The 62,742-nt window shown below is 37.3% G+C and overlaps 2 protein-coding genes across 4 annotated transcripts in view; one reads left to right on the top strand and one right to left on the bottom strand.

Moving 5' to 3' along the window:
- Window positions 1-9,998: 9,998 nt before the first annotated feature.
- Window positions 9,999-34,926, bottom strand: LOC105048329 (ABC transporter E family member 2). Of its 2 annotated transcripts, XM_010927619.4 has the most exons (13): window positions 34,797-34,926; window positions 34,532-34,688; window positions 31,059-31,144; window positions 30,876-30,973; window positions 30,679-30,796; window positions 30,508-30,597; window positions 28,882-29,186; window positions 28,593-28,788; window positions 28,327-28,512; window positions 26,799-27,068; window positions 12,415-12,660; window positions 10,576-10,717; window positions 9,999-10,434 (listed from the first exon to the last, which is right to left on the bottom strand). In XM_010927619.4, exons 2-12 carry the CDS (start codon window positions 34,632-34,634, stop codon window positions 10,598-10,600), a joined length of 1,818 nt encoding a protein of 605 aa, XP_010925921.1. In that variant the 5' UTR covers window positions 34,635-34,688; window positions 34,797-34,926; the 3' UTR covers window positions 9,999-10,434; window positions 10,576-10,597. The 2 variants fall into 2 exon arrangements, with proteins under 2 accessions (XP_010925921.1, XP_010925923.1); XM_010927621.4 differs by lacking the exon at window positions 34,797-34,926 and having other exon boundaries at window positions 30,508-30,579; window positions 34,532-34,784.
- An 18,930-nt stretch (window positions 34,927-53,856) lies between these two features.
- LOC105048331 (putative ubiquitin-conjugating enzyme E2 38) overlaps window positions 53,857-62,742 on the top strand; it is an 11,770-nt gene continuing 2,884 nt past the window's right edge. The window contains exons 1-5 of one of the 2 annotated variants that reach the window (XM_010927622.4): window positions 53,857-54,081; window positions 54,162-54,267; window positions 61,840-61,971; window positions 62,071-62,493; window positions 62,570-62,633. In XM_010927622.4, the coding sequence (XP_010925924.1) occupies window positions 54,047-54,081; window positions 54,162-54,267; window positions 61,840-61,971; window positions 62,071-62,493; window positions 62,570-62,633 (760 nt within the window). In that variant the 5' untranslated portion in view covers window positions 53,857-54,046. Of the gene's footprint in view, window positions 54,082-54,161; window positions 54,268-55,323; window positions 55,343-61,839; window positions 61,972-62,070; window positions 62,494-62,569; window positions 62,634-62,742 lie in introns of those variants that run through there. The other variant, XM_073260283.1, reaches the window with a different exon arrangement.

Genomic DNA, 62,742 nt, shown 5'->3' with positions numbered 1-62,742 from the left:
TACGTCCTGTCCATATCTCATATGGTATTTTACTCATAGACTTACTTAAAATCTTATTAAGTACATAGCAAGCTAACTCGAGGATATATCCTCAAAAAGAGATCGACAGACTAGTAAAGCCCATCATGGATCGAACTATGTCCAATAAAATTCGATTCCTTCTTTCAGACACATCATTATGCTGTAGCATCCCCAAAGGGATTCATTACGAGAGAATCTCATTCTCTTCTAGATATATTAGAAACTCATTGGAGAGGTATTCACCCCCTCAATCAGATTGAAGAGTTTTAATATTTTTCTCAATTTATTTTTCTACCTCATTACAAAATTATTTGAACATTTCAAATAATTCTGACTTGTATTTCATCAAGTAGATGTACCTATACCTAAATAGATCATCTTTGAATATAATGATATAATGATATCTATCTTTGGTACTTGTGTTCATGGTCCGTATACATCAGTATGTATTAAATCTAAAACATCACTAGCTCATTCACCTGTTCTTGTTAATATGATCTAGTTTACAATACCAAAGATAGGTATCCATGATATCATCTATCTTAGGGCATTTATTCGATGTGTACATTACACTAGATCATAATACAATATAAATATTGTTATTTAATTATTCATTCATCATAGTAATACTATTCAAAATGATGTCATAAGAACTTTTTTTTATTGAAATCTCATAATTTTTTTTGGTCAAAAGGCCTATGAAATTATATTCAATAGAAATAAAGGACAAAAGTGACAATCACTAAGAACAACGACATGAGAATTGAATACAAGCTTGATAATTCCTAAAGCTAGAATTGAAACTAATCTTCTATCTTCAACATTCAAAAATCTCTCATCATTCTCAAATCTCCTACTGATCTAAAATCTCTACAACGAATTACAAATGTTAATAAGACTGTTGATATCTAATACTCAGATCATAGTATCATAAATAGAGAAGTTGCAAGGTGTTATCATATAATTATCTTACCCAACAACTGCTTGTTTCTTCTTATTCGGCTTGTTCAGGTCAAGAAAAGTTTTGTATTGAGAATAATTCCTCTTCCAATGATCCTGTTTCTTACAGTAGAAGCACTCTGTCTAACTCTGATCGAACTTGAATTTGAACTTCTTGGTCTGACCTCCAGCATGCAGTACCTTTTTATTTTTGTTTTTCTTCTTCCCTTTCTTAAAAGGTTGACGCCCCATCGAAGATCGTCCCACCACATTCATCATCTCCTTGTGAAGCTGATGATCCTTCTCAAAAATCTGTAGCAATCCCAATAAACCATGGTAATTGACTACAAGCTTCGTCATTCTATAATGACTAAAAAATGGTAGATAGAACTTTGACAAAAAATTTAGAATCACATCTTTCCCAAGCTGTTCATGCAAGGAAAAGCCGAGCTTGCTCAAGTACTTGATCTGTTCGATTATGTACAACACATGATCAGTGACCGATGCCCCCTCCCTTATCTGGGCATTAAAGATGGCACAACTAGTCTTATGTCGTTCAACATCATCTGGAGTGCCAAAGAATTTGTTCAACACTTGAAGCATGTCATCCGACTAAGCATCTTCGAACTTGCGACTGAACTCATTATTTATTGCAGCCTGCATAATGCAACGCACCATGATGTGATCATTAATCCACTTCTAATAAGTATCTCGGACTGCACCACATGCGTTCAGGGTAGGCTCCTTTGCTGTCAGATCTGTCAGCACGTACAAGAGTTGCTCATACTCTAGGATGATTTTTAATTTTCGATATCAGCTATTGAAATTGGATCCCATCAATTTGTCACTGTCCAACAATGATCGGAGCAACAAGGTGGTGGCCATAACTGCATAAAAGAAAAATCAAAATCTAATCAGTATATGAATTGTTAGGCCTAAAGACACAGACTTTAGTCTAAAGATTCTTCCATTATTTTTACGAATTGGTAGCCTCTACCTCCAATCCGAGAAATTACACTAATTCTTTAGCAGGTACTAGAATCCATACAGTCTACACACGAGCCCGACTTTGGCCAGCCCACCCATGTGCATCTATGAGTAGATTCTTAACCAATTATTTCTCCAAACAACTTCTAATAATTAATTTTACCTCAGAAACTTAATCAGTAAGCTTTGGCTTTCACTGTAAGGTTCTGGTTAGGTCCAACTATTAACATGACCACTCTTAAAAATCTAACTAATGAATGATCAGATCCGACTTTGGTCGGCCAACCTAACCATCCATTAGAGAGATACAATTGAGCCATCATATTATGAATGATAATTTCAATAACCGATAAGCACCAGACCTTTCGGCCTCCAATAATTATCAAACTAATGGACCCATATCCAACTTAATGGAAGGCTATGATCTAGTTATCACCATAACTATCTCACTTTTAAGACCTAATAATTTAGAAGATTTTGTTAACATAATACAAGAGAAGAAAGAAAGTTGACCAGCTAATCATAATTCTCCCACTGACTTCATCAAGTCAGATCAAAAAAGATTAGGTCCGACTTTGATCGGCCAACCTAACCATCCATTAGAGAGATACGATTGAGCCATCATATTATGAATGATAATTTCAATAACCGATAAGCACCAAGCCTTTCGACCTCCAATAATTATCAAACTAACGGACCCATATCCAACTTAATGGGAGGCTATGATCTAGTTATCACCATAACTATCTCATTTTTAAGACCTAATAATTTAGAAGATTTCGTTAACATAATACAAGAGAAGAAAGAAAGTTGACCAGCTAATCATAATTCTCTCACTGACTTCACCAAGTCAGATCAAAGAAGATTAGATTCAAATCGATCCTGACACCTAAATCAGTCATACTAATCTACCTATGCAACATGGGTTAGCAAACCGAATCGAAAGCTGATCGATCACATTGGCTAGGTAAGTGAGATCGGTGGGAGGGATATGCCATTAACTCGTCATAGACTCAATCTATGCGAGTAGCTCCCAATTAATGACCATCGATCAAAACTGTCAAACTTATCTTAGACACCAATTGGTTCATCAGTTTCAATTTGATTTATCTAAAGATTCGAGCTCGACCACTGAACCATAATCGAGGTCTATCTTGATCCAATCAAAGATATGGACTTAACCAACTATAACTATTGTATTGATTCTAAAAAAATTTTGATTTAATCTAGTTTAACTTTTGATTAGATTTAATCAATTTCTCTATTAAGTCCTTTTGATTCTAACCTTAGGTCTAGTCCAATTAAGAGGATCTGATCAAGCTAACCCATAGATCCATATTTTATGTAAATGCCATTAGATCTTTAATTCATAATTCTAGATCTAATTTAATCAACTTAATTTTTAATTAAGTGTATGATTTACATGAGTTTGCTATTTAGGTTTGAAATAATTTTAATTTTTAATTTTGTAAAAAATTTATAACTGATTTATGCAAAAAAAATTTATTCTAAAATTGGATCGGCTCATTTCTACACTGAGCTGGCTAACATCAGTGGTTCGACCAAGTCTACTACTCGATCGGCTAACTGATAATGAATAGTAACTATTACTGTTTGGTCTGCGATAATTGGGTCAGCTCGATCAGCACTGAGCTGACTAAACCAAGGGACTGGATCGGCTCAGTTCAAAACTGAGTCAGCCCAGTTTGCGTGCCAATAGATTTTTTAAAATTTCAGCACTTAAAAATTCTGCATAACTCGAAATAAAATTAATCATAAATGAGTTTTTAGATCATATCTAAATATTTTATGATTTTAAATTTTATTTTTTATAATTAAAATAATTTTAATCACATAGATTAGGTGATTTTATCTTTCTTAAAATTGTATCGCATACAATAAATCTTAAGATTTCAAAAATCTAGAGTTTTACAGAAAAGTAAGTTTTCTTCCTTTCGCATTTCATCTTCATGAACAAACAACATCCCTACACACCATAAAAGATCTCATAGAATGGGAGAAGAGGGTCACGAAATCCTACTTTCTCCTATAATTAGACGACCATGAAAGTTCAATACGATTACTATGCTACTAGGCATCTAATCTAATCATATCACATATGATAAAATTTAGATCTAATCTAAATCATACCAAATCTAATCAAAATCAGATCATAAGCATAAATATTATTTAGATCTAATCTAAATAATAGAAAATCAGATCTAACATGCATATATAATCATATTATACCGAACCTAGGCTCCGATACCACTGAAGAAAAATCAGCAGGCGCATAACATAAATTTTTAAAATTTTTATACAGCAAAAATATGAGATTAAACAATTTAATCTATAATACATGCTAAAGATCTAATCCTAACGCCTATCTTAGGATCTATAACATGTCATATATCCATACAAAGATCTGAAAATAAAATCTACATGTATGATCGCATCATACATGCATCTGTAGAACACATCTACATACAGATCAAGTTCAGAACTTGATACCTGAGCGCGGGTAGAAGATCTCCGTATCTGAATCATAAGAACTTGAAAGATGCTCGCAGCCACACAGGATGTCCGATCTCTATGGTTGGTCCACTCGAAATCCTGTATTGATCGATCTCAGGAATGCTAGTTCGCACGAAGACCTACTAGATAGCTGATCTGCTCTTCTCTTCGGATCTTCTGAACTCCTTCAGATTTGAAGATGGAGAAGGAGAATGTGGTGGTAGAAAAGATAAAAGAGAACTTTCTTCTCTTTTTATTTTTTCCTCACCAAAAAACCCTATATCAGATCTAGATTTTTGCTCACCTAAGAGGAGGAAAAACTCCTCTATGCTCACATGCCAAAGATGGCCGTCCAACCCCAAGACCTCACACCCAAAACTCTAATCTCACGCTGATTTCAACTAACTTTTATAGCACAAAAATTAGTCCTTTTTATAGATGGCATGGATGGAGAGATAAGGATCAAGTTCGAATCAAATTCGAACTTAGATAAGCGTCCAATTTCAAGTGAAATCCAAATCCAACTTGAATTTAAATCAAACCAGATTTTATCTTCATCTTTTAGGGCATTGAGATGGGGCGGCAAAATACTTTTGGCATGGAGTTTCTCATGCCAATCTAAAATTGGCATTGGGAAGAGGGCATGCGCATAAGGGTGGTCGGCTAGGGTAGGAGTCCAACCTAGTTTGGACTCTTAGAGTTTATCCAATAAGTCTCCAACCTAATCAAATTAGGTTAGACCCAATTGAATAACTTAACCCTCTAATTATGTTCCAAACCTGATTAAATCAAAATTTAATCAAGTTCGATTTTTTATCAAATCAGAAATCAATCACCCTTAGCAATTAGGTCATCTCATAATCTAATCAGATCGAATTAAATCAAACTCAATTCAATTAGATTTCAACCAAGTTACATTGCTCAATCAAATTGAGCTAATCAGGAGTCCAATTGCTGATCAATCTTCCTTTAAGTCACTAACTATTAGTGAATTAGTTTATTGTAACTTTTACATCAGGTTAATTATCAATTGAATTGACGATTACACTCTATAATGATTCTTAATCGTTGATCAGCCACTTGATCAGACAGAAATTTCTTTTGAGTGTGATTCCATAGGTTTGAATCTAAGCTAATAGCACAAGAACAACTTTCTAAACTAATCAATATAATCATCTAGCAATGGAACCAGATGTCCGGATAAGTCGAATAATTACAAAGCAACATTTAAGAACTTACTGGCATATGGTTATCGTATAATTCATCATTTTGATCTTAATACTCAAGGTGACTTAGGGTTTAACTGTCAACCATGAAAAAGTCAATCACATTATATCTTAATCTTTCAAATCCATCATATGGATTATCCTGATCAAGATTTTACTAAATTAAAATACAGTGATGTATTAACTTCTGAATCTGGAGGGATCAATTCCATCTTGACTCACACACCAACTTAACAAGTACTTGACTACGCTCAAAAACCTTCCATCATTAAATTAAAAATTTAGATAGTCCGGTACCAAAGTACAATAAATTTCTTACAAGTCACCATGATGATCTCAGATCAGAAAGATATTTATACCCATACCCTCCGCGAGCTACTCTTGATAGTAGAGTACTTCGTAGTTGGTCACATTCATTATAAATGTACTCCTACTTTTCACCTGCATGCTATACCAATGCCTCCACACTCCTTGACTAAGAGGACAACCAACCCATATGGCACAAACGACCTACACTCAATATCTCTATCATCCTAGTAATAATGTATCGTTTGGTCGCGAACAAGTTTAAGGACTAAATGATAAATTCTTCTTTATCAATTTAAAATAGTCCTAAGAACTTTATCACAATACAGAAGTTCATATAGAAGATGCACAAAACTTTACGATGAAAAAGTTAAATAATTTTTATTATTAAAAATTTATATATAATTATAAAATAAGCACAACCATCAACAGACTGACAATTAACTTTGAGATATAATTTTCAACAAAAAAAACTTAAGATCCAGAGATATTAATAAATAAATAAATAAAATATTATTAATATTTAATATTTTTTATTTTTTATTTTTTCTCTTTCCTTCTTCTTCTCCTGCGGCCTCCTACACGATTGCCATGAAGGAGATTTACTACTTGTTGGATCACTGTATCGGCACCATAATTTTAAAAGCGTAGGCCATCGCTCCTTGGTGCTTCTTGTATGCCACAACCCCCCAACCCCCGACTGCTCCGCCCTCGGCCCCTAATCATCCACCCAATGAAATATAAATTATAAATAATTTAAAAAAATTATTTTAAAAGTAATTTATTTTTAAATGATAATAAAAAATAATTTATTTTTAAATATTTTAAATATTTTATTTTATTTTATTTATTTTTATTTTTTCTTATTTTTAAGCATTTTTTCAATATTATTTTTTAAAAATAATATTTTTTAATATTATTTTTTTAAAATAATATTTTATCATTATTATTTTTTAATATTTATTATTATTTTTATTATTTTTCTTAATAAATTATTGATTTTAAAAAATATTTTTAAAAAAAATATTTTTTATTTTTATTTTATTTTTTCTTTTCTCCTTCTCCTTCCCCCACACACCACAACACCCCCCCCAAAACCCCCGACCTCCCGACCCCCCAACTATCCGTGCCACCGCCGTCCCTCCATGCCCCCCCTTCCCGTGCAACGCCACTACCGCTCTTCCGCACTTGCCCTCCCACGACCGCGCTGCCCATTATTGCTCCGCACTCTCCTCCCCCCATGGCCCCCCTGCTTCGACACCACCCCCCGGCCTCCCGGCCATGCTCCCCTCCCGGCCATGCTCCCCTCCCGACACCGCCCACCGGCTGTGCTCCCCCCTCCTGCAACACCCCCCCCACCCTCGGTGCATCCCCCAACCTCTGCGCGCCCCAATCGTGTGCAACCCACCGCCCCTCCCCCACCGTCCGGTGCAGCCCCAGCCCCCTACCCCCCATCCCGATGCCCGCACCCCACCTGCACGGCTCCACGCCTGCCTGTCCATCATCCATCATGAAAAAATAGAAAAAATAAAAAATAAAAGTATAGTTTGATTCGTGGGTTAAAATCACGAATTCATGAATTCGTAGTTGAATCCATAAATTTAGTTTTAATTAAATCATGAGTTTAACCGACGAATTTAAATATCAAAATTTGTGCAGGATGTCCACGTGGACTCAAAATTTATGGATTCAATCTATGGTCAACCCACGAATTCTTGAATTCGTGGTTGAACCCATAAATTTAATTTTAATTAAATCATGAGTTCAACCCACGAATTTAAATATCAAAATTTATGCAAGATGTCCACGTGGACTCAAAATGCATGGATTCAATCCATGGATTCATCCTGCGTGATCTCTGAATGAATTTTTTGAAAATAATTTGTGAGCCACGGTATTTTAAAAATATTTTATTAAAAAATATTATTTTAACAAAAAATCCGGCTTTGAGGCTCAGACGGTGTATCTACGAGTATATAGGCATAGGAACTTTTATCTTGGGAGTTGTCTGACCGTAGGGGCCACAGCAGCCATACTGAAGCAAGGAAACCGCCAAAGAGCATACTGTATCTTTGCTTTCACTTTGAGAAGGCAACATGGCAATTGGTGAAATACAAGGGGTGGCGTGGCGTGCTATCGACCGTGGCGTGGCGTGTTATCCACCTGGTGCACGCAATTCGGAGGCGAAGGGAACAGCCTCGTCCATCAACCTTCAGACAGCTCGCCAAGGTTTAGGAGCAACGGAAAAGTGAAGTAATTTTCTCTGGACCAACTTGAGTTATATGAAAAAAATGTTGTTACAGTTATTCTGGTTTTAGAAACCAAGATATCCATATATTATAATGGCTTAACAGATTATCTATTCCTCTATCAAGAGTGGATGGCCATGATAGATGGGTGTGGACGCCGGATCCGCATAGCCCAGGTAGTACTAGAACCACCTATTGGTCCCTCCTGCAAGGGCTTCCTGGGAGGCATGTGTGATGGGCCAACCGGAAACAGGCGTGGAAACTACCTATAGGCCCTGGAGTGCAATAGTTTGTATGGAAAATGCTTTGGAGGCGTCTCCCTAAATTTTATTCGCGTCGTACGCCGGACAAGCTTGGTCCTGTTTGCAGATTAGATCTAGAGGATATTAATCCATCGTTATCCGAGTGTAGGCATGCTCGCGTTGTTCAGGATAGTGTTTGTTGCCTTAAATAAGATCATCATGGTGATCTAAAATTATCGATGATTCAAATTCTATGATAATCTGACTACCAATGATCTAAAATCACAATATTTGATAGAATAAGATATTTTAATTTTAATTTAAAATTATCATTGAATCATAATATAACAATAATATGATTAATAATATATTATAATATAATATATATCATAAATATAATATATCAGGTATAATATAATATCAGATATATAATATTAACATAATATATTAATGATATATTGATATATTTATTTTTTATTATACGGAGAGATATTTTTATCCTTATATTTTAGTTTAAGATATCTACAACTAATATTATATTTCCGACCTCAAGGATGGATATTCCATCATTGGATTGGAAGGTGATTTGAGATCCTTACTATATAAAATCACTATAATACAACTGAATACGGTAATATCATTATCTCCATCAATATTACCTTCGATTTTGGATAGATTATCCCATACCAAATACGTCCTAGAGGATATCAGATAGACCGTGGGAGAATGAGTAAACTTTTAGTTCAGAATTGGCTGAGCTTACTCCTACCAATCAACAATCAAGTATGGTTTTCTTTTTCTTTTCTTTTCTTTTCCTTTCCTGCTGCTGTATGGGGTATTTTCAAGATCAGAAGAGCTTGGGTCTTGCACCACAAGATGGAGTCTGCTAATGTCGTTACCGCTAAAGTTAGGGCGTTCGGATTATATGCATGTGATGGTTCGAGAGGCAAATCTCCTATGCACCGGTTTATTGCTTGGTTCCCACACATTTCGATTGGTTTGAAGTCAAAACAGATGGTTCTTTTGCTTCTAACCGTGATAACGCAGATGCGGGTTTTCGTCCTCAAAAACCGTGATGCCAACGATTCCAGGATCCTAAGCAACCCATTCTACTCTCCTCCCCGAGGCGTGGGCTGCCCAAGATGCCCATTTGCTACGCTAAGTGCGATTTTCCCATTACTCTGTTAATATTTTGTACAAGGGAGAGGGAAATACCCTGGACAATTCGCAGTGCAACATATCTAGCTGATTGGCTCACGAGCTTTACAAGTATTAACAGCCAAAATCATGGCTCAGATGATATAAATATTGAGAACATGGTGCAGTTTGCCCAGCACCATAACTAGTAGTTATGGTAACCTCTTCAAAATCAAAATAGATAAATAAATAATTTTACCCCATGACCAACACGAATTCAGGGCAAGAAACAAGAACCCACGTAACATAATTGAACCGGGAGAAAGCTTGCTGTCAACCAGCAACAAGCACTGTTGAGAAAGATGGAATTCTAGATATTCTACGAAAAATAACTCTTGAATCCATGTGCAATGATCAACATTTGCATAGATAACTATTTAAACACCAGCAAGATCTTCACAGGGTAGATGATGTCTGAGACATGGCATAACCCCACCATCAAGCAGGATCATTGCAACCTATATGCAGCTGCTGCTCCGTTTCTAAAAACTCAAGCCTCATTAGAAGGACTAAAGCAATATCCAATGTTTCCTTTGGGGTGGAGGGTGGGGCAACATCAATGAACAGCAGAAAGGGGGAAAAAAACCTAAAACCTAAAGCTCTTAATCAAAATAGAAAAATAACGCTGGTAGTCTTCATGTACCATGGCAGATCTTCCTGTATCAAGGCAGATCTTCATGTATCGCGGTGGATCTTCGTTATCATGGCAGATTGCTCATTCAGCCCATTCATCTTTATCACCAGAGAAATAGCCTGCAAAGCAATAAGGCAAAAATATGTCAGACGCATCAAGGTGGAACTGGAAGAGAGCATTCTCATGCATGCAAACACAGAAAAAGCATGCATGCAAGCAGTGATCAACACGATCCCCCAGAGAGAGAGAGAGAGAGAGACCTCTATATCATCTATTGTCACATTAATCATCAAGGTAATAATAAGATCCAGCAGCTTTCTGCTCCCTATCTTTTGTAGAATCCAACTTATTTATCCGAGGTCTGTAGTTAGTTGGATCTCGCCTAAAAGTAATATCAAGGTGCTGTTTCCATAATAAACAGAACATGCAAGCTCATGGTTAATAAGATCAAAAATATATTAAGAAGTTACAAAACAAACATGGAACAAGCATGAATATGAATCAAATTTTCCCAGAAAAAGACAATAATATCTGTTGCATGTTTAGTATACAATAACAGCAACATTAAAACAGAATAAACCAAGGGACATAAATTGAACGCATACAGCAGACAGGAAGTTGGCATAGAATCCAACTTTGCAGCTTTCACCAAAAAGCAGGTATCCCTATTTCCCTTTCTTACTAGTAGCAAGTTTATGGGGTGAAGATTATTCAGGTTTCTCCTAACCAAGTTAATGAACAGAAAGGTATGAAATAGCCAAATTGGATTATATTCACATATAATGTTTCTATAAACAGTAGATTTGCAATCGTAATTTAAAACACATTTTAGGAACGCTACTACACTACAGTAGCTCTTCCTAACAATGGCTGAAGAATAGCTGGCAGGACTCTAAATTTCAGGACTCCATCATGTCAAACACATGGCATCTAGGCACTTTAGAAGAACTGGGACACCAGGATGCTTGATTCTTGACAAGGCACAATTTGGCACTTCAAGAGATCTCTCCACATCAGTGACCAGCATTACTAGAAAAAATAATGTCACATCAGAGATGTATGCCTGGCGTTGCTACCCTATACCAGACATTCCTGCATGACATTTTTATATAAGCAGACATGTTACCCAAGCTTTTCAATGGTGTCACGTTGGATCTTCTGAACACCTCAACAATTGACACATGTCACATGTCCAAGCAACATTGTATGGAAAATAGCTCTGTTATCATACCAGAATTAAAAATCTTTGCAATCTAAGAGGTAGCCCACCATTTCAATGCATTTCCACAAAAAATCAATATTGTCTTGTCGGGCATTTCAGCAAGATGCCAATCATCAAAAGCTTTACAAAAAAAATTTAAGCTTAATTATCAGAATGACATACAACCTGCAGCGTGATGTTTATCAGGTAGCCACGCATTGAGCATCAGATAGATGCAGGTCCACATGCATTCGCCCACTGAAGCATGATTCTTTGAGCATACATAATGTTGACCAGGCAGGAAAAATATTCTTATCAGGATCTTTTAGTGATTCTGTTTTGGTTGGGCTGCTTAGCTTAGGATCCCCTGTTTTACATCCCCATGCCGTCACATGGGAGGGACGGGGGCACAAAACAAAAAGGAAAGAGAGGGATGGAGTTTTTCTTGCTTTTGGCATAGCAGGCCTCCCAGTGGGAGGTCCACATGATGGGACATGTCTCAGAACTGAAAGCAGTCCCCTGAATTTTCTGTCCTATTCTTCTACATCTAAACTCTTCCCTAGAATCCTCTCCAAATGCAGGGGATCTTTGATGATTACCCCAGCTTAGATAAATAAGCTCAAATAATCAAAAGGAAGGTTGCCTTTCTTGCAGCTGATCTGGTCTTCAAGGTTAATTGCAGGCCTCTGTCTAGCAATTAACCAGAAATTGAAAACTAAATTATGGAAGATAGAAGTCAAAACAAGAACCAATTGATAAGGAAAATTAGGACCATAAAGGTGACACATAGTAAATGGGTTTAGGTTTAGATATCACCAAATTCAGAATAACTATGATAAATAGATAAAAGAACAGAATATACTACATAAATGATGATAATATATTGAGTAGCACTTACAGATAAGAAGCGGTTCATGCCAGATACTAATGACTGAGGTGCATTGGCAGTACAGTCCACAGAGGCTTGCCCCTCATACACAATAACTTTGTCAGCCAAGTAGGTAGCCATGATGAAATCATGCTCAACAACGAAAGCAGTTTTCTTTGCATGGAGGATAAACCTTTTTATCACCTTTGAGGCAACAATACGCTGCTCTGAATCGAGATAAGCACTTGGTTCATCTATCAGATATATGTCTGCAGGCTGCAGAACTAACCCCAATCAAGACAAAGCAAGAGAATTAAAAATGAAACCATAAATACCAAGAAACACATTCTTTTTTATTAAAAAAATAAAAATAAAAAATAAAAAGATGCATTCCTAGCATCTAAACAATTTCTTATAACCCCATAGTATGTACATTATGAAACTACAATCATATCATAAACAATATCAATTCAATGCAAGATTCATCCATTGTGCATTGGACAAATTAGACTATAAGAGGAGGTTTAATAACACACCAATCTCGTGTTTTTAATTTCAAATCTGAGGTCTCATGTTAATGAAGGAAAACATATTGTATGATGTAAACTGGTGCCAATCTAATACATAAAGACATGGAGCAGAATAATGACACCAAATTATCTGTCACCTGAATAAGATAATGATTTGTATGCAGCATACCATCATTGGCAGCCATATCCTAATCATTGCCTTGCATTATGAAAACATCTAAACATCCAAGAGAAAAGAGATTCCACTATGGCTACTCTTCTCACATGATAAGGTACAGAGCAAGGTTTGCCATACCGTGCCGAACCGGCCGGTACACCCCATCTCGTACCAGACCGGCAGGGAACCGGTACGATTCGGCCGCGGTAAAATCGGTACACCGGCGATACCGAAGAAAAAAGAACGGAAAGTGAGAAAGAGAGAGAGAGGAGGGGAGGAAGGTGGGAGCCGCCGGAGGCCGGCGGTGGCTGACTGCAGCCGTCGGAGGGCTTCCGAGCCCCGTATCGCCCGATAGGACTTTCAAGAGAGCAAAAAAGAGAGAGAACGCTTGGAGGGGGGGCGGGGAACCTACCGGACGAACGGTGCCTCCGTTGCGAGGCTCCCGATAGCCGGCGAGCTGACACCGACGGCCTGAGGGCGGTCGAGCGGGCGGAGCCTTCTTTTTCGAAACAGACGACGTCTGTTTCGATGTTTTCTTTTTTTTGTTTTAAACTTATGAAGTCGGCAACTGGATTGCCGACTTAAGAATTTTTTTAAAAAAAAAATAAAAATCGTGAAGCCGGCAAATCGTTTGCCGACTTCACTTAAAACCATATTTTTTAAAAAAAAATTGCGAAACAGGGGCGATGCTCCTGTTTCACGCCTGCGGCGCCGCGCGCGTGGACTGCGCCCTTCGACGGCCACGGCGGCCAGTTGGAGGCCGTCCGACGGCCCCGCCGGCTCCTTCCCCTCCCTCTTTTTTTTTCCTTCCTCTTTCTCTCTTTTTTTCTTCCGATTCAGATCGTCGGTTTGGTATGGTATGAAACCATACCGAACCATACCGCCGGCCGGCCGAAACGGCCGACGGTACCGGTTCAGCATACCTTGGTACAGAGATTTCAATTGATTAGCTTATAGACAACTATGTACAGAAAAAGGAAGCATCACACATTCACACTCGAGGTTCACCACAATAAGGCATACTGCCCTGCTTCGGACATAGCGTATCAAGGTGGTACAGAACCGAAAGTTGCTATGAGGGGTGTAGAGTTGCTATGAACGGTGTATCGAGTCTTGGTACACCAAACCGACCCCCATACCGGACATAGCGACACTGTACCAGCATGGTACTGGTATATGTCTAGTACCTAGATGGCGAGCCTTGATCAACTCCTTATCTTTGAACAGTGCTCAAGGATAGAATGGATCAAGTTAAGAAGGTATAAGCGCATCTGGAATAAAAAATAACCTCCTAGCTTATGTGCTCTCCATCAGTGCGATGATAGACTAGTTTCTAGAATGTCCTTCATAAATGATTCAATTGGAAGATGTTCAGGTCATGGGACGGTGCACAGGCCTCCGGACCAGTCAGGACAGTATGACATACTGGTCCGGATGATGATAGAAAGACACTGGAGCCATCAGATCCCGGCTTGCCGATCATCTTGTGATATCAATAAAGATGATAATGGAAGTTCTAGTAAAGGGTCTAGAGGTCAAGGTGGACAGTCCGGAGGTGATGGTGGTCATTCTCACTTCTCAGGAGCTCGGTCCATTCACTAATGAGACGGTTCATATATGCTATGCAAGATTGGACCACGACACCTGAACAAAATCTAGATATGACAAGGAGATGTTATTCTATAGAAGGAGAGGATCCAAGAGTGATGCATCTCATGGCACTACAGGACCAGGGTTATGAAAATAGGCATATAGAAAAACTAGAGAGTGAATTGTGAGAAGCTATGTTCAAGGGTAGGAAGATTATATGCACAACTGGCTGTGTTAGATTTGTGTCCTAGAAGCTAATTATTGGCGGACACATTTTATAATTTCAGAACCTAATCTTGTACTTATAATATTTTTATTATCAATAAGGAGTTTTTCATTCCAATCATATTTATGTGTCCATGATTTGTTCTACAAATTAACAAAGATGATTTTTATATATTCTTAAAGTGTTGAGAATTTAAGATATGCATTAATTAGTGATTAATTTCTAAATGCTCCCGATCAATGGATCATCACGGAGAACAATGATCAATCCATTCGAAATCGGTGCACGCTTCACCTCCCTTGTGGGCAGATGAATCTCAGATCTGCAGTGTAAAAACACTGGGATGAGAGTACGGATGGTTGTTAGAGAACAACTTGCACTGAGTGTGACCAACACGAGAAACCACTTAGATGTCTACTCACTCATCAGTGGTCTTCTCGATGCTGCAGTGGTGTGAGTGGTCCTTTGACCTGCGGTATCATCGGCTATTCGTAGCAAGGCTATTGAGTTTGACCGCACATTCCCTTGATCTCTAACCATTCCGATCCTTGCTGTGTATGTTGGCTACAGTAGGTTCAGATTTGCTGTTTGGAGTAGGATGCACCTATATGGAATCTATCGATCTTGGTAGAAAATAAAAAATCCTATACGATTCGCGAGACTGAGTTCAAAAAATCTTTGGCCAAAGCAAGTGTGAATACTGAAAAAAAAATTCACGGAATTCACAAATGAACTCGAATCGAGCCAATCTTGCATATGACTGACAATGGAGTCTGACAAGTTCTCTATAACCTCCGTCTAATCGGAACTCATTATAGAAGGACTAAATCATACAATAACCGCACTTAAAGATTCACACTTTCATTCTACTGGGTTGCTACAACATACTGCTAGGTATCACTGATGGATTGTGGGACTCATCGGACATCGTCTTGATGATCGATGACCCTCGAAGAATAAAGTTGAAACTATTCCAACTCATCGAAAAGAGTTTCGATGATATTGTGATGGAGATCACAATATATCTCACTATCAGATAGAATGGAACCTATAGGATCACACATTAAGAGATTTAATCTTGAATTTGCCAATTGGACTTATGAAGTTCTAATTGGATTATGATTTATTAAAATCCTATTTGATTTAAGAGAACCATACTAGTACATGGTTAAACCTAATTTTTCTCAAAACTTCGATTGGATCAAATCCATTGCATTGAACCTAACCTAAATCCATTAGGATTTAGCTGGGCGCCTAATTGTGAGCCCAAAAAGATTGGATTAAGTCAATGAGTTGGCTAAATTATCTCCTTATTATCTCTTCATTTATTTCCTAATATTGTGTGTGGAATTAAGGAAAAGAAGAGATAGCGCCATGCATCTCTTTTGAAAATTTCATGGGACGCCAACCTTGGATTGGCGTGAGAAAAAGAGAGGGGCCCATCCTCTCTCTTGCATTGGCATGGAAGGGGTGAGAGAGAGGGGCTACGCCCCCTCTCTTGTGCATGAAAAAAAACCCTAAGGGGCGCCAAGTGTTGGCGCCCCATCTACCTGCCCTCTATTATAAGGGGCGCCCACTCAGTCTGCCTTATCTGACTAGGGTGCCCCATATGCTTGCCAAAAGAGGTTGATACCCTACCAATTAAGTCTGATTTTAATGAAAAATAATTGGATTAAAAAGGTAAAAATCTTTATGAGATAAGGACTAGCCTTTTTAAGTTAATTGGTTCTTGATTTGGATCCAGAAAGGATCTATATAAAGAGACAATCTCTTAGGGTTTTAATAAAATAGAATTTTGAGAAATCGAAACTCTCCTCCCTCTCTTCTCCATGCCACACCCTCTCTCCCTCTTCTGTTCCCACGCCCAAAGGTTGGGTATCCATATTCCACACGCCAAGAAGAAGAAGAGTCTCTTCTACAGCAAGTAATAAGGAGAAGGAGGCTGCAGTTCAAGGGTTGAAGTTGCAGTCGAGATCATTTGCTGAACAAGATTCAAAGAGGCATAGATCTTTCTTAGAAAAGAAGGATCTACCACGAGAAAAAGGATTGAAGGTTGATCCTGGTGGATACCTGTAGAGAGCGGACACGTGTGCAGCTCAAAGACCTTCGAATCTGAAATCATCGGTAGCGGTGAATTTTTACCCACGCAAAGATATTGAGATTTGATCTCATACTTATTTTAATTTTCATATTATATGCATGTCTTCATTCCTAAGCTTAGGTAGGATTAGATGAGATCTAATGCATGTGGGGTTAAAGGGTTTAACCCGATTTGTTTTTCGCTGCTCTTGAAAAGATTTTTAAAATATATGCATGCATCCTACCCGATTTTCTAACAGTGGTATCAGAACCACAATCTTTTAAAAACATATATAACTGATTTTTGTCTTAGATCTGAAAGTTTTGTTGATTTAAAATTGATCTTGTGCTACTATAAAGTTATCCTGGTATAGGATTTACCCCTTATATTGAAAAAATTGTCCTAGCACAAGATGGATCAGTTTTGAAAACTGTTTTTGAAATAATTAAATCAATCTTTTAAATCTAAAAATTGACGCATGTGATGTCTTATTTCATGTTTAGATCTAAAATTAGAATGATTAAAAATTCACATCAAACTGGTATAAAATTGTCCTGGTATAGGATTTATCCCCTATACTGAAAAGATTGTCCTAGTTTGATGTGAATCGATTTCTTAAAAAATATTTTCAAAAATATTTTAATCATTGTTTTAAATCTGATTACACATGTATTTGATATATGTAATTTTAATTTTAGATCTGAAATTTAATATATATGTGATACATGTTTTGGTTTAGATCTGAAACTATATATATGTGATATATGACATTAGGTTTAGATCTGAAACAGTTTCAAGATCATAAGCCACTAATGCATACAATGAAACATAATCTAAAAAAAAATTATTTTTGAATCTGAAATTATGTTATTGCATGTGGGTATGGGTTGAACAAATTAGATCTAGTGATCAAACTACAATTAGGATCAAATTGATTAGATCAGGCTAGAACTCGTCGATTTTGAGCAGTTGATTGAACCTAATCAATAGTTTATTAGGATTAGGTCAAAGGGGCTCAAAGTCGAGTTTAGTTATAGTTGGTCATATCGATTCACATTTTGACGTGAATTGATTGACTCAAGACTAAATTTGGCTCAATGGGTCGGATCCGTTTTAATAGGTTAACTTGATCGATTCTAATCAACCAATTTGATGTCTAAAACAAGTATTTAGATGGTGGTTATTTAATTAATTCCGTTGTCTGATCTGGCCAATTTGATTGGTGTCTAAAGAAAGCAACGAGAGGACCCCCACTCACCTTAACTTACCTGACCATCTTGGGAGATTCAGTTTCATGCTAGGTTACTTGTTGAATCGAGTTCACCCATGCCGATTAGGATGATTAGACATGATGATGTGCTGATCTGAATTTGATCAGTTAGATATTATATCTACTGATTTAGAAGAGACCTAAACCTAAATCTCCTCACTAAATATCAAGTCTAGAGGTCTTCCATCGTTGTAGAGATGCGGATGCCTTTCTGGCATTGATCGTTCTCGACTAGTTACAGTGGTTCGATTGCATCAGGAAGGTACAACCACTCTATTGATATTTGATGTCCCGAGGTAGAGATGGGGTTGGACCCAATAACTGTTAGGTGAGAATCCCAATGACGGCTTTGCGCCTGCTGGTGAACGATGGATCTGACTTAACTAAGAAATATGATAATAACTGTTGGGTGAGGCCACAAGATTTAAAGATCAAGTCCACTGCATCTTGCTTAGTGAAGCAATGGATAAAGTGTGATCCACTCAATCTGTGCTCATCAATAACTGTTAGGTGAGGTGTATATAGATTAATGGGACCGCAGTATCCACTTAAAACCGATCGCGTATAGGTTTCCATTTTTTCACCCGAAGAGTAGAAGATTTGAGAAAATAGTGGGAGCGTTTGTTTGTTTTTAAAATTTCTAAAACAAATATTTTTATAAGTACAAACATCTAACTAGAAACTGTTCTCTCTGCAATAACCATGTCAAGTTCCAACCCCTTAGTCCATATCATCGATACCAATAGGTTGACCGGTACAAACTATAAACACTGACTCCGAAATTTGAGAATCGTTTTCAGTTTCGAGAAACTTACCCATGTCCTTGATCAAGATGCGCCTGTGTTACCAGCTCGTTCATCTCCTGATCAACAAGCCACACTTGAGAAGTGGATGGATAAGGATAACAAGGCAAAGTGTTATATTTTAACATCCATGTCCAATGATCTTTAGCGACAGCATGAAAATATGAGGACTGTCAAAGAGATGCTGACTCACCTGCAACAGTTATACGGTGAGCAGAGTTGTACGGTGAGCAGCTCGCTTTGAGGCCTCCCAAAGACTATTCAGAGCAAAAATATGTGATGGACAGTCTGTCAATGATCATTGTTTGACAATGATCAAGAACATCGAGAAGCTTCAGAAGCTCGACATCAACATGGACAAGAAACTGCAAGTGGATCTGATCTTCCAGTCTCTTCCTGATTCGTATGGGTAATAATTCGTCATGAACTACCATATGAATAAAATTAATAGCACTTTGCCCAAGTTACTGAACATGCTAGTAACAGCAGAGGATACCTTGAAGAGTTCAAGTGGTACAGTTCTAGCTGTGGAGTGGGTTTCCTTCAAAAAAAATCTTCTTTCAAGAAGAAGAAATCTATGAAGAAGCAAAAGAATGAGGCCAAGCCCAAGAAGCAGGTTCCGAAGAAAGCTGACAACAAGGAAAAGTGTTTCCATTGCAACATCGAAGGCCACTGGAGAAAAAACTATCCGGCCTATCTGGCAACTGTCAAGAACAGGAAGAAGGACGGACCTTCTGAAGGTACATCTGATATTTTCATTATTAAAACTAATCTAATGATTTTCTCTTCTTCTAGTTAGATTCTTAATTCTGGTTCAAATGCTCATTAATGCACTTCTATGTAGGATCTTAAAGAAGTGAGAGGGCTGAGAGAAGGCGAGATCACTTTCCAGATCGGCAATGAAGCAAGAGTTGCTGCTGTGACTATCGGGACCTATTCTCTGCGATTATCGTTAGGAGTTAATTTAATTCTTAAAGACTGCTATTATGTACTTGTAGTCAGTAGAAATTTGATTTTCATATCTGTGCTGGCACGGGATATTTATAATTTTCATTTCAATAAAGACATGTGTTCGATTTATTTCAAAAATAAAGTTGTTGCACGTGCTTTCTTGAATGACGGTATTTATCATTTGCATATAGATGCGAGTGTAAATATTAACGAGCAAATTGTGAATACCATAGGGTCTAAGAGATTTAGAGATAGGATTAGCCAAAAGTATCTGTGGCACCTTAGACTAGGCCATATTGGAGATGACAGACTCAACAAACTGAAGAAAGATGATCTTCTCGGATCATTGATTTTCGAGTCTTATCCGGTTTGTGAATCATGTCTTCAAGAAAAAATGATCAAACTGTCCTTTGTGGGACAAGAAAAAAGGACCACTGAGATATTAGCCCTGGTACACACTGACGTGTGTGATCCATTCGATGTACAAGCCAGGAGTGGCTATATGTCTACTTCATAACTTTTACTGATAATTATTCATGGTATGGATTTGTGTATTTGATGCACCGTAAGTTTGAAGCCTTTGAAAAGTTCATAGAGTTCAGACATGAAGTAGAAAAACAGATTGAAAAATCCATAAAGATTCTTCGATCAGATCGAGGAGGAGAATACCTTAGTGGAGAATTTCGGACCTATCTCCAGGATAATGGCATAGTCTCACGGTGGACACCTCCAGAAACACCTCAACTCAACAGGATATCCAAAAAGAAAAATCGAATCCTATTAGATATGGTTCGGTCCATGATGAGCTTCACAGACCTTCCTATTTTTCTGTGGAGACGTATTACTTTATGCGATTCATCTTTTGAATAAGATTTTTTCTAAATCCGTTTCCACCATACCATACAAGTTATGGCATGGTAAGAAACCAACTCTTGGGTACCTCAAGATTTGGAGATATCCGACCCATGTCAAGCGACAACAGGCGGACAAGTTCGAGGCTAGGTCCTTTAGGACTCGCTTCATAGGGTATCCTAAGAAAACTATGGGATACTACTATCTTTCTGAGGATCACAATGTGATTGTGAGCCATTATACCGTCTTCTTGAAAAAAGAATTTATCCAAGATGGAGACGGTGAGAGGAAGATTGAGCTCGAAAAAAACTCTCTGAAGAGCATTGAGTCCAAGAACCTGAATCCAGTAATGAGCCAGTAGATGTAATACCTCCTCTACCTCGCAGATCAAGTAGGATCTCCCATCCTCCTGAAAGATACTTAGGTATTCTTACAGAGGATTTAGAGGAAGCGTTTCTTGTGGGAGATAGGGACATTAAGAATGATCCCAAAACCTACGATGAGATAATATTAGATATAGACTTCGAGAAATGGATGAAAGCGATGAAGTCAGAAATTGACTCCATGCATTCCAACCAGATTTGGTCCTTAGTAGATCCATCTGAAGGTATTGTAACTATTAGGTGTAAACGGATTTATAAAAGAAAAATTAGATCATATGGTAAGATAAAGACCTATAAGGCAAGGCTAATTGCGAAAGGTTATAGTCAACGCGAAGGCATTGACTATTATGAAACTTTTTCATCTGTGGCTATGCTGAAATCCATCCATACTCTACTTGTGATAGCAGTTTTTTATGATTATAAAATTTAACAAATGGATATGAAAACTGCCTTCCTAAATGGATATCTTGAGAAAAATATCTATATGGAGCAGCCTTTGAGTTTCACATCCAATGATAGTGATAGTGATCACAAGGTCTGCAAGCTGCAAAAATCCATATATGGACTCAAACAAATATCTCAGAGTTGGAACACTCACTTTAATGATGTAATCAAAATATTTGATTTCATCAAAAAATGAGGAGCCGTGTCTATACAAAAAGATCAGTGGGAGCGCTGTCACATTCCTTATATTGTACGTAAATGACATCCTCCTAATCCTCCTATTGGGAATGATATTCCCATACTGACATCGATCATGGCTGTCAAAAGAGTGCCATGAAAGATATAGGAGAAGCTTCTTATATTCTTGATATAAAGGTCTATTGGGATAGAGCTAAGAGAATGATTGGACTCTCACAGCGAATGTACATAGAGGAGGTGCTGAAGAAGTTCGACATGAAAAAATCCAAGAGAAATCTTTTGCCCCTTAGACATGGCATTCATCTCTCCAAGAAGATGTGTCCTGACACACCTGAGGAAATCCAATTCATAAGCAAGATCCCTTATCCTTCGGTGATAGGGAGTCTCATGTACGTCATGTTATGTACACGACCTAATATAGCCTTTACCGTGAGTGTCACGAAGAGATATCAGGCAAATTCAGATGAAGAACATTGGATTGCTATTAAAAACATCCTTAAATACTTGAGAAGAACTAAAGATTTGTTGTTGGTCTTTGATGGAGGATTGAAGCTGAAAATTGAGGGATATACCGATTCAGACTTCATGACTAATGTCGATGATAGAAAGTCTACATCGGGGTGTATCTTCTTATGTAATGGTGGTGCGATTAGCTGAAAAAATTTCAGCAGCCAATCATTACAGATTCGATCATGGAAGCCGAGTACATCGCCGTTTTTGAAACTGCTAAGGAAGCTTTTTGGTTTAAGAAGTTCGTTGCGGAGCTGGATGTAATGCCATCAGATGCCATTGCACTACACTACGACAACGGCGCCATAGCCCTGGCTAAAGAGCCCAGATCTCACTAAAAGTCCAAGCATATAGAGCGGCGGTTTTACATCATATGCAAATACCTCGAGAAGAAGTTCGTCGAGATGCAGAGAGTCGACTCCACACTAAACGTGACGAACCCACTAATCAAGCCTCTCAACCGGCAGAAGACCGAAGCTCACCTTGAGAAGATGGGTCTTAAGTATATGGCCAATTGACTTTGGATCAAGTGAGAGTTTGTTAGATTTGTGTCCTGGAAGCTAATTGTTGGCTGACATATTTTATAATTCCAGAGTTTAATCTTGTACTTGTAATATTTTTATTATCAATAAAGAATTTTACATTCCAATCATATTTATGTATCCATGATTTGTCCTATAAATTAACAAAGAAAATTTTTGTATATTCTTAAAGTGTTGAAAATTTGAGACACATTAATTAGTGGTTAATTTCTAAATGCTCCCAATCAATAGATCGTCACGAAAGACAGTGATCAATACATTCGAGATCGATACACAGTTCACCTTCTTTATGGGCAGATGAGTCTCAAATCTACAGTGTAGGGACACTGGAGTGAGGGTGCGAGTGGTTGTCAGAGAACAACTTGCACTGAACGTGATCAACACGAGAAATCATTTGAATGTCTACTCACTCGTCAGTGATCTTCTCGATGCTGCAGTGATGTAAGTAATCCTTTGACCTACAGTATCATCGGCTATTCGCAGTGAAGCTACTGAGTTTGACTGCACGTTCCTTTGATCCCTAGCCATTCGAATCTTTGCTGTGTATGTTGGCTACAATAGGTTCAGGTTCGCTATTTGGAGTAGGATTTATCTAAATAGAATCTATCGATCTTGATAGAAAAGAAGAAGTCCCATGCGATTCGCGAGACTGAGTTCAGAAAGTCTTTGATCAAAGCAAATGTGAATACTGAAAAAGAATTTTCACAGGATTCATAAATGAACTCAAGTCGAACTAATCTTGCATATGACTGACGACGGAGTCTGACGAGTTCTCCATGATCTCCGTCTAGTCGGGACTCACAATAGAAGGACTGAATCATACGATAACTGCACCTAGAGGTTCACACTTTCATTCTACTTGATTGCCACTACATACTGCTAGGTATCACTGATAGATTGTGGGACTCATCGGACATCATCTTGATAATCGATGACCCTCGAAGGATAGAGTTGGAACTGTTCCAATCCATCAAAAAGAGTTTCGATGATATTGTGATGGAGATCACAATATATCTCACTACCAGATAGAATGAAACCTATGGATCACATATTAAGGGATTTAATTTTGAATTTGCCAATTGGGCTTATGAAGTTCTAATTGGGTTAGGATTTATTGAAATCCTATTTGGTTTAAGAAAATCATGCTAACACATGGTTAAACCTAATTTTTCTCAAGACTTCGATTGGATCAAGTTCATTGTATTGAGCCTAACCTAAATCCATTAGGGTTTAGCTGGGCACCTAATCGTAAGCCCAAGAGGATTGGATTAAGTCAATGAGTTGGCTAAATTATCTCCTCATTTATTTTCTGATATTGTGTGTGGAATTAAGAGAAAGAAGAGATGGTGCCATGCATCTTTTTTGAAAATTCTATAGGACGCCAACCTTGAATTGGCGTGAGGAAGAGAGAGGGGCCCACCCTCTCTCTTCAATTGGCGTGGAAGGAGAGAGAGAGGGGGGCATCAAGTGTTGGCATCCCATCTACCTGCCCTCTATTATAAGGGGCGTCCACTCAGTCTGTTTTATCTGACTAGGACGCCCCATATGCTTGCCAAAAGAGATTGATACCTTACCAATTAAGTCTGATTTTAATGAAAAATAATCAAATTAAAAAGGTAGAAATCCTTATGAGATAAGGACTAGATTTTTTAACTTAATTGGTTCTTGATTTGGATCAAGAAAAGATCTATATAAAAAGATAGTCTCTTAGGATTTTAAAAGAATAGAATTTTAAGAAATCAAAACTCTCCTCCCTCTCTTCTCCACGCCACACCCTCTCTCCCTCTTCTCTTCCCACACCCAAAGGTTGGGTATCCATATTCCACATGCCAAGAAAAAGAAGAGTCTCTTCTACAGCAAAGAACAAGGAGAAGGAGGCTGCAGTTCAAGGATTGAAGTTGCAGTCGAGATTATTTGCTGACCAAAGTTCAAAGAAGCATAGACCTTTCTTGAAGAAGAATGATCGATCACGAGAAGAAAGATTCAAGGTTGATCCCGATGGATATCTGTAGAGGCCGGACACATGTGTGGCTCAAAAACCTTCGAATCTGAGATCATCGGTAGCAGTGAATTTCTATCCGTGCAAAGATATTAAGATTTGATCTCATATTTATTTTAATTTTCAGATTATATGTATATTTTTATTCCTGGGCTTGGATAGGATTAGATGAGATCCAATGCACGTGGGGTTAAAGAATTTAACCCGATTCGTTTTCCGCTACTCTTAAAAAGATTTTTGAAATCTATGCATGCATCCTACCCAATTTTCTAACACTATGTTCAAGGATAGGAAGATTATATGCACAACTGACACATTAGAAACCAAGTTAATGGCAAAAATTTGACAAGAGATAAGTTTACTAGAGATGTTACATCAAATGGAGGAAGTGAAGGTTAGTGATAGATCTACCAATGTTTCGGATAGCTGTAGTGCACAAAAAATCGCATCTTAGGTCAGAGGCACATCTCCTACCACATCAAATAGAGTGGATAATGTGCTCCATAGATACGATCCTTATGCATTCTCCCACTCATCTTATCCATGGTGATCAGAAATGCAAATTACCCCACCTATAGATTGGGGTACAGACAAAAGTCAGAGTATGATGCTATCTCCTACTACATCTATGACATCCGTATGCACATGCAACCACAATATCAGGAGCTACAGCCAGATCACTACCAGACACATATGACCAGTAGGGATGGGCACTACGAACAAGACCCGGATGTTGACGAGGACCATAGACACTACTAGGAATTAAATTTATAAAGTTATTATACATTATCCTTTTACAATACCATACTTTATTTACCATGTTTAATTATAAATGTTCCTATTTTATTGATCCATGTTGACTCAATCAATTGCTATCAATACTCCAGTACCACAAATCTACTGAAAATGCAACTAAACACTAAAAACAAAAAAGAAAAAAAACCAAATAGCATAACAAGCCTTCGAAATAAAAAGAAAGCATCCCAGTACAGTACAAGGACGGACCACTACGCTACCTGTCCGAACCAAACCAATACCAGCTTTTAAAGCCTTGACTTCAACATCTATGGCCACGTTTGAAAATGCAAGAGTTCCAATACAATATTTGATCTATATGCAATAATGATCAAAGGTATTTTTATGAACGTTTATAATACAATATTTGCATTATGTGCGTTATTTCGAGCAACTAGGCACATAGGAGAATGATTTAGATCCATACGCACGTAAATGTTTTCCGAATATTGCAACGTTAGCTACTACTTTAGATAAGTCTTAATTGGAGAAACACAGTATACTTGGAATTTGAAACTAGATTTGTAGCAGATCTATAGTAATCAAAGGATTTCTGCCTTTCTTCATAATTTAAAGGGCTTTTCTGGAGCGTAAGCAAATGCTTGGACAGCTGCACCAGCTGCCCTAGTTGATATCAAACACTGCATAAAATAATTTATGACCAAGTGAGATGCAGAAGTTCCTAATTTATTTGAAAGTAAATTAGGGTCCTGTAAGGAACACGATATAATATAGTTAAATAGGTTTTCTTGCAAAATAGTGTCCCGTATGAAGAAAAATGAATAGTTGTTCGATGGGAATAATTAATCCATCGTGATTTCAAAAACTAATTTGTAAACATAAGTTCTTTAATTTTCTTTTAAAAAATAAAATGCTCATTTACATAACAAGAAAACATTTTATAAGGTCACTATCATTTTATAGTGTACTTGCTATATTTTATTCTCGTTTCCGAATAAAATCAAATATCTAATATCTAATGCAGGAAACAAATTTATGGAAAAACTATTACCAGCATTTTAGAAATCAAAGAAAGAAAAATATCAATAGTAAGTGCATAAGTTGCTAAAATAATCATACAAACCTTCCCAAGACAGAGACACAATGCCACCCTTTGCAGCTCTCCACCAGAAAGATTTACAACTTCTTGGTCCATTAATTGCTCAATTTGCAGAGGCTTCATGACATCCGTTGTGAACTGAGGATGCATGTATGAATCCCGAATTTTTTGATGCAGCAAGTGTCTTACAGTAGATTGAAATTTTGGACTGATCTTTTGAGGCTTGTATGAAACATTGAATTCAGGTATTTCAACATCTGTATCTTCCACCACATCAGGCCTTAATAATCCAGCCTGTAGAAGTCCCAACAAAGTCAAAAAGGGAAACCAGCAAAGCGAAGTTAATGGTCAACTATGATACAATATCAGTATACTTTATTTTTCCTTGAAGAAACTTTTATTATATCATCCCCCTATGAGCCCATCCATTACAGAAGAAGATGAGCAACCAATAGCATACACCAAGATCTGTATATGAAGAGGAAGAGAAAAAGGTATTGTCTAGAGTGATAATGCAACGAGATGGTACAGAAGGATTATGCCAAGACGTTGGAGTGATGACTATGCACATTAAAACTTTTTCACACACAAACTTTTGGGCACTTGACCAAATCATTTAGCTGTCTCACTTGTTATCCAAGTGTTAATCATCAGTAGAGCATGATTAAATAACTAAAATCTCAATTTCACATTTGATTGCAGGTGACCAATTTTAAAGCATGTGCAAACTCCTCATAACGTTTACTATTATATAAAGAGAACTCCTTGACAGGCGAACCCAGAGACTACAGGTGAAATTTCTATCTATGGGACCCACTTTGTAAATACAGGCGGCTACTGCACCTCTCTATCTCTTTCTCTCTCTAAGCATCATCCCCAAAAATCCCATCTTCCTTCCCCTTTTCACAGTGGGCATGTGCACAGCACATGCAAAATTCTAGTATGTTTGAATTATAATCCTGCCTCATTTAATTTAGCTTGAATTTGATTAGGCCAGCATGTCACAATCCATTGTAATAAGAAAATTCATATTCCTAACTAACCTCTCTCTCACCATCCAATTTGATGTGAAGTGCAGACAGCTAACATCTCTCATGTGAGCAATATCAATAGTCCATCCAAGCCTGCTCTCATGTGATGTCATAACCAGAAAACAGCAACCTCAAATCGCAGATCTTGCTTCACAAGTGAGGTCATAAAACTCAATTGGGTGAAAACATCTGGTTCAAGTGCAATTTGCAATATGTAACGGAACATCTACTAAATGACATCTAGTAAACGACAGCTATAGTCTGCACAACTTCATCAGATGCCATTGACAAGTGTGAAGTGAGGTGTCTAACATAAATCAAGCATATTTATTTCTAATCCTCTTAGGGTTTCCCTTTCACCTGCAATAGCGTGTTCCCTTCAGTTCTCAAATACACTCATCCAACCTCAGGTTTTCACCAATTACCAACATAATTAAGCTAACTTGCATTATCAGGTCAAAAATGAGTTGAAGATTACAACAATGGACAAGCAGGTCAGAAGATAAGACAATGTAGCATACCAGCATCCGAATAAATGTTGTCTTCCCTGTTCCATTTTCACCCAGCATGACAATGATCTGAGAATCAGTAAATTCACCCTCGATCACAGATAACTTGAAGTTACCCTGGGTTTTACTCATGGTAGGGTATTTGTATCGTTGGTATGTCTGGATCTCCTCAGCACTCTCTTGAGGAGTCTCAGCAACCTGGAAAGGGCAAGAACATCAAACCATAATACTAGAGTATCATTGTATCACAAAAATTGATTACAATATGAAATTGTTACCTTAAATATGAGCGATTCATCTCGAAATCGGAGATTTTCTGTTGGAACAAAACCAGCCAAGAAAATGTTGATTCCTTCTCGGACAGAAAAAGGTAGAGTAACAACTCCATAAGCTCCCGGCTTCCCGTACAAGCAACAAATGAAATCTGATAAGTAATCTAGGACACTGAGGTCGTGCTCCACAACAATCACATAGCTGAGAAAGGGAAACTAAGTAAGTTATAGAATCTTAAATCACAATGAAACCATTAAAAAAAGAAGGTTATTATAAAATGGAAATTGCCTGTACCTGTTAGGTCTGAGCAAGGACCGAACAACCTGTGCAGCTTTAAGCCTCTGTTTCACATCAAGATAACTTGATGGCTCATCAAACATATAAATTTCTGCATTTTGTATAGCAACCACAGCAATTGCAAATCGCTGCAACTCTCCACCAGATAAATCACCCACATTACGATCAATAACCTGATTCAACTCGAGATCAATGCATAGTTTAGCCTTCATATCTCTCTCATCTTTCTGGTCAAGCACCTGGCCGACATTCCCTTGAACAGCTTTGGGAATATGATCAACATACTGGGGCTTAATAATTGCCTGTTATATGCTAGAAAGTAATTAGTGAAAAGAAAAAGCTGCAAGGAAAATAGTTCCATCGAAGAAAATAGAAGAAACCAAAATCAATCATGATAATTCAAGCAGTATTAATTATAATGACAGCTAGGCCTGCAGATTGACATACTAAAATGATGGCAGACTAGTAGGTGTGCATGGTTAAGTGCTTGCAGTAGCAAAGCTACTTAAACAACTTACAGCGTAAGCAGTTATTAAAGCAAGTGTTCTGAATAACATAGGTAATTAAAACCCAAAGCTAGCCATATCTCCATTTGTACTTAAGAGCTGAAAATTTTATGTTACAATGACTAAAACATTCAATCTAAGGCAGACCTTAGCATCATAGCACAAAGACTATTGATCACTTAAAGCAGTTGGCTCCATTTGATGTTCCAAATCATTATATATCACCTACACCAGCATTCTCTTCAAGCTATTCATAATATGGATATTTTAACGGATAACTTCATGCCAAAAGTCTAGACAATAATCCATCAACATTATAACCATCTTCTTTTCGACATCCATCATGTGCCACAATATCCTAACAGAATTACCCAAAATAAAATCAAAGTTCCTAAGCATATACTGAGAAGCATGTGCTCTTTTACTATAAAATGACAACCGCTGTGCCACTCAAAAGGCATCAGCTGCATTTCATTAAATTTCCACCAATCAACATTCAAATATTTATTGGAATGTCCAGAAAGGTTCAGACTGCATCAAGTAGAAACCTAAACATCCCAAAGGTATAAGATGCTATAGACTAAGGGTGCAGTAGACCAGTTCCCAATTGCAAATGATATAAAATTTGAGCTTACAACACCATACAATTATTTTAACATCATATATAGGAGAGGCAATATGACTTTTTTCCAAAAAAAAAGAATAATTTTTGTATGTAAATGTTAAAATTAATGCTTTGCCATAAAGTCAATCTCCAAATACAATGTGATAGAACTATGTAAGCAAGCATTACAGCCTCATTTAGAATGTGCAAGAAATCACGACTCAATTGAAATGAAAAGGATATATCTGCCAGTCCAATTAAAGTTACATAGGAAAGGCTTAGTCATTTGATAATTTACATCATTACATGATTGTCATCAGAAATGCACTGTAGCTCAAAGATCAAGCATGCACATCGAATCAATGGTTTATGATTAATATAACCCTAAAATTAACCAATGACAATAGTAATGTATTATTTTATAACATGCGATATGGCCAATGAAAACCTAACAGGAAAATTGGTTCAGACCCACAGTTCATAACAATCAACTACGTTTGAGAATGTATGGACCTTTAGATTGTCCTCCAGAATGCGTGTAAAGTAATTCTGGAGCTCAGATCCCCGGAAATATGTCAAAATTTCCTGCCAGTCAGGAGGATTCTTCAAAGAAAGGAAAAATAGAGTTAAGTGCATAAATAAATCCAGAAATGTATATAGGCAAATAAGTCAACTAGGCATTACATTATATCGACCCAAGTTGGGTTTCAACTTCCCAGCCAACACCTTAAGGGCAGTCGACTTCCCAATGCCATTTGTTCCAACCAGGCCCAACACTTGCCCAGGTCTTGGAACAGGTAACCTGCAGTTAGAGTTATCAATGTCTTTCATCGAATCTTAAAAACTATAAGAAAAGGATAAACATTACATTTTCTACTAACCTATGCAACTTGAAGGTATTTGGTCCATAGCGATGGGTTGTATCTTTGTCTAAATCCTTTGGTAAGTTGATAATCTGAATTGCCTCAAAAGGACATTTCTGCATCACAAGGCAATATAACAACAAAGTTCAGTAGACATACTAAACAAAAAGTCGGATGTCGAGCAGAGAACACATTATAGACCTTGACGCAGATACCACATCCGATGCATAACTCCTCAGAAATGAAAGCAATTTTTGATGCAGGAGTGACTTCTATACAAAGTTTTCCTGCCATAATAGAAGCAACATCAGTCTTACAGAGCAGCAAAAAAAAAGAGCCGGGGGGGGGGTGTTCTACTATCCAATAGTAATCACATATAATGATAATAATAATATAATGATAATAATAATATAATGATAATAATAACAACAACAACAACAACACCAACAACACCTACCCTTCTTTCAAATTGGAGAAAAAATGATGATACATAATACATCTAGTATTAAAAATAGAGAAAGAACCCCCTCCTACTAGAGAGAAGGAGATCTACCATCAAAATCACGCTACAACCTGCAAACGTCCATACAAATAAACTAAGAAAGAAATTCATTGTATGACGGTTAAACCATCAAGATTAGTCAAAAATCATCATTTTGCAAGGTTAAAACTAATGATGGCTTCCGCACTGGAGCTTCTGGTAGACTTCACTAACCAAAGTTCAGCATAGATCATAGAATGTTTAGAGATTTTTGAGTAAAAGACAACAGTAACCTCACCTTTTTCCTTCTTTTCCTAAGTTAACCTTATAATTTAGAATATCATTTTTTGCATGCTCTGGTACAACATTGTAATTGCATCCACCTTACTTTACTACTAAGTACCAAGGTTCGCCATCTCGACCAAATCCCGTGCCATGTTGGTACAATATCGGTACACCCAATACGGGAGTTAATTCCATATACCAAGTCCCAATATCGAGTTTCAATTCAGTACGCATAAGATATGCTTGGTATAGGGTGGTACGCATCGATACCATGAACCTTGCCGCCAACTTTACTTGGCATTTTTAAGGCAAGTTACTATAAAGATGGGCGGAGTGAAACACTGTCTCATATAATTTGTCGTTTAGATCAGCTTCACTCCAAAAAGTAGAACCTTAGGTCATACAATCTTACTAACCAAGGTTTACAACCTCAATACGAGATATCATATCAATATGTTACCAATTCGATACGATACAATTTGGTATGCACCTTGTATCGAGACAACTCCAACCTTTTTTGTAATTCACTTAAATCTCATTACTTCCCAATCGGCTCTCTTGCTCCCCATATATATCCTTTTCCATCTACATGGCCTCCTGCCATTGCCTCTTCCCCCTATCCCCCTCCCAAACAAAAAAAAAAAAAAAGGTGCTATACCCCACTCAAGGCTATCATCCTGGCCAATATACTTCTTTGTATCGATATCAGGCACTCAATGATATGGTCTAACTAATGTGTCAACCTTGTTATCTTGCATGTCGCATGTAGATAAATCTCAATATAATATCTGCTCATTTTCTAACCTATCCATTACAATCTTAAGTTAACTTTTTTAGTACTAAATATTCAAAGTAACAGCTTCAAAAGTTCAAATAGTCACTAACGCTGAGATTGGCCAAGACTAAAATATCTCAGGACCTATAGTACCTACCAAAATCCCAAGGATCTCGTTCTCTTTCCATTTTTACTAGCTTTTAGTATCAGCTGAGAAAAACCAAGATGCTGATATCTCATATACACCTATATTACATGAACCAAATTTGCATGTCACATGTGGGTGCACATTTAAGCATCGGACCCTTTTGATATAAAAAGTTCTTCTTATAAAAACATGTGCTACTGTTATACCAACGTCTGTATTTAAGTGCCAAGTAAGGGTGTTTTCGGTTAAACTAAGGGGTCCAAAAAACAAAAGCATCAACCACCACCAAGATTTCTGGCATTTCCACTATTGAAACCTTGCCTTCAGTTCCTCTTCTCACCAACCACATCCTACGCTAACTATAAATCCACCCAACTCTTCTTCCATGATGCCTCCCCATCCTCCTCTGTCTCACCTTCCTTAGCTCCCCATCCTCCCCTCTCTTCTAATTCCTATGTTCAAATTAATATAGACTCGATCTCAAAACAAACCAAATTAGGATTCCATATGGAAGCTGCAGTTAATTTCGAGTTCATCTGCATTTAGAATCTATCATTTCTTAATAGATTTCGGTTTAGAACTTCCAGAAACCTGACTCATTTATTCTACTTTTACCATTTTCATAACAACTATTTAGGCATACTCATGCATTTTTCTCCTTTTAGTTGCCTGTATTCTGTCCTTTGTTAGATAAGTTTTACCCCTCCAATGAGTAAAAGAAGCAATAGTTTGAAACTCACAAGTGAAAAGTGTCTGTGCACTAGAGAGCTACACAATCATGCAGCTTAACAGAACAACAGCAATTTTTTTTTTTTTTAACTAATGGTACACAGGAAACCTGTGTACCTTTAAAATACCTCATCAGCTATGAATTCCATTTTGCATATTTTGTGCTGGTGTCTCCAGCTTCAAGTGAAAATTTTCATTCAAACCTTAAAACCTGTAGTCAGAAAAGGTGTTTCCTCCAATATTCACACCATTACCTTTGGCAATGTTCACCAATAACAAAGACTAAAGAACAAAATTTAAAATGAAGATTCAAATATGGGCACATAATGCATACTCATGGGTAATCTTGGTGCAATAATTAATCAACCGTATTTTTGTTAGGATTTTCTTTCTTTTCCCAGCATCCAAACAAACCCAATTTTAAGTTTGCTAAGTCTGGATCAACCTGCATAGAGAACTTCAATAATTGGCTCTAGTGAGGAGCTGTGGAAGCCCAAGACGGAGTCAGCAGAGAACCGGAATTCTATCTGCTCCTGTTTACACATAATTTTTCAACATATCTCCCTTCAGCCAATACAATATTCTTAAACCCGAAATTATGTCATGAAAAGTGCCAGATGCTTTTACTCCTCACAAGAACCAACTAGCTCTTTGTATAATAACAGCTCTATATCAACTTGCAACTTGTAACTTTCTAAATTCAACTCTAGCAGCTCCAGGAAGAGAAAAGGAGCAACAAAAGTCCCTGCCCAACACGGATCGGTATTGTGACCCAAATTCAGAAGTACGAAGGTCATGACAGGTGTTCAAGAAAACAATTTGCCATCGAAACCCTTCTGCTGAAGCAAAATATACAGCACAGTGTCTCCAATTCCTCCAACAGCACCCATAAAAGAATAATTTTTTTTCAGCTCAATAAACCAGTATGATCTTTATCAAACAAAGATTAAAATCACAGATTCATTGAGATGGACGAAAAGCCACTTGGGTAGAGATCAGGAAACAAGATAACCGCCGTCAGAAGCTCAAATTCCTTCAACTAACTTTAATATTTCCAATTCAAGAAAGTATAATTACAAGAGATTAACGAGAATTGATTACCCACGATAATTCCAGACACAAAAAAAAAAACAAATAAAACCTCACTAGAATCAAAAGCAGCTAAACATCAACGGTCCCGAACAATATTTCACTAGAAAAACGCCAAATTTGATATCAAAAACGCTTTCTTTTCACGAAAAAATAATTCATTAAACCTGTTTTCACGACAGGGCAGCTCTTCTTGCACTCCTGGCGGCACTTCTTTGGCTTGCAGCGATCGGAGCTGACGATGGCGATACGAGTCAATCGATCCGCCATCGCTCACCCTCCGTAGAAGAGCAGATCGCAAACGCGCCGATCCAAAACGAAACCCTGTTCACAGAAGAAGCAGAAAGGAAGCTCCGGCGTCAAGGAAATCCACGACAAACGAACCCTAAGTTGAGAGACAAAGGACAAGGAAAAAGAGAGGCGCGTGGATACCTCCCGCTGCTGGTGCTCGCCGATATAGTAACCCTAGGACCTCTCTAGTCGGAAAAGCATAAAAGCGGGGTTTCCTAGTCCCTACGTGAGTCGGACTACGTCGGCATGCCACGTGGCGGGAACTAGGCTGGACTAACAAGCTATTGGACCTGCGAGAAATATTTGGTTGGACCATCCACTGCTGATCTGGCGGACCAGTCCAACCATAATGCGACACAGTTGAAAAGGTCCCAGCTTAATTTTTAAGTTTTCTTAATCTCCACATTTAACAGTATTGCTTCCTACCTGGACTCTTCCACCAACTCAACAGTAAACTTGATCAATCAATAATTTCTCGCCCTGTGACCTTAGGCTTGATGCCATTGAATCATATGATTTTTTTTTTTTTTTTGGTAAACATTGAATCATATGAATTGGAAGTAGGTGGAGATGCAGAGCTTCAAAGCAATAATTAGATATCATGTGCATCAGTCTCGGCTTTTTTTTGTTTTTTCCTTTTTTTTGAGGGGAACATGGGAAAAGCCATTCATCCTGCAATCTTGGTATGTTTGGAAAAATACAATCTCATTATAATATGATGTTGGGTATCTGGTAAATTGTTGAAGTTGGAAAAATGACATGGTGCTTTATGCTTGTCCTATTTTGATACTTTCTTTGGTTGATTTGAACCATGAAAAGAGAGAGATAGACGTACTAGTGAAAGATGCATACAAAATTCTCACTCTCACCCAGTACATTGCATGACTTTCATCTGATGTTAAACTAGTGCTTAAATTTCATTTATTTTTTTTCTTTTTTTTGGATAAAAAATTGGAGGGAGACTCATCCTATCTTAATTATTTAACCCTATAATTTTGGAGTGTACTGATCAAGAATCCAACCTATTGTGGTGTCCTGATTTTTCGGCTTAAGTTGCTATCCAAAGAGCCATCTCATGCCATGTCAATGAAATCAACCAATGACTATCAACTGGCATGCTCGAGAAAGATTTGATCTGATTAGACTCCACATGATTCGAGTTATTTTTTCCGCTCATATGCATAACAATTATCCAATACAGTCATACGTGATATAAGTGCACATAATCTAAGCTTGTTATCAAATGCCATAGGTAAACTCTAAAAATTTAGGTAATAGTCGATGGTCCCCCCTCTATATAAAGAGGGGATAAAGAAATCCTCATATAAATTCACACAGACGGAAATCACTTCAAATTTTTTATCTTCCTAAGATTTATCTTTTTATTGTTTCCAAGTCTTTAATTGACTGAAGTATTGGAAGATCTACCATTGAACAATCTCCAGTAAATAGACTTTCTTTCATATCACTTTTGAATAAAGACATCACTCTCCGGCTCAGTCTTAAATGACCACCTCCAGCTTGGTCAAAAGTTAATCTCGACCCAAAGCTTTGTGGCAACAAAATCTATAAATTTTAGTTGCTAATTAGAGGTACGTTAGTTTCACATTACATTTGCAACGACGAATTCAGATGCTTGCATACATGGTCATACATTTCTGCCATGTTGATGACCTTCCTAAGTTTGGCTTGTGACCTAGAGCATTTCATGTCCAAGGATATGTTGTCTATGGTGATTTGCATAATGATATCATGAGATGTTACATTTGCATATAAATTGCCATCGTATTTGCATGAGAAATCTCTGGAAGGACTAAACTTAAAGCCACAACATGAACATTATAAAGTGAGGCAATATCTGATATCAGACTAAAAAGAGTTCAACGACTGCAAGGATACGTTGCCATGACCAAAAGCGCATTGGATGTTTCTTTTGGTAACCTTGAAATTATCCTCGCTGGGAACAAGCTGGGCTAGGGCGCAATGTACATTGCTTGTCTTCCTACCGGTATCTTTGGAGATTTTTAAACAACATAATTACCCACATAAGAGAGCATGTGGAGTTTAATATACAAAACATGAGTTTTTCCCATATATACTCTTTCTTTTTAGAACAAGTTATTCAACCTAATTGGACACATTATGCAAGTGTTTGGACTTCAGAAAGTCCTTCTTACATTTTTTTTTTTATATATATATATAACGTGCTGAGATGTGCTCATCTTATCCAAGCTTGCCGGTAATTGTATCTATAAACCATCCTCATTGCCTTGGGGAAAAAACACATCTTATAATATGTAAAGTTCCTTTTTTTTTTGTTTTTTGGGAAACATAATATGTAAAGTTTAGAATAGACATATTGCATATTTACAATCGCCTTTTTTCCAATCCCAACCCGTCCCCCCAAAGAAAGGAGGGGCAAAATTTATGGGCCTTGAATTTACACGAAATTGAATTTATATGCACCATTGGCTAGATTTTTTTTATGATTGACTCTGAGGTCTCTTTTATATAGTTATAAATTAGTTTTGAATCCATGTTGCACGTGAGTTCTAGATTATATAATAGATTATTTTTTTAAAAATTATTATATATAAATAGTAAAATAATATCCATCCAAATTTTTAATGTCCATTCATAGTCTTAATTATGTATATGAGTGGACTTTTATTGCAAGAGGATAATAATATCAGGCTTTAAGAATATTATTTAAGTTACATAAGTGAGTTTTAATTATAACATCATATTTTAATTTGATGCTTGAAGAATTAAGAATTATTAGATAGGAGAGTTTAGACATGTGGTATATTACTTGTTGATTTTGATCCAAATGACATTCATAGGTGATAATATATTGCTTAGGTAGACAATCTAAATGACCAATCCATCTTTTCTCAGTTTCTATTTTCATATATATATATATATATATATTAGATTACTCTATCTTTTCTACTGTACAAAAAAAAAAAAAAAATATATATATATATATATATATATATATATAAATATATAAATATAGAGATGGTTTCTCTGCTGCATAAGAGGACTTTTGCACTTGGCATGCTATTTGTATGTGCTTTTTATGCCTTCCGTTTCTTTATTTTACTAAAAATTAGGTTTTTTTCACTCAAGGATTGTCACACCCCCGATCCGAGATTGTGAATCGAGGATCGCGACAACCACCGCATACTCATGAAGAACTCTTTCCATAAGCATGCAAGACATCTCATCACGATATCAATGCATCACAGCGGAATAAATTTAAATATTTATTATTCAACTCTAATTCAAGTAATTAAATCAAATGTCTTACATCCAATAAAATTTTACTAACAATAAAACAATAGGTCTAAGTTCAATGAAGTTGACAATGCTAAATCTCACCTCTAAAAGCTCTGTCCCAATATTTCTTCCCACACTCGAAATTAATTATCTGAATCTGAAAAATAGAAAGAAAAGTAATGAGCTAGACAGCCCAATAAGTAACAAATATCTCAACTAGATATTTCAGATATTATGTAATTTTCAAGAACAATATTTCAAATAAACATAAAAATATATTTCATGTTGTTTTAATGCAAACCCAATATTTTCAAATATTCACATATAATATAATCATAAATCCGATTCGATTCAAAAACACTCGTAACTCAACAGCCTTGACTATAACCAACGTTTAACCCCCATTGGCGGGGTCCACAGAATACCAGCGCACAACCCCCACTGACAGGGTCCACAAATACCAGCGCACAACCCCCACTGGTAGGGTCCACAAACACCAGCGCACAACCTCCACTGGCAGGATCCACTGAGTATCAACGTATAATCCCCATTGGCGGGGCCCACTAAAACATAGTTAGGCTGAGAACATAAATCCGATCTGTATCAAAACACTTTGTATCATAATATATCATGATTTTTCACTGAATATGTGTATAATTCGACGTATCATAATATTTCAAAAGCACTTTTCTTTACAAAACATAATTTCATAATTCATGCATAATTTCAGAGAATAATTATTTATTTTCAGAATAAATATGGAATATCTCGAGAAGATGATTCATTACTTACCTTTCACGGAGTACTGAAATGAACAGATCGACTAACTTCTAGGAGATTCTTCCGTGCCTATTAAAATCGACTTAAAATCGACTCTTTTCCAGACTCGATCAAAATCATCAGATGAAGCCCTTCCACTACGCTAATCCTAGAGGAACAACTTTAGAGAGAGAAAAATCCATCAAGAGAGAGAAACAATCTAGAGAGAGAAAATTTTAGAGAGAGAAAGTCAGGGTTCAGACTGAAAGAAGAGAGAGAAACTCTCTCTCATCATTTTATTATTATTATTATTATTTTCTTATTTATTTATTTATTTATATATATATTTATTTATTTATTTATTTATTTATTTTTATTTTATTTTTTTTTCTTTTCTTTTCTTTTTTTTCTCCTTTTCTTTTTTTTTTTCTTTTCTTTTCTTTTTCTCTTTTTCTTCTTCTTTCTCTTTTCTTTTCTTTTTTTTTCTTTTTTTTTTCTTCTTGGGCTTCTTCCAGGCCGAACAGGGGACAGCGGTCCCCTCCTTGTGTCGGGCCGTTCCGGCCACGACCGCCGCGGCGGAGGCCGGCGGCAGAGGGGGGCCACTGCTCCGGTCACGGAGGAGCATGGCCGGCGGTCGATTACGATCGCCGGCGCCGGAAAATCAAGGAAAAAGAGGCTCAAAAATAGGGTCTCTTTTCCGACCGAAAATCGGCGACATCCGTCGCCGGCAGCCTCAAGCAAAGGTACGGGAAGAAAGGGAAGGAAGAGAGGAAGGAAAGGAAGACTCACCCCGGCCTCCGGTGATCTCACCGGCGAGAAACCGAACGGTGTCTGCGGCTTTGATCGAGAAAGACGGAGAGAAAGATAGAGGGAGGAGGCCGATGTTCGGTCTCAAGGGAGAGGGGGTTTTCTTATAGAGGGTCCTAGGACTTCGAGAGGTCCTAGGACTCCCAAATCGCTCGGGTTTCGTCGGAGAAGAAGACTCCTTTCGGGAGTCTTCTTCCCGGTTTTCCTTTTTTTTTTTTTTTTTTTTTTTTTTGAGCTTTGGTGGGTTGAGATTGGGCTTGGTTTGGGCTATAACAAGGATACTTAGTGATTTGTGATTTTCAATGGTCATGTTGTTGATTTTTATTTTATTTTATACAGCTATACATTATAGCTATGGTTGGGCTTTCTATGATCAAGAAGCCCATACATTCTTCATAATTCTCTACGGTCATGTCGCTGGTTTCCATCTGTAAAGGGCCAATAAAACCAGGACATCCTTGTCCACTTCACGAATGAAATATTACAATCTAATCGAGAGGAGTTTGCACGTCTCTTATAGACGCATGATGTTTTTATCATGCATAAATGAAGAGGGAAAAAATATTTGGAATAATATTTTTCTTGAGAAAAATATTGGCTTCCACATTTCTTTGAGAAATAAAATAATATTCATCTAGATCATACATTGTGTATCATGCCTTAGATAAACTATAAAAAATTTTGAACTAATATGTAATATTCTCAATATAGATAGGGCAGAGAAATGGATCAACTTGGCAACCTATCTAGCATCGCTTACTAAGTGCTTTTCAATTCATACCATCATTTAAAGTATGAACCCTTAAGTAATGTTGGATTATCTCCAGGATAAAATTACTCTATTTCAACTCCAAATAAAAAGTGGGGGCCAAGAAGGTTAAAAGCCATGGAAGTTAGTTGACCTGCTTCATGATTACCATGTATGCATTGGTTGGATCCATCTAGAACAGCTTGTAGATTTAGGATATTTCAGTTTATTTTAGGAATGAAACATTTACCTGCCAATTAGGAGGTGGTTATATATTTTCTATGGATTTGTTAATTGACCTTTAGAATAGACATCAGATGAGGGTCGAGCAAAGTTAAATGTGTGGTGAATTTAAAATAAAATTTAAAGATTATGATAATATTTATCTAAGTGGGAATAAAATATCACATAGGAGGTTACATATTTTTTATGGTTATGTATATGATTTTTGTCTATCCTGGAATCTATTGGGACAAAACATTAAATGCTGGTCAAGCAGTGTCAAAAAAGCTAATTTAAAGAAAAACAAAAAAGTTATCAATATTCAAGTGAAATATTTTATGCCATTGGAAAGCGGTTAGATGTTTTTTTTGTCTCTCTTCAAAATCTTTCGTGACAGAATAGTAAATGTTGGTCAAGCAGCGTCAAAAATTTGATGAATATAAAAAAAAAATAATTCATTTAAGCATAAATAAAATATCACATATCAGCTGGGAGGTTGCTAGATATTTTCGACCAAGTTGTTGATGGATTTTTGGCATTAAGACTTTTGTGACATAAATGTTAAAACTATTTATAAGAGCCAAAGGATACAATAATCTAAAGAAGGATAAAAAATATTATGATATTTGTTGCGGCCAACTCTTCGTTGTCTGTCGTCAGTGAAAAATACCAGCAAAGATAAAGTTCTCACAGACCAAAATTATGTTCGACGAAGATCCTCCGATGCTTAAGTCAGAGTGAAAGTCGATGAACAACTAATAAGAATGTTGAGAGTGTCAGAGTCTTGGTCTAAAATTGTCTTACCCATGCTGCTCGTTTACCTCTCCTTTTATAAATGATTCTGATGTAACCGTCGAGCACGTGATCTCACTTTTTATGGTGCTAGTTATCAGGCCATAATCGTGAAGTTAGTAGACTGTTTATTCTCATTAATGGCCATAACACGTAGTCGATAACCGTTCATAACGATTAGGATATGTTGAGCAGATAGGCCAACTATATGTCAGTAATACTGATAAGTCGGTAGAGATAAGTTGGTAGAAGATCTGAATGTGCATCAGTTGGTAACTTTGATATGTCGATGATCTTCGATCGGGAGTTAACCAAATTGTTAGCTGATGGTTGATAGCAGTCGACTATCGATCGATCAGTCGATTGTGAGCCGGTGTAATGTGCTTATGCGGTCGATGTAGAGTCAGAGTCGGAGGTCGGTTGATTTGTCCCAACAGTTGCCTCCAACTTTCAAGTCTAAGGTAATCCGACGTATATATTATCACGTGGTCTATCACGTTAGACGAAGAGAGTTATCACGTATTGCCTCGAGTCCCAACTTGACTGCTAGTCGAGAATTCTCCGATTATTTTGTCATTTCGGTGGCTGCAAAATCATTGTTGGGCTGTCATATCGATAAGACAATTTGATATCAGACGTCTGTATCGGACGTCATTTCAGGAAGATAATTCGACGCTGGACGATACGATTCTGAGTAGTAGATTTTGGCTACGTATCCGAATGTCATTGGATCAGAACTGTTCACACAGATGATATTGAGGTGGCACGATCAGGAGCAGGTGCGTCGAATCGTCCGATCAATGGTCGGTTTGGATATTGCCACATGTCATCATCTGATGAGACTCCGATTTGATCACTTCTATTCTGACCATTGAGGGATACTATATATATAGGATCGCTTTCGGCCAAACTTTTACTTTATATTTTGTCTTCATCTTTTGCTGCAGAAACTCTACTGGAAGGTCGCCCCAGTACCAGAAGACTCCAGGGTTCTTTCTCCGTTTTTTTGTTTTTAGCTTTCAGGTTAAGTGTTTTTGTCCTTCTTTCTTGGGTCCATCTCCTTTTTGGTTCTCTCCGATTTTTCTTTTCCATGGCTAGAGCTTCTTCTTCTTGGGATAGTCGGTCGAGAATCCGATCGACGACTCTCCATTAGGTCCAAAAGTGGAGGTTTCTTCACTATCTGAACCCAATGTTGAACAGCTCTGGGAGCAGTATCGTATCCCGGAGCAATATCAACTCTTTGTGCCTGGCGCCGATGGTCGGGTGAACTCTCCTCCTTCGGATCAGGTGACCTTCTATGTCGAAGACTTTTAGGTGGATCTTCGATTTTTGATTCTGAAGTTCGTCCAGAATTTGCTTGACTATTATGGTCTTTGCCCCGCTCAATTGGCACTGAACTCGGTCTGACTTATAATTAGCTTTGCTTTATTATATCGGTTAATACCGACTGAGCCTCGTCCTTCTCTTTTTGTACCTTCTTTGTTCTCCGTTCTCATCATAAAGCCAAGGGTTGGTGGTTCTTCAACCCAAGAAAAGGCCTTTCCTTCATCACCGATCTTCCATCATCTATTCACGGATGGAAGAATCAATTCTTTTTTGTTGCTTCTTCTCTTCCCTGGGGCTTCCCTTCGCACTGGGGTGATCCAAGAACTGGCCTCAACGAGAACAGTCGGGTGGAGGTCGATGATCAGAAAGACTTCCACCGATTGAAGGACATGACGGTTCCACTATAGAGAGAATTGATAACCGAACAAGCTCTCTATGATATCAGTTTTAGTTCGATCATCACTTTAGATATAGCATAGTCGATCACTTTTATTTTTTCTTTATTTGTTTCTGAATTATACTGACTTTCTTGTTTTGATTGCAACTATGCAGTCGAGGGCGTGAGTATCGACCGTCGATATTCATCAGTATGCTGTCAAGAAGAAGGTAGCAGCATCCGAAGCTGGACCCTCCCGACCATCGAAGAAGGGTCGGGCTCCTACTTTACTGGCAAGAGAATTTGACGTACCATCGACGTTGGTTCCTGAGTCGGTTTTGACACTGTCGGCCCCGATAGCGCTTCCTGAAGTGTCGTCCATTGAGGATGGGGCGGTAGAAGAAGATGGAGTTGTCGTAGCATCATCGACAACTCCACCAATTGAGGTTCGGGCCGAAGTGAAAGTTACAGTCGAGCCGAAACAATCAACAGCTGCACTGGTGGTTCCTCCAGTGGAACCCTCCCGAGCACAGTCGAGCTTTGATTTCCCCATATTTTTAAGCGCGGGACTGCCGACAGAAGATCGATGGAAGGCGCTGGCGACTTTGGCAGATGATGGATCATTGGTTGGTCACACTGTTCATTTTGACATCAGAGTTTCTGAGGATGAGTCGGCTTTGGCCAATCTGGTATTAGCCAAGCGACTCATCAAAGCTGCTCTTCTCCCAACTGATCAGAAGAACAGAAAGAATAGAATCATCGCTGAGATATTTTCTTGTTTCTACCTATTGATACTCGGGGTAAATTTTTCTTCGCACCCTTTTTTTTTATCTGATCCGACTTATCTTCTGCTTACAGTTGGCACATGACATGTTCGACTTGGAGATCGACTACCTAAAAGTTGCTGACTTCCGTTGGACATGGATGGACAAAGTGGCGGTCACCAATGCTGAGAAGGCGGCTATCTTTGAACAACTTCAGGCGACGACTGAGTGGGAGGCGAAACTTCAGGAGGAAGCCTTCCGTCTGACCACCGACCTTCAATCTTCTGGAGCCGAACTTGAGTCGGCTCGTCAAGGCATCTTGTCTCTTGAGTCAAGGATCAAGAGCAAAAAGTATTTTATCCACCGACTTTGAAGGGAGAGGGACAGGTGCATCAGTGAACTCAAAGCCGAACGTGGAAGACATCGGGCCACTCTAAAAAGGTTGGCACTGATCGATGATGAATCGACTTTCGCAAGAGCTGACGCAGAGCTAGCAAGAGCGGAAACAGAGTCAGTAAGGGAGGCTCTAAACTATGCCATCGAGAACTTCAAGAATTTAGAAGAGTTCAAGGAAGAGATCCTCAAAGGTGGGTTTGTCTCTTACTACGTCAGATACGAGGATGACTGAGATGCGGTCAAAAAATTATACTTAGATCTTGACTTGAGCAGCATCGTCCCTTTCGTCCCGAAAGATGGAGCTGCTAAAGAAGTCATGCCGACCGAAGATGGAGCACCGATAGCATCATAAATTATTCAAGTCCTCAATGCTACACCAGAGCATAGAGACGGAGATGGCAACTGATGATCGATGCAATTTTTTGTATTCTTTTTATTCTCAAAAAATTTTGTAATCAGACTTTGGTCCAATTTTGTAGCTTTCTTTTCAATGAATGAATGAAAGAATTTTTCAAGCATAGATTCTATTTCTTTTTATATCTGCAATATTGTAGAATTATTTTGTAATTATCGAATATCGATCAGTAAGTCGAATATCTGATAGTAATTATAAGATTCATTCATTAATTGAACATCCATTGACGTACTTAAGTATTAGGATAAGCAATAATAAATCGAATATCCTTCATCCGACCTTAGTCGGGTTTAGTACATCAGGTTATTTGATAATCGGTGGTAAGCTGAATATCTTTCGATCGATCATAGTCGAGTCGGTATAATTTTAATTCGATCTGGATCATATTGACATAGCATTATGCTTAGTCAAGACTAAGTCAGCATAATAGTTGTTCAACTAGGGTTGAATTTTACAGCGAAAAGTCGAGATATATTTGGTACCAAGATATAGTCGGTATTTTAGCTTTTACAGTAAAAGCCAAAATATAGTTGATACGTCGATTTTTACAATGAAAAATCAAAATATAGTCGATAGAAATTGATCATCTATTTATCAATTTAACCTCACTTTATAGTGTACTGAAACTTGTGATTTTAAAATTTAATATTTCATTCTAAATAATGTATACATAGATAATTTTATTAATAATATATTTTCAAGTTGTCAGCATTTCATATTCGGAGGATGGTTACTCCCTCTAGAGTTTCTAGCCGATATGCATCCGATTTCAGTATTTCGATTATCCTGTAAAGTTTTTCTCAATTTGAAGATAATTTTTTCTAGTCAAGAGGTCTTGAGACTTCTGCTTTTCTTAGGACTAGATCTCCAGGATGGAAGACTTTTAATTTAATTTTTGTATTATAATATCGAACTATCCTTTGCTGATAGGTTGCCATTCGAATTTGAGCTTGCTGTCGGACTTCTGAAAGTAGATCTAAATCGATTCTCCGATATTCTGAGCTGCTCGATTCACTGTATTGCTTTACCCTTGCTGATGGTAATCCGATCTCAAGTGGAATCATCACTTCTGTTCCATAAGCTAGATTAAATAGTGATTCTCCCATTGGTATGCGAGAAATCGTTCGGTATGCCCATAAGATCAGATATAGTTCTTCCATCCAGAGGTCTTAGCTTCATTCAATCTGATTTTGAATCCATGCAGAACCGTTCGATTGGTTATCTTCACCTCTCCGTTGGATTGTGGATGGCCAACTGATGCAAATTTGTGCGTAATATGAAATTTTGCACAGAACTTTTTAAAATTCAGATTGTCGAATTACCGATCATTGTCAGTAATGATAGTGTGTGGTAAACCGAATCTGTATATAATTGATTTCTGAATGAAGTCTTCATTCTTGCTCTCAGTGATTTATGTCAGAGGTTCAGCTTCTATCCACTTAGTGAAGTAATCGATGGCGACCACTATGAACTTTCTCTGACCAAATATTGGAGAAAAAGGACTAAGTATGTCAATCTTCCATTGTGCGAAGGGCCATGGTGCAATAATTGATATCAACTGACTTGTCGGTTGGTATTGTATATTTGCATATCTCAGACATGGTTCACACAATCGAACAAGTTTAGCTGCATCTTTCTTCATGGTGGGCCAATAGTATCCTTATCATAAGATCTTGTAAGCTAGAGATTTTTTCCCCAAGTGATTTTTACAAATCTCTTCATGGACCTCCCTGAGTGCATAGTCGATATCTATCGATCCCAAACACTTCAGTAAAGAAAGAGAGAATGACTTTTTGTATAGATGACCATTCATTAAAATATATTGAGAGGCCATCCATCTGAGTCGTTTGGCTTTTGAGGAATTTGTAGGGAGAGTTTCATCAATTAAATATCGGATGATCGGATCCATCCAGCTTGGTTCATCAGTAATTTGTAGCACTTCCTCGACTTTATCAATACTCGATTGTTCAAGATATTCAATGAATGTCCGACCCAGCGAGTTGAAAGAGGTGGTTGCGAGTCACGAAAGTACGTCGGTTCGAGCATTCTCTGTCCTTGGGATATGAAAGATTTCAAAATACTTTAATGTTGAAATTAGATCTTTCACCTTCTGAAGATACTTTATCATAATAGGGTTTCAGGCTTCAAACTCGCTCTTCACCTGTCCAGCAATCAATTATGAGTCGGTGAAGACCTTCAGATTGTCGATATCAAACTCCTTGATAATTTTTAAGCCGGCTAAGAGTGCTTCATATTCGGCTTGATTATTCGAAGCTTTAAAATTGAACCGAATGGCATATTCAGTTATAACCTCCTCAAAATTGATGAGGATGAGATCAGCTCCACTGCTTTGTGCATTAGATGCTCCATCAATATGTAGCACCCATGCCGACATTAAATCGGATTCAGGAGTTGCGGCCTGCTTCATTTTGTCGTTAGCTTCATCCTCAGATTTATTATCTGGTATTGTACATTCGGTTACGAAGTCGGCTAAAACTTGTGCCTTCATTGATAGATGTGGACGATATTGTATATCAAATTCATCAAGCTTTATTGCCCACTTTGCTATTCAATCCGATGTATCAGGTCGGTGTAAAATTATCTTCAATGGCTGATCTATCAAGATGACAATAGAGTGTGCTTGAAAGTATGGACGAAGTCACTATGATGATATGATTAGAGAGTAGATCATCTTCTTCACTTGTGAATATCTCACTTCAGTATTGTGAAGCACTTTGCTAGTGTAGTAAATTGATCATTGAATTCGATTTTCATCTTTTTGGATAAGTACCAAACTAACTGCTTCCATCGATGTCGCCAAGTAGAGATATAAAGTTTCTCCGACCTTTGGTTTTGTAAGCAGCGGTGGAGATATTAAATATCTTTTTAGGTCTTTGAAAGATTGTCGACATTCGTCTGACCATATGAAGTCATTTGATTGTCTCAAGATCTTGAAGAAAGGTAAGCATCTTTCTATCGATTTTGATATGAATTGACTGAGTGCGGCGATCCTTTCGTTGAGCTGCTATATCTCTTTCTTGAAACTAGGATGCTTCATGTTGATGATAGCCTTTATCTTCTCGAGATTGACTTCGATTTCTCATTGTGATATGAAAAATCTAGAGAACTTTTCAGAAATTACTTCGAAAAAACTTTGTCGGGTTCAACTTCATCTGATGTCATCGAAGTATACTGAAGGCTTCTTGTAGATCCCAAATATGATCAGTAGTTTAAGAACTTTTCACCAGCATGTCATCCACATATATTTTTATATTTTATCCGATCTATGTCTTGAAGATTTTGTTGACTAGCCATTGATATGTGGCTTCAGCATTTTTTAAATCGAAGGGCATTACTTTATAGTAGTAAATACCTTTGTTGGTTACGAAGGCTGTGTGCTCTTCGTTTTTGGGTACCATCCGAATCTAATTGTAGCCTGCAAAGACATCTATGAAACTTAAGACTCCGTGCCCCGAAGTCGCATCAACTAGTTGATCAATCTTTGATAAAAAAAACTATCCTTCGAACAAGTTTCGTTTAAATTTGTGTAGTCGATGCAAATTCTCTATTTTTCATTGATCTTTCTCACCATTACTACATTGGCAAGCCAATCGGGATATGTAGCTTTTCTGATGAAGCCAGCTGTGAGGAGTTTGTTGACTTCTTTGTCGATGACCTTCTGCCTTTTAGGAGCAAAAGACCTTTTCTTTTGTCTCACCGGCTTAACTTTTAGATCAATATTTAACCGATGGGTTATTACTTCTAGAGGAATGTCTGGCATATTAGTAGCCGATCAAGCAAAAATATCGATGTTTGTCCTGAGTAGATTTATTAGTTGCTGCCGCTCCGGATTAGACAGCTGTGATCCAATTTGGACCGTCTTCTTAGGATCTTCTTTTAATAGGATGAAAATCAGTTGTTTAGCTGGTTCACCCATCTGTTCATTTTCTTTTTGGTCCAATTTATCAACGGACAAAGAGTCTTCGGATTGATTATTTTGTATGAAAACTAGAAAGCAGCGTCAGACAAGTTGTTGATCTCCATGCATCTCTCCGACTTCATTTTTATTGAAAATCAGACTAGTAGATGATAAGTCGAGATTATTACTCTCAAAGTATTCAGTCCAAGTCGTCCGAATATAGCATTATAAGCCGAAGAAACTCAAACAACCATGAATGTCATGAAAATAATATTCTATTGTAGTTCAGTTTCTATAATTAATGAGAGAGTGATTTCTTTCTCCATAGTGACTGCATCTCCTGTGAAACCAATCAATGACGTCGAAACTCTTTTAAGTCGATCGATCAGAAGTCGCATTCGAGAGAAAGTTGAGTAAAATAATACATCCATCGAGCTTTCATTATCTACTAAAATTTTTTTTACATCATAATTAGTTATCATTGTCGAGACAACAATAGTATCATCATAGAGAGTTTAAATTCTCTGAACGTCTTCTTTCAAAAAAGTTATTATATTGTCAAGTCGTCATTTCTTTACCGACTCTTCTTCGAAAGTTATCCCCCAATTTTTTTGTCACCCGGAGATTATATTGATTACTTCCACCGTTGGTCGATTGTTGAGTGTCTTCTTAGCTTGCGGCTGAGATTGTTGGTCGGTGAGAGATTGAGTCGGACGATCAAGCCAAAATTTTTTGAGATAGTCTCGTCGAATCATGATCTCTATCTCATCCCAGAGCTGGATGCATTGTTTGGTATCGTGACCGTGATCACAATGGAACCGATAGTATTTCTTTCTGTCTCGGCTCTTCGATGGTGCTTTCATTTGTGGGGAGTGTCGTAAGTACTCATCTCTTTCGATCTCCATCAGGACTGCATATGGAGAGCAGAGAGAGGAGTGTAGGAGTCATACCTGTCATAGTTGTTCGACTTCAGACTCCGTCATCGAGGTAAAGCTTGCTTGTTGACAGTCGGCCTACTTGATTCAATCGGAGCTTCACTTTTTTTTTGTTTCTTCTTCTGATCTTTTTCATCTATTTGACATCGATCAGAAGCAGTTTTATCCGCATGAATGTACTTATACGCATGCTTCAGAAATTCAACATAGGTCTGGAGGAGAGTTTTATCGAGAGAGTAAGTAAATTTGGATCTCTTCAGACCTCTTTTCATGGTCGATATAGCCATATCTTCGTTGAAGTCCCTGACCTCAAGTGTGACTGTATTGAAACGAACCACAAAGTTTCTCAGTGTCTCTATCTCACCTTGCTTGATTGAGAAGAGTCTGTCGGATGTCCATGACGGCCTTCAACTTGTGCTGAAGTGGGTCACGAAAGAATATTCAAGCTGCTCGAAAGAGTTAATGCTCTCCGACTGAAGTCCGAAATACGAGGCTCGAGTAGCCTTCCGAAGAATTGTTGGGAAGCCAATGCATAAGAGGACATCGGTTGCCCCCTGAATCATCATGAGAGCCTTATAGCTTTCCAAGTGATTGATGGAGCCATCATATGACTTCATATGTGGCATCTTGAACTAAGAGAGAATCGGTTCATCTAAGATGCATCGAGAGAGAGGCTGGACAGTGTGGAAGTCGTAGTCATTGAAAGACTTACGATCTTTCACTTGAAGTCGGGCGAGCTGACAATCAATTTTTGAAAACTTGCGTTCATAATCGTCAAGCCGCCGTTGCTGGAAAACTTCGAGGGTGGAACCCTCTGAAAAGCTTGAAGAAGAAGAAGCAGAAGACGTCCGCGGTCGTTTCCCTTTCTTAATACTGTGTGCACGAGAAGGAGAGGGAGAATGCTGCGAATGGTGGGTGGCATGGTAAGAGTGCCGAGAATACAGTTGTCCGTCTCGATGGGAATGTCGAGACGGTTGCTTCGGAGATGAGGAGGGTGAGCACCGCGGAGAATAGCGACTGTGCCTAGATGGCACTGATTGAGCCACCGATTGCTCCACTGACGGCTGCTACTACTGCTGAGTTTGCTACTATTGGAGGTTTTGAACTGTCTCCATCAAAATTTTTATTTGCTGCATGAGTGCAACAATCTGTGCATCCGTGATAACCACAGAACGTGAGAAACTGGGCTCTGCCATCGGAGGTGGGAGAGGAACATCTTTCCGATGGGAAGACTGCCTTATCGATCTAGTCGAATGCTGAGCTCTAGTTTTCGACATGATTGACTATAGGTTGCCCCTACCTGATGCGCAAATCTGTTGTGACCAACTCCTTGTCATCTGTCATCGGTGAAGAGCATCTGCAAAGATAAAGTCTTCACAGATCAGAGTTGTATCCGACGGAGACCCTTCGATGCTTAAGTCAGAGAGGGGGTTGGTGAACAGCTAATAAGAATATTGAGAGTAGCAGAGTCTTGACTCAGAATTATCTTACCCATGCTGCTCGTTTATCTTCTCTTTTATAGATGATTCTGATATAACCGTCGAGCACGTAATCTCGCTTTTTATGATGTTAGATTATCGGACTATAATCATGGAGTTAGTGGACTGTTTATTTCCATTAATGGTCATAATATGTAGTCGATAATCATTCATAATGGTTAGGATATGTTGAGCAGATAAACCGACTATATGTCAGTAATACTGATAAGTCGGTAGAGATAAGTCAGTAGAAGATCCGAATGTGCATCGGCTGGTAACTCTGATATGCCGATGGTCTTTGATCAGGAGTTAACCAAATTATTAGTTGATGGTTGATAGTAGTCGACTATCGATCGGTCAGTCGATTGTGAGTCGGCGTAATGTGCTTATGCGGTCGATATAGAGTCGGAGTCGGAGGTCGGTTGATTTATCCCAACAATATTCAATTAAGTAAGGAAGAAATATGCATGCCAATTAGGATTAAAATATTTTCTTTAGATATGATGATCGTTTTTACCTAACTTTCAATGTTCTACAAAACAATAAAAAATAGAATGTCAGATACCAGTTAAGCATAGTTGAAAACACAATGACTTAAATAGAAAATTAAAAATTACCATGCTATCCATTTAATTAGAACTAAAATACTACATGCTAGCAGAGAGCTGGTTAGATGATGTTTATTGATATATTGATGGTTTTTGTCTTCCTTAAATCTTTTTAAAACAAAATATCAAATACAGTAAGTAAAATAAAAAATATAATTAATTTTAAAAAAAAATTAGAAATTGCTATAATACTTAAATCTTTCGAAACAGAATGTCAAATACAATTCAAGGAGAAAAATATGCATTCACATATTTAAGAATAAAATATACATATTGTGGTCACCAATTTGCTGGCTGGCGATGAGGTTGGAGAAATCTGTAAAAGCTAACATTTCGTAGGAGAAAAGACTTCAAAAAAGAAAGCACAAATCTGCAAAATAATTTTATAACCAGAGATTGTTTCAATGGAGGTCCTCTGATACTTAAGTCAATTAAAGATCAGAAAATAATAGAATGGAGCATTGAGAGTGAAAGAGACTTGAGTTGGTGTTTTGAGTGACTTGAGCATCAGAAAATCATCATTGAAATAAATCTCCAGCTAGATTTGTTTTTGCATGTCAGTGCCTCTTTTTTTGGAGTCTTCTTCCTCACAATCTTTATAGATTTTTACAATCTCATCGTCAACCAATAGATCGACAATGATAGATTAGTACTAAAAAAAAGAGTGCAACTCAATCTGGAAGAGAGTTTGACCATAAGATTACATAAAAAGACATATAATACTTCATGCCGCTTAAACAATGCTTTACCAGAGTTGCCATACTAAAATCGATTGAGGCGCCATCTTTGACCTCATTGTTACCCAACAAGTCGATAGCAACACATGCCAACAAGAAGGTATGCATTTATTTTCTATGAATGTTATCTATTTTTTGTCTGTCTTTAAAAATTTTGAAATAGAATGTAAGATTAAGTATGGTTAAGAATACATCAGGTTTGAAAAAAAAAATTGTTATTGTTGTGATGTAAGAGTGAGGACACCATTAGTTCCACATTAATTATGAGTTAATGAAGACTCTGGCTTATATGGAATGGGATTTTTTCTACTTCATGAGGCATTTTTTGAAAGACAAAATCGTGAAACCCCATGCCACAATCTCACATATGCAGGAGTAGAGACAGACCTATCTAAGCTACGAGCCCTTAATTATACTATTGGCCCCTTAGATCGAGGCCGATGTGCCTTCTATGGATCGTGGTACACCCCCATAACTTTATCTATATTTTTTTTGACCGAGGGATGTAGAAGAGAGGATATCATTAGTTCCATATTAGTTGTCAGTCAACAGCGACTCTGACTTATATGGGATAAAATATTCTCTTTTCTATAAGATCTTTTCGAAGGATAAATTTGTAAGACTCTATGCCATAGCAACCAAAAACTGAAATGGATAATACATCATATATGTAGAAGCGAAGATTGATCCGTTCGAGTCATAAATTTTTGATCGCAATAGTTATAATATTCATTCAAGTGATATATTGATTACCATGTCTTGGGTAGAACACCATCTTAAATTATTGAGTCAAGTTTTTAATATATATTAAATAAACACACTAATCGTCCAGTGTATTTTGTAGCCCATCTTATTCGTATCATGCTTTGACACATCAATTCACAATGTTACATTTATCTCAAAGATGGTAGTGTAGGCCCTTAAGGCTCTCCCTATACGGTCACTACGCCATAGAAGTATTTAACTAGTTCCGACGCAAACCCTAATCGTCCTTGAGGGTTAATCCAGTAATTAGGTGCGACTTGAGGGCCCGTATATGAACCATGCCCGGCCGAGTCCCAGCGTGGGAAAGTTACTTCCCATGCTAAGATGTAGATTATCAGCTGAACCACCTAAAACAGCAAACACTCTTAATCCCCAATCACTCCCAAACACGAAATACAGTTAGCAGCAGATCTCCATTCCCATAATACGCGTCAAGAAAATAATCCCCAATCACTCCCAAGCACGAAATACAGTTAGCAGCAGATCTCCATTCCCATAATACGCGTCAAGAAAATATTAATCCCCAAAGTACGTGTTTGGTGTTCCATGAAAATTTAGTCGACCACACTTGACCGGCGGAGAGCAACGTAGTATTAAGAATCCTTTTTTTAAAAAAATTTGGTAAATAATTAAGAATCCCTTTTTGGAAAAGAGAGGAAGATAAAGATAGCTATATCAACCGGCAACCCATCACGCACTCAAAACAAGACCCAATGCACCAATACGGCAATACCGGCGGGAACAAAACCGCCGTCGTCTTTTCGTGGGGTATAACTGAGGGTCCCTATTCGCACACATATAAGAACAAGGGGAAAAGCAACGGGTCCTAGACGCGCTAAGCTCTTTGGTCTCTGTTCTTTCCCCCTCCTCTTCTCTCTCTCTCCCCCCTTCTTCTCCTCTCTCTCTCTCTCTCTACTTCTCCCTCGCTCAGGGAGAGGCCGTCGAAACCGTCGCCGTTACAGCCGGCTCCAAGAGCCAGCAAGCCGAGCCGGCGTCGATCCGATCGCCCCTCTCACTCCTCTCTTGTCGTCCGCATTGGGCGCGCTCCCCCGAGCCGGCCCCATGGACGCCAACTACTCCACCCTCAGTGGTTTCAAGTAAGCGATCTCCGTTACGCCGCCCTCCGCCTTCTACCCCCGTTATCCCTCCGTCAACTTCTAACGGTTACCGTCCACAGGCACCACCACTTCGTGGGGAGCGCCTCGTACCAGGATCCCCAGCTCATGGAGATCTCGTCATCGTCCGGATGGAACTCGGCCCAGCAGAAGTGCAAGCTGTGCCAGGTCTAATGCCGTCTTCTCCCTCCCCTACTTTCTCTCCTTTCTTCTCCTTTTATTTTTCTCCCCTTCTTTCGTCTTAGTTTCTTGAATTCCCAATTTTTTGTTTAACTTCTTCTTCTTCCTTTTTTTCTTAAAAATTTCTTTGCGAGATTGCATGTGGATTGTTGTTGGGATCGCTAAAGATGCGAACTTAATTTTTTTCGAATCGTGGTCCTCTGGTTTAGTGTTGTTTGATTTGATTAGCATGTGACGCACACGATTAATTTGATGTTAGATTATGAGTCAGGTTTTGGTATTATTACGATTAATTGCAGAACGTGGTTATCTTTTTGGTTACTAAGAGTGATGGAAGTTCTCAGATTTTTTCTTTTTGATGGTGATCTGAGGGTATGTAGTGGAGATGATGCTTGTTTCTGCTGTCATTTGGTTAGAGTTTTCTGACGAGTTGACTCGGGTCAACTTTTCCCTGCTTGACTTTTCTTTTTATCTTGGTAAATCAAAAAATATAAAGAATCGCATGCGGGTCCAAATAGAAGGAAAGTTTTAATGGCGGTTGGGGCATCACTTTGAAGGGTACAATTCTGAGTTGCCGAAAAGGAAAAAAGAAGAAAACATTGTTGAGTCGTCGTCGTCATCGTTATCATCATCATTATTGATAACATTGTTATTTTTTGGCAAACTTTTTAATACTAATAGCATTGTTCTTGTTGTTGTTAGTGATTACTATTATCATTATTAACTCATTATCGGTGCTTACTGCTAGTATCGAGAGAGTTCTACAAATAAAATCAAATAAAGGATCGATCCCATCCCATTTGACCACCGCACCACCCCCCAAACAGGGAGAGGGGGAGAGAGAGAGAGAGAGAGAGAGAGAGAGGGGTTATAGTGCATGGACTGCTACAGAGTTGTGTGTTTTCTTTTAGCTAAATATGTGTAGAACATCTACTCAAGGAGGAGGAAAATGGATAATTTGCCTGCTTTTGATGGTACAAGGGATAAAGGTGATACTAAAAATGAAGGCAAGAATTTTCCTGATGCGGAATACTGGGAAGACCATTTTTGAAGAATCAAATGGGTATCTCAAATGCCCCGTCATCTACTTTCTTCTCTTTCATCAAACCATTTAAGAACTTTGTATTATATGCAATCTACGTCATGGGCTACAAACAGCAGCTCAAAAATATTAAGATCATATAGTTGTTATGGTATGCTTAAAGGTCTATATGTTCTTGGGGTAAAATGTATGCAGAAAATATTGGAGAGCTTTCCGTTTGTTCCTTATCTTTGTAATCTGTAGTAATTTATCCTTATATGAACATTTCTTTGAATTATTGGGAACTCATTATTTTTTTCCTCTTTTGTGTCTGCTTGTGGATCAATTTGCATGATCATCATCATCATCTCCTCCTTTAAATATCTCCCAATCCCTCAGGGATTTTACACTTCTGCTCTTTTTATATAAATAGGATAGCTGGCTCAGACTATGCCTGTTGCTTAAACTCTCCAGTAAACAGACTGAATAGGTGCACCTTCCTGTTCAGCTTGTGCCTATCATCTCTCAGCCTTGGTTGGTGTTCAAGATGTAGCAGAAAATGAACTAGAAAGAGATGTTAGCATCTTGATTCTACTAGCCTTTGGTAAAAACTCGATCACTTTGATCTTGTGATTTAGTCTATGCCTTCTGATTTCTTAGTTTCAACCTTCTCTGGATAGAACAGAAGCTCCCTTTGATATGTTTGGTTTTCTTTTTTTGTACATTGTTGCTTGTTCTATGTAGTGCAAACCTGATTGTCCTTACAAGATTTGGTAGGAAAGATCACTTGGACAAGGATCCTAGCTACTAAGAGAATTATAACCAGATCTGCTTGCAAGTGGCATGATTCATAACTCAGTGTCTTGCTTTTGCATCTGGATAAAGTTGCATCAGTAAATGTTCAGTTTTATATGGGGAGCCTACAATTGATTGAATCTTGAGACTGTTATTCAAGCATGTTTCGACTCACAAAATATCCCGTGCTTTACATTAATTTTCTTTTGCTGGAGAACCATTAAGAGATCCATGAAGTTTGATGTTGCATCAGACTGAGGTATAGACATTTTATACAATCAACAAAAGCAATGTCTTGCTTGGTAGTTGTCAAGAAGGAAATTTTTTTACAAATAATCTAGTTATATCTGCCAAAGTTATCTAATTGTTTCTCCTTAACCTGCTATGTGCCTGAAGCATCAAGGATCTTGACAATTATAATTTTTTAGATGGCTCTCAGTCTCAGATAAGGCAGTATTTATCTTACATTGTGCAATTTCTCAGAAATGAAAGAACAATACTGGTGCCACCTAATATTCTGGATACATAAATGAAGCAATATTATGCATTTATCAAATTAAAGCCAACTAGTCCATGTGCAGTTCATGCATGATTAAGCTTACTTATCATGTCATTCCTTCAAAGATCTCCCTCTTTTTTTTCTCTTGTCTGGATAGGTCCTGGTGAATCTTGATCACCACTTTTAGGTATGTAGGGTTCTCTGTCACAGATTGAAATATAATTATCTTTAACTATTGAACCTTCAAGCATCAGATTTGCAGTGATCACAACGGGACATTTTTTTCTTTTTTTCTCCAAGCAGATCAATTTTATCTTTAAGTGAAAAGTCAACTTAATTTTTATGTGTTCTTACAAGTTGTCATTTTTCAGTTTGTCAAAGAGGCATTTACTAGGCACCATATTGTCCTCTGGTTGCTCAGGCCTTCATGCAGGAGGAGAGGGAAAGAGAAATGGTTGAATTTATGACTCTATATGAATTCTCAGTCCAATTACCCAAACAAAATATGGAAACATGCCATGCTTATAAAGGAAATTAAATGGTATGCTTATTCTGTTTCCTCAAAGTCTAACATAAAAGTCTTGAAATTATGCCAATCCCACCTTCCTTTATAAATGAAACTACCCCAATGTTCTTCTTCTAGGATTAGTCTACAAGGCAAGCTTTCCACTATTACTTGAAATTTTAACCTTTTTAAAAAACTAATTGACAATATTTCATTAAAGTGAGGTTGGGATCTTGCTTATTGCTGTCTATTTGTTGTCTTTATAGTAGGGCCACAGCAACATTAAAGATGGATGATTGAACTCTATGGTTCAACAAATGGACCCTTTCATCACAAAGCATTATGGTGGCATTTGGTGATCCAAATGGGATCACCTAGGTGTTCTTATAATACTGATGATCCTTATCTCGGGGTAATCTAATCCTAATGATCCAGGATCACTGCATTTAGTATGCTATATTCCAGTGAATAAAGATCCCTGGGTTTCCATAAAGAAAGTAACTTGTTTGGTATTCCATGAGAATCCAAGATCAGTGACCATATAATATGAAAATTATCCCTAATATATTATTAATCCAATAAAGATGGATTAATTATTATTTCTAATACTAATATTTATTTTAATAAGGAAAATAAGGCAAATGGAAGTAAAATATTAAATGATTTCGTTATATAAATATAAAGTGCAATGATATATTTTTATTATAATTTAAAATTATCTTTGAATCAGTATATAATAATAATATGATTAATAATATTTATAATATAACATATATCATAAATACAATAAATGTAATATCAATATAATATAATATAATATAATATATTGATATAATATATTCATGGTATATTGATATACCAATTTTTTCGCTAGGCTGAGGAACATTTTTGTCCCTAAATTTTAGCCCAAGATCACTGTGCTGGGGTGATCTTGGATACCAACCACAACTTCTCATCACTAGGTTGGGTGGTGATTCGAAGTTAGGGGGATTTGAGATCACTGTCACATAAGATCACCATAGTGCAACCGAACATGGTGATCTCGATACCTCCACCACATCATCTTTGATCTTGGAATAATCATCCCATACCAAATGCCCTTTGCTTGATTCTCCATGATCTGAAATAAAGTGATAAAATTAACATAGTCAAGAACCATCATGGGGAAAATCTACAAAATCTATATAAGATACTTAAAGAAAGAATCTTAATCATATGTCCCATGTAATTATTGACCACAACCTCATAAATAGACTAAATTAGCATATAAAAATACAGCATTGGAAATAAACAGAAAAACTAAAGCAACTTCATAGGGACTAAAAAAAAAAAGGGTAAATTCTAATTCTATTCCTCATTGTACTCTTGATCACATCTTCATTCATATATCTTCCTCTCTTGTCATTGTGCTTCTAATAAGTTACCTTGAATTAATTTAGCTCTCTAATACATTTCAGCAATGTCCTCGTAAGTTTTTTGAAACTTTTTCTTATGAGTCAAATTGGTATTGTATTGCACAATATTGGCTTCCAAAGACTTTCTCTATCAATTGTTGATATCTTGGTATCCCATTGGTCCTCCTAGCCTGATCCCCCAACCATCCTCCCCACTGAAACACCCACACTCCCACCCAAAACAAAAGGGAAAGAAAAATGAACCAGGAATTGAAGTTTTGCTTTTATTCACTGACACTAATGTCTTCTTCATGTGGTATGCATAATCAAGATCATTTTGGCGGCGGCGGCAGTAGCTGTAGTATGTGTGTATGTACATAGATCTATGCATGCGCTAGGGCAGGTCAGTTATTGTGAATAATTTGATGTTGACAAAGGGTTGATAAAACTTTGCTGCTTCTACATTTAATATAGAGGCGATAGAAATGAACAGTATTGATGGGTCGAACTAGTCCAAAAAATTACAGGCCCAGGATTGGAACTTAGTCCTTCTATGTGGCTTAGGAGTTAGGACCAAAAAGTTGAAGCCCAAGTGAGTTTGGGATAGGCTTGGGCTTAAGATATTAAGAAAATCTAAGGAAGGCCTTATCCCGAGCCTGACATGGCTTGACAGAAAAATCAAACCTTTTGCTAGTATACTCATGCTACTTTCAAGCTGGGCTAAGGTCTAGACCTAAGCCTACTGTTTCCAACTTTAGTTCAGACTTGGGCAGACCTCGTCTTGATACCATTATTGATGGGAGTCTGAATGTTGCAGGAATTGTTTATATCTTTATAGGAACTTTCAATGTTTTAAATCCCATGAGATAAAGGTGTCTCGGTTTTTCTATGGAATGGGTCATCTCGTTGTCCCGTCCCGTCCCGACAACCGTCCCGATCATGCATCCTGATGGATATCTACATCTTTCTCCTCTTCTTTTTTCCTTTCTTTCTTCCTTCTTTTCTTTCTTTTTCTCTTTCTTTCTTTACTTTCTTTTTTCTTTCTTTTTCATCACCCTTCCTTTTTTTTTCATTTTTCTTCTTCTTTCCTTTCATTTTTTCTATTTCTTTTATCTTTTCTTTCCTTCTTTCCTCTTTCTTCTTCTCTCTCTGTATGAATGAGTTTCAGATTCTCAAGCCTGTTCTGGTCCCGTTTTCTCATAGGAATAGGAACGGGATGGCCAAGACGCCCCCCGTCCCATTGGGATGTAAAACTTTGGGAACTTTTAGGTTTTTGGTAGTTTTATATTTGGATTTAGATATAAGATGTCTTATCTTTCTCTAATAAATTTATCTCTTGGGTCCATACGGACAAATCACTTTTTCTATTTGGTTGTTTTGTTGTTATAATTCATGATTTTGGGGTGTCTTGAGGATAACATATGAAATTTTGTGCTCGAGATGTTGAATATAATAATTTCAACTCCTGTGTACAAAAGAATGCTGGCTTATGTAGAGAATATTCAAGGAGGAAAAGCTTTAAATAATATCTAATCTGTTGGAGGATGAAAGAGGAGAAAATCACGTGTCTGCTATAGTCATACTGTAGTTTGTTAAAATATTGTGGTATACTATGTCTGAAACACTAAAAGTTGACTTCTAGAGAATTTCTTCTGCATATGGTTTGGCTGTTCATGTTGCTCAAAAGAAGCCTTAGAATAATTCGCTGTGCCCGTAAGTTGTGTGTGTATACATATAAAGGAAGTCTTGTGATGTGAAACTAAGAAACTCTGGCTGACAATCTGATAGATTAGAACCCAAGTCAGAAAAGAATCCTTGCCTTATTAAAAAGTTTTGCAGGCTTTATGTCATGATTAAGCTTAATATTCTGGAAATTCACTTGCTATGAAGTTGTTGAGCATTATCGACCTTTTAGCGTTTATGCACTTCTGTCAGATTGTAGTTTTGTACATGATAGACCTGATCAATATCAGTTAGCTGTGCCCAGTGTCTACCTTTTGTTCTGTTAAATTTGTTTGCCATTCTTACTGCCTTTCCATCAATATCATTTTACCTGCAAACAAAGCTGTGGTTTTTAGCTGCTGAATTGATCATGCCGGTAATAAAGATATCATCTTATTTGTTTTCTGTCTTTTTTGGCAGGTCTAATGATTAGACAGAATGTTTATTGTGTTACAATACAATCTCCATTACATTATATTTCTATGATGATGTTGATTCTCTTAAATGCTCTTGCCAATAGCAAATGAGATTATTATATAAGATAAGATAGTATCTGCATGATTTTCTAGGATGACATTGACTACGTTTAAATGTTCTATTAAAATCACTGAAATGTATTATTACTGAATAAACAAGATCTAAATTTCCGAGAATTGCATTGGCTTCCAATCTTCTTTTTACTGATAATACTATTGATTAAGAAATAGACACTGCTTCTGTACTTATTCTAGAAGTCAGTTGCTGTATAATATTTTTCTTGAATCTATATATCTATATGTTGGTCACCCTACTGTTTCTGTTCTTATTGCCATTTTTTTTCCATTTCATTACATTGATACTATGAAATAAAACATGTGACTTCAGCAGTAGTTTTGTCGTCCTTGTGGTCATATTTTGTGGATCATCTACTTCTTGTCTGGGAAGGATTTCTATTATGGTGGTCCTACATTACAACATTTCCATGACATGCGATTTAGAATGTGCAGCTCATTTTTGTCTATGAAGATTTAATATATAAAATGTTCTTCTGAATAAATCAGTGAGAGAAAAATGGTTTCTGGAGACTGGAAACCTGTAAATTTCTTACACTCTATATTTTCTTTCTTTAACATTTTTCTTTCATGGTATCCTCAATTTGAACCGATCTTGCTTCTATTAGTTGTATAATTTTGGAGGGGTATTTTTATTTCTGATATGTTGGGGTGATGCCCTTTGTTAATTATTGATGTAGTTATCTAATACTTTAACTGTTCTGTCTGTGTATATTTTCATTATACTTTAATTTATTTAATATGTTTTTATATAATTTCACTTTTTTCTCCACTTCTATTTCTTCGGTATGCTTCTCATCTATGGATGCAGCTTTGTTTGGCTGAACAAAATAGAGGCATCCAGTAGATCAAGAAGCCATTATGATGAGATCCTTTTGTATCATGATTTTTTTTGGTATTTCCAAATTGTATAACACGACACATATATATTCTGTTATTTTGTATATTTTGAAACATTCTAGAGTACGAGTTCGTACTCTGCAGTCATTCAATTTTTCTGTTGCATTGATTGATGTATTTTCAATAGTTTTAATAGTTTTGTACTTAACTAGCAACTTGTTTACATATTGTAGGTTGTTCCTCCTGAGGTCATTCAAATTGGTGGAGATGATGATCCAGATTCAATTATGATCATTAGTGAAAGTACTGATTACAAGAATAAGCAAACTGTTGAATATGATGTGGATAGGGAAAAGGAAGTAAAGGTTTGAACAATTCTTGCATGTATACAGAATATTTTTCTGGTATCAATGTCATTTGATAACATGGATGTAACAAATTATTTTTTCGTTAAACTTCTGCAGGTTGTTTATTCCAATGATCTTATAGGTTCGAGTTCAAATAGTTCAAATCTTGGTGTGCAAAATGATGTTCTCATGAATATTGCAGAATGCTCTGATCTTGAGTTAGAAGATTTTACGTATTTGGATGGTGTGGAGGAATATGTCTATGATGAAGATGATGGAGACTATGGATATGATACTGAGTTGATTGATATTGATTATCCCTATAATTTGGCTGCTAAATTTGATGATTTGGATCTACCTCCAGGGGTGGAGGCTTCTGTACCATGGTTGCAGAAGTCGGAACCCAAAATGCCAATTGATTTCAAGTCAAGGGCACAGATTGAAGATGAAATCGAGACCAAATTTAAATTATTCAAGCAATTTGATACTGTTGAGGATTATTCAGACCATTATTATGCCAATTCATCTGCATCAAACAAGGTAAACTGATTAAGTATTTGAATTCTCTTGTTTCTTGGCCATTCTTAAATTTTTCATTTTGGCATATTAATACTAGCCATCAAAAGATTGGACGAAGAGGATTCAGCACGAGTGGGAGGTCCTGGGGAAAGATTTACCAGGTGAGTCTGTGACCTTTTGGAATCATCGCAATTATAACTAATTTGTGATCTGTTCAAGTAGCAAATTTTTTTGGCCATCAGTTTAGAAGTGTTTCTATTGATTAATTTC

The sequence above is a fragment of the Elaeis guineensis genome, chromosome 7, assembly GCF_000442705.2.
Source record: "Elaeis guineensis isolate ETL-2024a chromosome 7, EG11, whole genome shotgun sequence".
NCBI classification, from domain to species: domain Eukaryota; kingdom Viridiplantae; phylum Streptophyta; class Magnoliopsida; order Arecales; family Arecaceae; genus Elaeis; species Elaeis guineensis.
This window is presented reverse-complemented; position numbering and strand designations above follow the sequence as displayed.

Bases quoted from the DNA above. Each gene is read 5' to 3' on its own strand.
- LOC105048329 (XM_010927619.4), bottom strand. From the start codon at position 34,634: ATGGCGGATCGATTGACTCGTATCGCCATCGTCAGCTCCGATCGCTGC. The intron at 30,797-30,875 runs GTTAGTAGAAAA...CTCTAACTGCAG, and splicing joins AATACCTTCAAGTTGCATAG to GTTACCTGTTCCAAGACCTG. The intron at 10,718-12,414 runs GTAAGTGCTACT...TTATGGAAACAG, and splicing joins GCATGAACCGCTTCTTATCT to CACCTTGATATTACTTTTAG.